Source organism: Nothobranchius furzeri, chromosome 15 (assembly GCF_043380555.1).
Source record: "Nothobranchius furzeri strain GRZ-AD chromosome 15, NfurGRZ-RIMD1, whole genome shotgun sequence".
Lineage (NCBI taxonomy): Eukaryota > Metazoa > Chordata > Actinopteri > Cyprinodontiformes > Nothobranchiidae > Nothobranchius > Nothobranchius furzeri.
The window spans coordinates 28,092,678-28,153,625 of record NC_091755.1 but is presented as its reverse complement, the minus strand read 5'-3'; the positions used below and the strand labels follow the sequence as shown (position 1 = coordinate 28,153,625).

Here is a 60,948-nt window from a genome sequence, read left to right as displayed (position 1 = left end):
CCGAATGCTGTTCATAGACTTTAGTTCAGCATTCAACACCATCATCCCCCAACAGCTTACTCAAAAACTGGTCCAGCTGGGTCTTAACACCTCACTGTGTAACTGGCTGTTGGACTTCCTCACTGGAAGACCACAAGCAGTACGGGTCGGCAGAAACACATCCAGCACCATCATTTCAAACACGGGGGCCCCCCAGGGATGTGTGCTGAGCCCCCTCCTCTTCACTCTGCTGACCCACGACTGTACACCGTTACACAGCTCTAACCTCTTCATCAAGTTTGCGGATGACACAACAGTGGTGGGTCTCATAAACTACGGGGATGAGACCGACTACAGGAACGAGGTGAGCCACCTTACCACATGGTGTGCTGACAACAACCTCTCTCTAAATGTGGAGAAGACCAAGGAGATTGTTGTGGACTTCAGGAGAGCACACACTCAGCATGCTCCGCTGACCATCAACGGTGTGTCTGTGGAGAGAGTGAGCAGCACCAAATTCCTGGGTGTGCACATTACAGAGGATCTCTCCTGGGCGAACAACACCATAGCATTGGCGAGGAAATCACAGCAGCGTCTCTTCTTCCTCCGCAAACTAAGAAGAGCAAGAGCACCAGCCCCCATCCTGTACACTTTCTACAGAGGCACCATCGAGAGCATCCTGTCGTGCGGCATCACTGTGTGGTTTGGAGCCTGCAACGTTTCCTGCAATAAAACCCTCCAACATATAGTGAGAGCAGCAGAGAAGGTCATTGGGGTCTCTCTCCCCTCCCTACGAGACATTTACAGCACCCGCCTCACAAAAAAGGCCCTTCGGATGATCCCACTCACCCAATGCAAAGTCTCTTCGAGCTGCTGCCGTCAGGGAGGAGACTGCGGAGTCTCAAGGCCATGACCAACAGACTGAAGGACAGCTTTATCCATCAGGCAGTTAGGAAGCTAAACTCCCTCCCGGCTCTCCCACCTCTCCTCTCTTTCCCCCCACAGTCTCTCTGAGCTTGGTTACTGTTTTTATACTAAATGTTTATTTTCTATCTAACGAGAGTTTGAGAGTAACGTAATTTCATTTCTCTGTATGTCCTGTACATGTGGCAGAAGTGACAATTAAACTGACTTTGACTCACGTCTCAAAGAAAGGCTCATGTCTAAATCATACAAACTTGATGCCAAAGCCAATTTCAAACAAGTGCTGTTTTTCAGCAGACGCCATCTTTGTTGTTTTTCTCCTTCGCAGCTCAGTCGTTCAGCCCGCCCAAAAAGCATAGAGCACGATGATTGGCTCGGTACAAAACCGATCAGGCAGGTAGACCTGCTTAGGCTACAGTGGAGTGTGGCTAGAGCAGCCTGCTACTGCTGTGGTAGTTTAGATTTCTAGGCTATGCTTTAGAGTGACTGATCATTTTTCGAAAAGAGCAAGTATTACACGGTTTCCCAGTGAGCGAGACCTATTCTGGTCATAATTTTGGTCTACCTTTGATAATAACATTAAGTGCAATCTCATGTAATATCATGTGTAGTTTTAACCCCTTTATGTGTGGTTGGTGGCCATGTTGAATTAGGTTGACTCAGACAGTTAACCATTTGTAGGTGCAGACTTTATGGTTGATTTCTGGGAGTTTTGTCAAGATTAATTTTGTGGTGCTTGAGATGTTTTGCTAATGACAAAAGGGAACACACACGGTTTCCTCAGTTGGTGATAATTAGGAGCTGCAAATAATTCTATTATGTATTTTTTTTTTAGCTGTGAGGATTTTAGTGACTAATCGGGTGCTCTGCTGTTTTTGCTGCCTTTAGGGCCACTGAGAAAATCCTGGCTCGAGCTCGACAGCTGGTGGACGTTAAAAAAGAGGACAGATTCTCTGCCCTTCATCTGGCTTCCCTCAACAACCACAGAGATGTCGCAGAGGTCCTCATCAAGGAGGTGAGCCTCACAGAAGAACAGCGTGTTTATAGGCTTTCCTGATGCCACGTCATTGTTAAATGTATGTTAAATCCAAATCCCTCATCCTTCACAGGGACGCTGTGACATCAACATCTGCAATAACCAGAACCAGACACCGCTGCAGCTGGCTGTGATCCAGGGCCACACAGACCTGGTGCAGCTGCTGGTGGATGAAGGCGCTGATGTGAACATGGAGGACAAAAACGGTGACACGGCCATGCACGTGGCCCTTCTCTGCCCCCAGCTGGCCAACGTTGTACTCGGTCCTTCAGTGGGAACAAGCAGCGCTGAGGAGAGCAGCGAGGGCTGCTCGTCTACGTCGCTCTACTGTAGGGTGAGACGCGATGATTCTGCTAGAGACAAATAATGAAATCTGCATTGTTTCACTACTTTTACTTTATGTTATCAGAAAGAATAGATTTTTATAATAATCTTTTGCTGCAAATGGGGGGGCGGTAATTAAATGACGCACTTCCAGGGCTTGTTAACTCACGCCACAGGGGTGAAACTGAAGCTACTGCTGATCAGCTAGATTTGAATCCTCATTTTTATTTTGTGCTCAGTTGTACACGTTAATATTTTTGCTTCCAAATATCTATTTGAAATTATTGCGTCAATCCATCTGTTAAATCTGCAAACGGTTAAATTCTTCAGACAGGATTTGTAAACCTCTCCAGATCGGTGGGTAACAACTCAGACATGATCTGTGCTCTTAAGGTTGCTGCTAAAAGCCTGACATAAATAATGAAAGGCCTTGAAGGAATAATAATGATAATAGTTCAATTTCTTCCAGGGAATTTAGTATTCTCAGTTCTGAAGCTCATCCTCATGTGGGAACGATTACAGCAGCATTGCTTGAGTAAAAACACCCTTGAAGAAGGATTCAAAGCTGCTCTATCAATATATTGATGACATTTTCCCTGCAAAAGCTCTGATGGTATCTGGGAACTGAAATAATTTATTATAATGCTTAAAGCTGAAAATGAAAGTTTCCTTTCAGATTTTCTATCTAGCAAAGGTGATAAATCACAGACCCAATGTGACTAAATAATCATCTAATCAAATGTTACTGAAGGGTTCTGTGGCTTTACGTGGGATGTTAGCGCTTGACCTGTTTTCTATTCCTTGGACAAGTTGTCTGTCCACGTCTCTGATATCATGGCTGCATGGTGGCACAGTGGTTAACACTGTTGCCTCGCAGCATGAAGGTTGCAGGTTCGAAACTCGGCTGCGGCCTTTCTGCGTGGAGTTGCGTGTTCTCCCCATGCATGCGTGGGTTTCCTCCAGGTACTCTGGTTTCCCCCACAGATCACAACAAGCCCTGTAGGTTATAAATTGTAAGTCGCTTTGGATAAAAGCGTCTACCAAATGAATAAACATAAACATATCATGATTAAGACAGAAATAATTTATCACACACGTCCCAAATCTATATTACTAGACTAAGTGGATGGTCTTCACCTCTCCCCCTTTATGAATGTGAGACTTTCAGGCTCGTGCCAGTGCTTTTAAAGAACAGCATGAGGTAATCTGCCCTTCTGAGGAATTATTTCTGTCAAGTTAAGGGCAAAAAGAAAATCATGTTGCAGTGAAACTTATCAGTTTTGATTTTTTCTAAAAAAAAAATAATAATAATAAAGTCAAGACTTTGAAACCTGCTTTGAGTTATGATTATCAGCACTCTGATATTATTCAGCATCCTTAGTAGGGCTGGGCGATATGGCAAAAATAGAATATCACGATTTTTCCAATATTTTATCACGATTTCGATTTTATCACGATTTTTTATCCATGAATAGCATAACTTCAATTGCGTATTAAAGAAGAGAAACATTGAATAAATAAACATTTATTCATATTAGGGATAATCAGCACAGTGCTGACACGCTTATATTTTAAACTCACACCAGAGATGATAAAAGCCCTGAGAGAAACAATTACAAAAATCAGTTTTTCTCGTTTTTCAAGTAACTTAACATAAATTAAAATCGTAAACATATTTAAAGTGCAAACATGTCAATTGCAAACGTATTGTGCAAACTTGTTCAAAATACTATGTAGCTCCCAGTTGCTCATGTAGTGGATAGTTAAGCTCAAATACGGCTCTGATGTGCGGCTGGACCAGAGATCGCTTGTGGTAGCAAAAAACTGCGCATTCTGAATATTTTCTGCAACAAGTCTCTAAATAAAGTAAAATTTTCCAGTGCAGATTGGAGACAACCCATAGAAGCACTGATTTGATCTCATTTCAGAGAAAAATAGAACAGGTTAGATGCACCTAATAAATAAAATTACTAACAAACTCAGGAATCTTTCTTTGCTTCACTGTTCTGGTGCTGAAAATATCACTAATGCGGATCAAAGGAGATACACAGATGAATGCACCTCTTATTATTTGGAGACTACATTTACTGCAGCTGGCAGAGGCAGAGATCGTTTCTATTGATACACGGAGTTTACAGAATCATTTTAAATGTTAATAGGGGAAGACTGCAGGAGGGAGCGGCAAAATACAGCAAAAACAAGAAACTACGAGTCTGATGAAACCCGCTGGTTTTCCATCAGGCAGTCACGGGGCAGCTCCATTGACCCAGTGACCGAGCTCAGTCCGGTACCGACACCGGCTCGGCAGAGGGTGAACGAGCCGAGGTGACGTCGTGCTCTGCTTAAGAAGCGGTGTTATTTTCCTGCTTCAGAAGAAGCGTCCAACGTGTTTTTACGCTTTCTCCGAGACATGTCACGTTGCTAAGTTGTTAGCACCGCGCGCTAAGGAAACCCTGCGTTCCTCTTCGGAACGAAAACCTCGTTGTCGCTCAGACGCGGCGAAGCCATGTTTGTTCACACACAAATGAAAACAAGCGGGGCACTAATATATTACTATGACTCACTCTGATTGGTTAAGGGTCAAACAAAGGCGTGTCATTCGCCTGAGGTAAGTTCTCTTTTCATTCAGAGGCAGAAATTCAACAGCAGAGCTGTGAATCGTGATAAAATGGTCTCTCAAAAATGACAGACCGTCAGATGTGTAGATCGTAAAACGGTCTAAAATCGTCATATCGCCCAGCCCTAATCCTCAGTCAATCCCGCTGTCCTGTCCCGCCCTGTCCTGTCGTGTCCCATCCCATCCTGTTCTGTCCTGTCTTGTCCCAACTTGTCCCGCCCTGTCCCGTTCCATCCTGTCCTGCTTACATGTTGAACTCAATCCATTTCTTCTCACTTAACACCCGATTAAGCCGAGTCACCAGACTCGCGACCGTATCCTGTTTACTCGGCATTCCATAACCCAAATTCATCCCAGATGACTTAAGCATATGTCTCACGATTCTAATCCTACTTTTATTTTTGCCCAACTAGAAGACTATATTTACCTCCTTAACCTCATCTGGTCACCTATTTAGTAGCCTACTTAGCCTATATTTGCCTCTCTGTAAATTCTTTTTTCAGTTTTTGTTTCACTAAATATGCTAATCCGCCTCAGCAAACACAAAAAGATGCTTCAAACTCAATTAAGTTCTACAGATATTTAGCCAAAAAATGGGATAAATGGATTCCTTCAAGAAGAACTAGGCTTTTGATGGCTTCATGCTTTTTGATGAGCTGTTAACTCAGATGAACCAGTTTCATTTCAGTGTGTGTGTGTGTGTGTGTGTGTGTGTGTCTTCTTCATTAGGAAACCTAGACTCCTTCTTATAGAAAACATTTTACATACCCCCTGAATCCCATCACAGCCACAGGTGTGGATATGTCACCATCCTTTAATGTCAATGACCACAAACACTGCAGCTTCACTCAGTATTGTGGGCACCAGCTTGGCCAACACACACACACACACACACACACACACACACACACACACACACACACACACACACACACACACACACAGCCATGAAGGAGGGTAGACGTCAGTGCTCGCGGCTGTTTTTACCACCGTCAGCAAAGTTGTTGAGGGAGTTCTTCTGTGGTGATTAGATGTGGGTTTATGATCTAGCTGCTGTGATTTAACTCCCAATACTTTCTGATCCTTTACTTTAACTTTTAAAGGCGTAGTTTACTCATTTATTCAGTGTGTTAGTGGTGTTCTCTAGTGTAAATCAATTCCTTGTAAGTCATTCAAAACAATACAAACAACAAAACAGCTATGATGCTCCCGTTCTGAGAGGCAGAAGTTAGCTGGTGCAAAGGTGGGCTGAAAACAGCAGGATTGCTCATTTTTATTGATGATATGTACACACCTAGCATCTAATTGGCTAACAAAACGCGTTCAGCCATGTTGCAAAGTCACAATACACTTTCCCCTCTTTCTCCTCAGTGCAAGCATTTAAAAAAAATCCTTCCTGTGGAACGCAGCGACAGACTGAGTAGGGCTCAAACTAGAGGTGGGAAAAATGATCGATTCTAAGATGCATCGCGATTCAGCCGTGCATGATTCCGCAACGATGCAGCAACGTGACATAATGAGATTTTCTCCCTATATCTATGTCGGGGGTCGGCAACCCGCAGCTCTGGAGCCGCATGCGGCTCTTCCATCCATCTGATGCGGCTCTCTGTGCCTCTTGTTTTACAATTACTTCTGGGGGCAGAGTTGCAATGACACGTGCGTGCGCTCTCCTCCCATTCGTGAGAGACACAGTAAAATGGCTTCAGTCAGAGGCCTGTTAACTCCAAAGCATCCACAATGAATCGCGCATGCGGGAAGCCCCCCTAATAGTATGCGTGATAAGGAATGGATATTTAAATAACACGCTTTATATTTTACTGCATTAATTTTACATCTGTATGCCAATTCTATGTAAAGATTGTCTGCGTAAACCTGAATAGTACTGTGAGACCGGGTTGACGGGTCACACTTGTGCGTAATCATATCGGCGCTTTCTGAGCTGACGAGGATGTGAGATTCTGGGATTCTCCTCAGACAGGCTCCTGGATGCGTCGCCACATTGGAGACAGGAATAAGCGCTATTCAGCCAAAGTTTCATAATCAGGGAACATTTTCTAAGTGACAAGTCTCGCTTCAGTCGGAGGAATCTTCCTGCATGCGCTCTGGTTCTGCGACGTGCTCCAAGCCCCTCTCCACATCTTCAGCTCGCTGTGTACCTTATGTAGTACACGCTGACAGCGAGCTGCGCTGAGCTCAGTGTCCAGCTCAGATGGGAATCATTTCTTGAGTGATTTAGCTACATCTGTGATGTGCGAAACGAATAAAGTGTCAGTTCGTCTGCATGCGTCGGGGTAATTCTTTCTATTCTTTCTCCGTCAAAATAAACGGTCAAATACGGGAACTATCCGGTCAACACAACACAAGCCCTGCTTTCAACTGTTCTGCTTTCTTGTGAAAATTGTTGCAAAGAGATATAATTTAACCCTTTGATGCATAACGGTCACTACAGTGGACAGGTACTCAAAATTGTTATTTATTTATTTTTGCTATTAAGCACAGCTGTTGAAGACTTTATTGCATGTGAGCCCCTCCCTTTGGACTTCAGTAAGGCAAGCCACCATATTTCATGTTCAGAATGCACGCTGTCCACTGAGGTGGACATGTAATAAAGTATTTGTAAATTAACAAAATGTCACAAAAAATATTTGTTGAAATTTGTTTCATTCACACCTAAAGATGAATGAAAAAAATTGTTTAAAAAAATCATGGTTGAAGATCTCATAATTCATGCATCAGAGGGTTAACTTGATTAACACCAGAGCCAGGTGCACTGCGCCATTGTCTCCGTCACTGTAAATGAGGGAAAAACAAAATGATCGGATCCTTTTCTGACCTTCCCCACCTACAAAGTTTAATTACAACAATCAAACGTGACAGAGCCTGGATTTGTATTCTGAACAGTCTAAACATGTTTTAAAAAGAAACGTATGACAAAAGTGGCACCTGCTCAGTAAAACCACCAACAGGGTGAAAAATATCAAAATATTGTAGGCAGAGACGGGCTACAACTTCTGGATCCATTTTATATAAATCATTTTATTGATTATCTTCTTATGAAAGATAACTTTGATGTACACGAGCGACCGGTACTGGCTGCTGTCACCTGTTGTGAGCAGTGCTCTGCTGTCTGAGGGTAGGCCCCGCCCACAACGCCGCGGCAGCTGTGGCTCCCAGTGTTTTCTTTACTGTGGGAAACGGGTAATAATGGCTCTTTGATGGGAACAGGTTGCCGAACCCTGGTCTATGTCTATGCGAGGACAATAAAGTTTTGAGGTTTTACAATTACTTCTGGGGGCAGAGTTGCAATGACATGTGCACTGCGTTGCCCTAGCGCCAATTTAAAACAGAAAAGGCGGACAGGAATACAGGGCCAACATTACCAGTAATCAAAGATGTACCCGTTACATTTAAATCGGATGTCTGGGCAAATTTCGGTTTTGGGATCCTAGATGTGAAAGAATCACTTAACACAGTATTTTTTTACTATTTTAAAGTTCAGTAATATTCTATCTTAAAGCTGCTCTACCTAAAACATTATTTCTTATATTATTTAAGTAATTATAGGCAGCACACTTTAAAAATTATTGCTCACTATAGTGAATAGATGAATGTTCTGTTTTTCAGGGATTTCAAAATCAAAAATAAATTGAAAACTATTCTACTGCTTTTATTAAGTAATGAAAATGTTTGTGTGAAGAATCGTGATGCATTTCAGACTCAAATCAAATCGTTAGGCAGTTAATCGGAATCGGATCGAATCTTGAGGCAGGTAGAGATGCACACCACTAGCTCAAACCTACAACCTTCCGATTACAGGGCTGACACTTAACTCTGACTGGCCAGTCATTATGCAGCTTTAATATTCATGTCCTGGCCAGGTGGACGGGGCAAATCAGTCTTTATTTTAGCGCTTTCTGATGGGGTTGTATTTGGCTATTTATCAGGGCTCCTAGGCCATTATGAGCCCCAACATCGTTCCATATTCTGTAGGGGCTCAGAGAGCAGTTCCCAATCATACAAACTAAAAGCCCTTTAAGCTATTTCCAGGTTTTTGACATTTTATACCACTTACACACTAGCATCGGCTCAACTCCTCTTCTGCCCCAGACTGGCCGCGTTCGTTCCACATTAGGAATTAGGACGTGATTGAGCACATGGGCGGTCTGTGGCCTCTGATGTCATGAGAGCATCTTCAAGCATGTGAGCGGGGCAAAAGAGCGCAGAGAAATCTGCGGTATCTCCTTTAATAAACAAAAGCAGCCTGAGCTGTCTTGCTTTTGGAGACTCTCTGACTCTTATTTGCATCCTGCTTCGCTGTGTCTGGCACAATTTGTGTGTGTGTGTGTGTGTGTGTGTGTGTGTGTGTGTGTGTGTGTGTGCACGTGCACGTGCACGTGCGTGCGCTCTCCTCCCATTTGTGAGAGACACTGTAAAATGGCTTCAGTCAGAGGCCTGTTAACTCCAAAGCATCCACAATGAATCGCGCATGCGGGAAGCCCCCCTAATAGTACGCGTGATTTTGAGCCGGCCAATCAGCCGGCAGTGGGCGTGTTGGCCCTGTTTGGCTCCAGGCAGATCGCCTTGAGAAGTGGGCTGAAAAGACATCTGGTTGTGCTCGGGAAAATCCAAGGTTACCTAAATGAGAACACTCCCAACCCGGTCCAGGTGGAATGGAGCTGATGCTAGTGAGTAAGTGCCATTAGAGCCTGCTCTGGGAAAATGTTAAGGATATGATCTAACCTGGCTCATTCATTTATGTCCGCAGCTGAACTCCTCAGGTCTCCTGGGGAATACCGAGCTGAACATCGGCACAGCAATTGCCTGTTTTCTAGCGCAGGAAGGTGCTGACATCAACTATGTCAACCATAAGGGCAAGAGTCCCCTGGATCTGGTGGCAGACAGCACCATGCTGCAGCTCATCAAGAGCTTCTCTGAGAAGCACAGGTGAACTTTCACCAAAATAATCACGTTTGTAAAGCTGATGAAGAGTTTTGTTGAAGATTGATCTAAAGAAAAACTCCAAAATACATTTAACCTGTTGTGTTTTGTAACTATGCATATTATCCCAGGAAATGCCTCATCTGTTCTGAGCTGGTTCCGCTGGTTCTCTTCTGCCCCTGCCAGCACAGCGTGTCCTGTGAAGGTGAGCAAATGTTTAGGAGTCCATACAACTTCAGCTCGTCCTCCTCCAGCAGAGCAACCAGCTGATCTGATGTTTTTTCTTGCTGAAACAGAATGTGCCCGTCGCATGAAGAAATGCATCAAATGTCAGGTCACAATCACCAAGAAAATGCGACAATGTGAGAACATTTATCGCTCCATCTAAGCCATGTTGGAAACTTGCTCCAGAAAGTGTTGTACCTACAGTACCTATTTGGTGGTATTCCATCTACCGGGTATCTCCTTATAGGCCATTAGCTGCAACTTAGAACTTTATCCATCAGCCAGTAACACAGCGGAACAGTAAAACATATCATCTTGCACAATACTGCAGTTTGCATGAAATCCTCTGAACTTGCTTAAAACTGACTCGTGCTGATGACCTCGCTCCACAGACCAAACGGAGGTGGACTGCAGCCCTGGCACCGAGAACTCTGAGCAGCACAACCTGCTGGAGGAGCTGCAGTCTCGGTACCACCAGATGAAGGAGCGCTTGACCTGCCCCGTCTGCACTACCAACCACATCAAGCTGGTCTTCCAGTGCGGACACGCCACCTGCATCGACTGCAGCGCCATGCTCAGGATCTGCCCCATCTGCTGGCAGACTATCCGTGAGCGCATCCAGCTGAAATCTGAGCCGCTCCACCCTGCCAGGTCCTAACGGCCAGAAGAGGAAACAGGAAGGGAGGGGTGGGAAGGAAGGTGGGGGCAGCTCATGTTGGAGCTCCTCTCTCAACCCCTCCTGTACCTACCGCCCAGTGATCGAACCTTCGTCTCGTAGGTAATTTTCCTTTAAAACGCTGTTTTGTTACACTTTGGTTCATTTCCCTCTCAAGCAGCGCAAACAGAAATAAATCGATCACTTTTAATTCTACTTCCTGTTGTAGAACTAAGCCTGAATGGAATTAGATGGAGCTGCATATTTGAATCCCCTGATGGGTAGAGTGGGAGAAGATTTTTTTTAATATCTTTTGCTTCAAACTCCCACCTAAACTCAGCTTCTTGTTATCCATCTGATCATTGCAGCTTTATGTGGTTTACCCATCATCCTCGGTGGCTCTATTAAAAGAACTACGCTGGGCTGCTTCAGATTCTCCCTTTAAAAGAGGATAGATATATTTTTTGTGTTTTTATTTTTATTTTTTTACCAGTTGTGTTGTAAGATGTGGAATCAGAAGGGCAGAAAAACAACTTCTGAGTTCCACCTCTGCTATACAGGTCAAGTATTTCAGAAGAAACCCCTCCTTTGTCGCCTTGGTCTGTCCGTCGTCTTTACGTGTTGGTGTGTTTTCTTGAAGGGCTTACGAAAATCACACAAAAAATATCTATTTTAATTTAAGTTTAATTTTATATATAAAAGATGGGAGGGGTTTTATGTCTTCATTTGATCCCAAATTTTAGGGGAGCCATTGAATGTTGGAGGGGGGTATAACTGCCTTTTTTATGTAAACAAAAAATGTTTAAAAACATACACACACACACACACACACACACACACACACACACACACACACACACACACACACATATATATATATATATATATATATATATATATATATATATATACATATATATATATATATATATATATATATATATATATATATATATACACACATATATATATATATATATATATATATATATATATATATATACACATATATAAAGTAAAAGAAAGAGCTAGAAGAACCAAGTTGTGGTTTACTTTTGAGAGCAGAACTTTTAAATCAGTGCCAAATCGCATGCGGATGTGCATGGGTATGTGCACGTCCGGACTTTCGTAAACCACTATTCCTAACCCCTCCAAGTACACACCAGGGGTCCATGATTTCAGCAGTGGGATGTAGTCAGAAAGCAAACCGTACATTTGGTTTCATTCAGGTTCTGAAGGATTTGTTCCATCACTCTAAGAACTAAAACGGATAATTACTTAAATATTTTGGTGCAACACTTTTACACTCGAAAATAATAAGTAAATGCAAAAACAATCACATCTCTTAAATACACCTTATTAATAGATTAAATCTAACTAAAATGGAAAAAGTTGTTATGAACAATTAAAGATGTTACAGTAACATTCAAAACTGAGTAAATACAATTGAAAATGTATGTTAAAACAACAGTAACCCAGTTGTGGGTAGTCAGGGCCAGCAAAGCCTTCTCTGCTGGCCTAAACGTACTCAAAAACGTAAATGTATTTTTTTTCCTTTGGTAAATATTTTTAAATAAAAAAAATGTTCACTGGTCTATTTTCTGTATATCCTATTATACCCACTTGGCTGCTCTGCTTCCAGTGTTAAAATACCAAGACTGGGTGTTATCCAATCAGATTTAAGCTAGCTTGTGTTTTCAGGCAGATTAAGTCTGCCCTAGGCCTTCAGAATCAATCGAGAAGCCCAATGTCCGCTGTAAGTGAACAGAGACGATCTAGTTGCGATAGCCAATCAGCTCACGAGTCAGCGTGGCTCAGGCCAGCTAGCTGGCCTCACGCAAAAGTTGACATGAACGCATCCTGTGATTGGATAAGCAGTAGTTAGAACTTTTCTAGCAGCATGAAGCAAAATATCAAAACTAAACACAGAGATTTGTACCTATAGGCAGCTATCGGTGTATTTTTGAACACATGATGCCTGAAAGAGGAGAAGGGACAGACTTGGTTGCAGATTAACTTGCCACACCATTTTCCAGACGGACCTTTCAAGAAAAAATGGATATTGTGAGAACAGGTCGTCTGACTCCAATGCTAGCTGGCTTGTCCCAGCAGGGGAAAGGATTTGTTCGTCATTTTCAGGCAAGCAACTATGAACGGTACCCACGGCTAACAGCTTCAGAGAACCGCTGCAGGTTATTCTGCTGGGAATGCCTGTTGCTCGCATCAGATGGATTTGGTAGCATTAAAGCGCGCTAAAACGTACGCCAGAAACACGACCCGACAGACACGTCTTTCAGCATTAGCCTCCATGTCCATAGAAAAGGATCCACTCATGGACCTGAAGTGCACAGATAAACTGTACAGAGCCATTGAGGTTTTCCTGAGGAAAGAAAGAAGGATGGATTTTATTTTCAAATGAGCAGGAGAGGAGGAGATCCATGCTGGACGTTTATGTTGGTGAGTAGAAACATTTTATTAGTATTTTTTAATGTTTTGTCATTTCATTTTGTTAATAATAAATGGTAACGAAATAAAATGGGTAAATGAAATAATTCTATGTGTTCTGTTTCTATGCAATTTATATTGTGTATAACGTGGTGTGTGCAGCTGCGCCAACATGTTCAGTTGTTTCGCGGTGCAATTTTCTCCAAAACAAATGCAAATAATGTGTTTGCTTTACTTATTTATTTTACTGTCTCATCTCTTAAACCCATCTTTAATTTTTGAGATTTTACAGTATCCGTGGTCTTAGTTTCCTACTCTCAATTGGGAATGCGAGTTTGATTTTAAAGGCTCCGGAAATGACGTCGTACCCAGAAACTGGTGTGTGTGTGTGTGTGTGTGTGTGTGTGTGTGTGTGTGTGTGTGTGTGTGTGAGAGACAGAGGTTTCTCCAGCTGTGATGTCCTATTGATGGTATTTTAAGGTGTGTTAATTTAGATTGGACTGAATAGGAAAACACTGAAGGCCCAGGGGTGGAATGCACCGCCCGCCACTGCAGTAACCAAAAGTTCAAACTACATAAAATATTAATTAGGAAATGCTGAAATGCTCGGCACATATAACCTACACCATTACAATGACTTGTTTTTAAATAATGGTTCAATTTACTTAATATTTTAAAGTTAACTTAAGCAAAAACATTAATTAGAATTAAGTGTTACATACATACATTATATATATACACACACACACACATACATACATATATACATACACACACACACACACAGGAAAAAAGAACCACTTCAGTTCAACATTGTTCACAATGATTTATTTTAATCAGCTTTTTTGTTAATCACACATTTAGCAGATTCCTTCTCTGAACACAGTGAGCTGAAATCTTTTCTACATTCAGTGGATAAAACTTGGATAAAATTTCAGTCACAACAGTCTTATATAATAAAATTGCATCCAAATTGTCATGCTTGATAAAACTCTGTAAAACTGGCATATTGATGCCAACAACAAGAAAAATGTACCTGCCATACAAAGAATAAAAGTGGCTCAAGTGAATGCAGTGCTTTACCTTTTCAGAAAAGGTCAAATGACAAAAATAAAATTAAGATCCCAAAAACATATAAATCCTGAAAAAAATTAAACATTTGCACTGGCAGTTTTTGAACATCTTATTTTGATTCCAAAAAATTGGGAAGATTATAACTAAAGAGTGACCAAAAGAACATTCATAATTTAAATAAAAAGGTTTCAAAAAGGATTGCGCTAAAAAACAAATAAAAAAAAAACATACAGAAGATACTCTCCCATTTACACCTTAATGTGAATCTGGAAAGTTAATACAAAACACAGTTTATGGTACAAACATTATTTATGAACAGGAATGTCAACACTATGTAATGCCGCAACCGAACCTTTTGATGAGCATTACATGTCACTTAACAAGTCTAACACTTTAAGAACAGCCCTGTGAAATTTTGTCTACAATGAACAGAGGTCATTTTTCAGTCTTTGAACCTTGACAGAAAGGTTTCCTGTATCCAGCTCCATGAACACTTTTTGAAATGCTTCAAATGTGCATTTGAGATTCTTGGGATATTTCAGATCCAGAGCATAGCACAGTCCCAAAAGATAGCAACACGCTTTGCTTGGATTCCCAAGTTTGCCCAGAACAGTAACGCCTTCAATAACAATACCCACATCAGTAGGTTCGCCTGACCTGTCTTGATTCTGCAGCAGGTAAATCTTCATCACCTCCTCAGCCAAAGCCTCTTCAACAAAGACAGCATCAGCACTGTCCTTTAAAAAGAGAAACAACTGTTTTAAGCTCACATATTTCCAAACATTAAAACAAAGTTTCATTTGTATGACATCACTGGTATTCATAATATGTGGGCACTGTGCTCCAAAATCTTTGAGCAAATGCTATTCTTTTGTATGCTTTGAAGTGTTTTTTCTCTCTTTAGAACATTATCTTAAAACTTTTCTATGATCTCACAAGCTAAAACTACTAATATTCCTAAAACAGATTTATTGCACCAACCTCAAAGGTTTTGATTAAGGCACTTGGATCCTCTCCCAGATGGTCAATGAGACATCTGATGATGACTTCTCGTTTTTTCTCGATGGAATTTCCACTCTGTAAAACAGGAAGTCTCAACTGAGGCAAAATTTGCACATTTAAAACATGACTTACCATTTCTAGCTTAAACATAACAATTTTTTTCTGTTGTTGACCTGTTTTCACACCCACCATCAAGGTAAGAACACCTGTGGAGCTAAAATATTGAACAGAAACCTAAGAAAAGCCGTTTTTAGTGGAGGGCCTCTTCAGTGCTGTGTTGAAATGTTTTTTGTGGTTAGAAAATGCAATCTTCCTTACCTGAAGCAGAAGGTTTAACTGTGCCCTGTGGCGTTGTCCAGCAGCACCTTTCTTGGCTTGAAACAAGGACAGGAGTTTGGATGAATACAAGTCCAACGATGACATGAACTTTGGTTCAAGGTTCAGGGTCGTGATCCTGTGAAACTGCACTGACCTGGATGGGAGAGGACAAAAAACAAAGGACAAAAAATCTGAAGGCCAAAATTCAATCAAAAAAAAATCTTTAACTGGAACTACCATTTTTTGCAACCTGGACCTTATTTTCTAACATGCAAAAGATTAATTTACTCATCCAGACATAAATCTATATAAGTAGAGTTGTTCCGTATGCAGACTAAAGCCTTAACATAAAGTATTATCTTCCACTAAGCTTCTAAATTTTATGTTATGAATTGCTTGCATTATTTCCCTGTGAGATTGTATAATCTTGGAGGGAAGAGGCGGAGCCAGGTTGCCCTCTGGCTTCTTCCAGCGAGTACCTCTCTTAGCGGGAACGCCTCCTCAGCATCAGCCTTGAAAAAGGCTGACCTCCACTGCTTTTCCTCTGGCGGGAGGAGCTAACAGGAGCGGCAATAGGATTAAGGTGTGAGGGCGAGGTCCGTATGGTGAGGACCGAGGCAGCCCACGCAGATGGCATGTCAGTCATACGACATGATGTAGCCGGTCTGGCAGGATGGTCACAGACGGATGGTCTCCCTGGACATCTTCTGGCTGGCTGAAGAAAAACAGTAGAGCCGATTTCCTGGTCTCACCATAACTTATACTAGACCAGGGTGAGGCCCACACAGCAGGTGGGCGTGGACTAAATTACTTAAGTGATGCGCGCACAAGGAGAATACCCACTTAAAGGGCTGCACCTGGACTCATAGAACCTGGGGTTACAATACGTAACCAACGTTTTAAAATATTAAATTACTCTTCACTCTTCAGTAAAATCTAGTCTGCCGTTTTGTGCTCCAGTTAGATAAGTGAGATAAAGGCACTTTGCAATCAGCCCAGTCATTCTTCAGTCAGGTTACATTAGCTTAGCCTAAAACAATTTAAGTGAATGGAAATTACTAGCATTTATTGTTCCCTAGGCTTGGGAATGGTTTCAATTAGAACCATTCTGGTTTTGATTCAGATTCCTCATTTTGATTCAAATTCCTAGCGATTCTACTGTCTTATGACAAATTAAAGCAACCTGGCTGCTGCAAGACCATCAAAATCACTAGGATGGTAGCAACATGTTTTTCCTCACTTATCTTATGATGGGGGATGTAACAGACCAAATTTTATTTACAAGTGATTTATTTACAAGTGGATATCTCTTTAAATGTTCACTTACTTGGGAGACGTCAAACAACGTCGGCCATCTGTCCTTGATGTTGCTGACACTCAGCTGTTGGCTGATAATATCATGTCTTCTATCTGCAAAGGTTTTGCACATTAAATCCTTGATGGCTGTGCTGTTTTTCTTCTTACACTCATCAATCAGTTGTTGTCGCTCCAGCTCTTGCTGTTCTTTACCATCTTGTCCTGGATAGTGTGGCAGAAACAGCACTTCTCCTTTCTGCACCTTCTTTATGTTCTTCGCTGGAGCCTTGTCATCAGGGTGCTTGTTCTTCAGTGAGTTGCAAGTAACCTCTGGAACTCCAAGACTTCGTAACTTTGACCTGTAATTTCCCATCTTGTATTTAAGACTATACATCCATCCCATCCAGCCATTACGACTGCCTGGCTCTGTCAGACATGGGTGCTTTTTGACCAGAGCCTCTGCCACTTCTCCAATCTGAAGGCCAGTAGGGTAGGCTGTGTAGCTGTACATATCATCAGCTAATTTTTCCATTATATCTGAATTGACTGAAGTATTTTTCAGCACAGTGCCATTTTGAACAAAGACTTCATTGGCATTTTTCAGTACAGTCTCTGTTGCCACAGAGAAAAGTGGAATGACAATTTAATCTGGCCATTGAGTCTTCAGAGGACTTTGAAGAGGGGAGAGTATGACAGTGTTGTCTGAAGACAGAGATGATCCATCTGTTTGGTCCTTTGTGGTTTTATAGGTTGAAGAGCTTGAACTTTCATTCAGTGATCTTACATCTGAGGGATTTTCACACTGAGGAATCAATGTAAGCACTACTGATAGAATCACCACAGCTTTGACTGTACCCCTATCTTTGATTTGGTTGGGAGAATGAAGTGTAAAGAAATCTCCGAATGAGTCATCATAATAGTGCAATGTGAAATCCTCAACTAGCCCAAATGTCTCTCTCACTGTCTCATGCAACTCCTCAACAGTCCTGGGTATTCCTGAAGAGAGCACAAGCTTCTCACTCTGTTGTCCAAAAATTACTTTCAAGGCAAAGGAGTCCATCTGCAGAATAAAAACCGCAAGAAAAAATAAAAAGAAAGGGGGTATCTGAGTCTTTCCCCTTACACTAACAAACAATGTGACGTTTTATTGACACCATTTGTTTGCCTTCAACACAATATGTTGTTAAGGGGTAAGTGTCACCAAGTACTCTGGGATGTATTAAGGTCATTTTCCCAGAAGGATCCAGAATAAATGCCCTAAAATGTTCATCATACCAGCTGTTGAGCAACTTCACAATGAAAAGAAATTCATTGCTTAAGACAACAATTTTTAAAATCTCCACAAAGTCAGGTAAGCCACAAGTAGATCCATGAGGCAAAACCATTCCTGAGGCATATTTAGTTCCATGATGAGTCAGAGAGTTGGTCAAATTCACATTGGCTTGTGATGGATAAACTTCCTTGAGACACTGCTGTATTTCTACATCAAGCAGTTCCAATGGAAGAGATGATACTTTAGTGACACACACTGATGGCTGTTGTGTGGTGGGGTGAGTACTCCTCATCTCTATAACATCTTTGAGCTCTTCATTTCAGGAGAGGGAGCTCACCAGCTGCAGGGTATTAGCAATCAGCGGCAGCTGCAGCTTCTCAGGTCATCCGCAGCAGAGCTCTATTTAAGAGGAGAGGGAACCACTACACAGCGCTGGATGATTAACTGCTCATGGTAGTATTTTGGATTACTCACCTGGAAAGAACCATACCTTCCTGGACTTCACGGTTCGCCTCTCCTCTTATTCCTCTGCCACCCTGCCTGGCTCCCTCTCCTGGACTCACCCCGTCACTCCACCTGCCCTCCTCGGCCTCCTCCATCTGCAGAACTTGGACTCTCTCTGGCTCCAACTACTCTGGGTTTATTCCAGGGACACCTTTTGTTAGATTCCTTAAATAAATCATTGTTTTGAACTTTTCCCCCCGTCTTGTGATGATTCTTCATGTCGTGGGTTAAAACACATTCCCAGGAACATGACAATGGCTTCAATGCATTACCATCTGAATAGTATGCCATCATCATCTGGTGCTTTGAGGCAAGTGACAATAGTACATTTCTGAAGCTGTTTGTGTGTTTAACAACCTTCTTAAAGAAACTATGTTTAGCCTGAAAGCGCATAGTCCAGAGCAGGGGCGGCGTTAGGCCCGGCTACTTGGGCTGAAGCCCCGGATCTTTCATGATAAGCCCCGGATCTAAATCGCGGAAGTAACATGCAGTACCAAAGTCACACAGAGAGGGCGCAGCTGGCAGTAGTTTGTAAAGTCCCATTTAGTCGTCACACACACAGGTGTGTGGTGAAATTTATTCTCCGATTTTGACCCATCCCCTGAGTTGCAGACACGCCGGCTCGGGAACTATTTGGTGGTTTAACCCCCCAATCCAACCCCAATCCAATGCTGAGTGTCAAGCAGGGAGGCATTGGGTCCCATTTTTCTCAAAATCTTTGGTATGACCCGACCAGGAGTCGAACCCCTGATCTCCCGATCTCAGGGCAGACACTCTACCACTAGGCTACTTAGTCAGTATGCAGTTTACCTGAGACTGAAGAGAAGCCCTTCAGCAGCTGGCTTCTGCAGTCTCTGTCTGAAACGCATGAGTGAAGATGGATATAAGGACGTTTTTTTAGACCAAAAGTACAACGACAGAACCCCAGCTCTGATGAGACTGGTGTTGACTCAGGTTTGTGAGTCTTATTTGAAAATATTTGTTGTGCTGCTGGTTTGCCTAAAGTTAGCTTACTATCAGGTAAAGTTGTTGGAGAAAGAAAGGGAATATTCACTATCATCTCACACTAAACACTAACAGGAACAATACTCTGCCCTGAATATGCTGAATATGTAGCTTCAGATTAAACATTATGTGGTACAAGATATATATATATATATGATGTTGACTAGTGCGTGTCACGTGTGTGCGCGCATGCGTGTGTGTGCGCGCGCGTGTGTGTGCGCGCGCGTGTGTGTTAAGCCCCGGATCTTCTTCAGTCCTAAATCCGCCCCTGGTCCAGAGGCCTACTAATGGACCAAATCCTCTGATCAAGTCAGGATAATGCTCTAAAAAATGGTGTTTTGGAGTTAGTTTTTGCTCTGGGAAAACCTCCAAAAGCCTGTTGCGATGTTCAGCTATAAGTGTGTCCAAGTAGCAAATACTTTCCTCTCTGTGATTAGGGGACACAGCAAGTTCAGTTATATCTTTTAGAGTCATAAGAACTTGCCATGCTTCATCATTTTTGGGAATCTTTTCCCCAATAATAAAAGGTAATAGTCTCAATAACGTCCAATTTTCATGTGCGTCACCAATGCTTTTGCGAGTAGAAAAATTTAGGGGGGTGATTTGGGGACGATCTGTTTTATCGGTCCATTTGTAAGGAAATTCTGTTATGAACTTATTGAGTTCAGTTAAGGAAAAGTAACGTTTATGGACAAACACATGAAGGCATAATGCTAATTGTAGTGGAATTATGCCTTCAAAAAGGTCGTGCAAAAGATCTGGAGGATACCCTGTGACAAAATGGAAATATTTCAATTTCCCTGTTAATGGACAACCTTTCTTCACACCACAACAATGAACAGAGCAGGAATTTTCCTTTATGGTTTGGACATGTAGATCATAGTTCTCTTTTGTTCTTGGTGGAAAAGCTCCTGAACGAACTTCTTTTTGCTGAAAGTCCGAATGGTCTCCAAGGCAAAATCTACAGATGTAATGTCCAGAAAAGCTTTCCACGAGTCCACTAAGAGAATGAGCGCCAAGATTGTCAGCACAAACACAAAAAACAGTGCCCCTGGTATATCTACCAAGCTGTGAACAAAAAATCCCATTTCTCTCTAATGTTATGAGATCCTTTAAAAGTGGCTCGAGAACAGTTTCATAGCTAAAAGTTTTAACATCACTTGCCTTACACAGGAGAGCCAATTGAATTGATGTTAGCTGTGATCTCAGTTCAGCTGGTATATCAGCAAGTACCCAGTACACAGCTGTGACTTTGTGTTTTTTTCTTGAAGTCCGAAGTGGATTACAAATTTCAAAGTCATCCACATAGAGAACAAGGGAAATACTTAAGTCCTCAATAGCACAAAGTTGGTTTTGCTTGAAATATTGTCCATCGTGGAAAGATGATAACTGTGAAGTGTTCAAATGTCTAGTTAATATCCTGTTAACATCTTTACTCAGTAACAGCTGCAAGGACTGAAGAATAGGCACATACTGGAAAGTGGAATTCTTTTCTGGATCCAAACAGTATTCTACTGGTTCAATAACACAGAAGTTTACCTTGAAATATTTCTGTCTCTTATATCTTGAAGCAAAGGGACCATCAGGACTAAGGGCTGCACATAAAGGACTACAGTGACATATTTTTTCAGCCAATTCACTGACAAAAGACTGATCAATATTACAGTTATTCTTAATAAGAATATCACTTATTGACTTTGGAATATACTGAAGTGATAATGTGCAGATATAATTGAGCCGTTCCACCAAGTCATCCACACATTTACCAGAAACATTAAAGATGCTTTCCAGTTTTAACAAGAGCACACCAATATTTTTCAAAATTTCATTTGTTGTTTCCCTTTCACAATCAAGTTCAATGGTGACATCCAAGTCCTCCTGATCTTCTAAATCCAGTGCTGTAAGAAGATTTCATTAGATGTACTGACAGTTTGCTTTGAAATCAAGTTAGTTTAAAAGTGCTTCCATGAACAAAATCTGTGCTTTCGACTTCTGTGAGTCGCGTAAGTCCCACAAATGTTTGTCTTAAACTCACAACCATCAAAAACACACTCTATGGTTTCATGGCTTTTCAAATGGGAATTTAGATGTTGAAAATAGTCTTTTGTGTTGGGGTAAAAAGAGTCACAGAGTTTACATCTAATAGTTGGAAGGACCTCACACTCTTCCATTTCATGCTAACCATAGGCGTCATTTTAACCGGGGACGCCGGGGACATGTCCCCGGCAAAATTTGTGATTGGCAGCTGTGTCCCCCCCCCCACTTTCAAAAAAGCCTGCTGATGAGGATTTTTGTTTTACCAGCTCAGATCTTATACCAGGGGTCGGCAACCTGTTCCCATCAAAGAGCCATTATTACCCATTTCCCACAGTAAAGAAAACACCGCAGTAGCCGCAGCGTTGTGGGCGGGGCCTACCCTCAGACAGCAGAGAGCTGCTCACAACCAGGTGACAGCAGCAGGTACCGGTCGCTCGCATGGGCGTCGCACCCGTGGGGGATTCAACACCCACACTTTTCCAGCTGTTTTGCTCACCTCCACACCAGTCTGGTTTCTTTACGTCGCACTCACTCTGTTTGCCTCATCTCCTTCTTCACCTCCCGCTTCTGACAGCCGATGTCGGGTTTCCAGGAGAGCAGGAGAGAGAGGGATGGAAGAGCTCGACTGAATTCATAATTTTACATCTTGACATTAGCTGTACAAAGTCTGAGTTTGATAACGTGAAGAACAACAATTTGCAGAGGTTTATAACAGGCGCGGTGCCAGGTTTTCATTTTTGGGTGGGCCACGGTAATTTTGGATGGACCTTAATAAGCAGTGACTTAAGTGAAGCAGGCAGGTCGCGCTAGAAAATTTCGTTTAAAAATACGTCATAAATGTGTTCCCCCGTCATTTTTATTTCTAAAATATGAAGTAAAAACTCCCAATTTAATTTTCATTCATTTGTCATTAATATGTAGTCTACACCCGTGCGTTAAGTGGACAATCTTCTAGTAAACGCAAAGCAGCCCATCTCTCCAAATGCGTAAAATGTGCACCACAGCCGTTAGGCGCGCCGCGCGCACCGTCAGCTACATCAGTCCAGACAAGAGCAGACTAACTAGAATAGAGGATCATTCTGTCTGGATGTGGATTGAGATTAGATTTTACAGCAGCCTGATCATCATTTAAATACGTAAACCATCACCTGTCTTCTAGTCCATGCTATCAGCATTATTTTAATTGGTGTGTGTGTGTGTGTGTGTGTGTGTGTGTGTGTGTGTGTGTGTGTGTGTGTGTGTGTGTGTTTTCCACTTCCAACACTGGTCTAACCAACCAGACCAGCATGTCCAGTAACATATTAATGTTACAATTAAACAGTTTCACTTCATGTAGGCTAGGAACATTTCACCTGCCGTGGCCCGACCGCTTCTGCTCCACATAAACTTTGTGCGTGATCAAATGTCTCTACAGGTGCTGTTGTAGCCAAAAAGGTCAAGAGGTCATCTACAACATATATTGAGTTGAATTATGAGTCCTTAGGTTAAAAGCTTGCTGAGAAAGCTGTGTTCTGTGTACGTGAGGATTAACATGTCCAGCTTGTGTAAACCAGCTCCAGTGGACCTTGAGCCCTCAGAATCATGTCGGGATAACAGGGCTGGTCGACCTCTGGGCTGGAGGGTGCGTTGACCATATTGGGAAGTGTAAAACATCACCCCATCCTCTCTCAAAGGACTGTGGGAGTAGCAGTATAAAATAAGCCTGCATCTTCGTGGCAGGAGGGCTTTTGCTAAAGATCCAGCCGGAGGCTCACTCAGTTCCAGGCTGGGCGCTGTCCCCAAGTTACTGGTGATGTATTGATTGTGTAAATAAATGCCCCTCGCTGTGTTTGGACACGCTGTCAGTCTCTTGTGTTTTGATAAGGCAAAAGAACCACATTTGGCGACCACGAAGCGGGAGTAGAGGCGTGCTCTTCAGATCGGTTCACGGTCCACCGAATTTGACTCCTGGGCCCTGATAGGTAAGAACAATTTCTGTTCAATTTTGGAGTCATTCCGTGGTTTGTGAACTGGTCTGTGAAAAATACATGCCCTGCTCATAATTTAGAAGTTATAACAGCAAGAGAAGGCATTTGTCCAGAGCAGCGGTGAAAAATATTCACTCGTGTGAAGTCAGCTGTGTCATTTTGATGACGGACAAATTTTAAGTGACAAATTAAAGGTGGGACAGCGAGAATTGGAATATATTTTTGACAGCTGACAAAAGTCCAGGGAGGACAAGGAAAAAGGTCGACATTGAGATCCAGGTGGGTGTCTCGGTGAAGCCGGACAACGACTGGGATCTGAGTAAAAGAGCTGAAGTTGTGACAGAGATAAGCTTGCCAGTAATTCGGTCAATTTCCCCGGGGATTGGTAAATTTAATAAGAGTTTTTTGGCAAAGCATGTAAAGAAACAGGGTCCGTGAGCTCGGGACGGCCTGTACGTTGTAGTTTGCAGCAAAATTGCTGTAGAAACAGTTTCCGGGAGCTCGGGATTCTGTAGTTCTGTAGTTCTGTAGTTGACGTGTGAGTGTGAAGGCCTGATGCGGTACCAGAAAAATAAATAAATAAGATAAATAAGAGCTTTAAAAGTTGCAACTCAAATATGTAAACTTCACTGCAGTGCTAAATTTTAATGTTTGAAGTTACGCAAAATTCAAACTCTGCAATCCTGTTCTGATCAGTCTGAACAGAATACCAAAAGTTAATAAATAAAAGGTTTTTATAGTAATATATGTAACGTGAGGAAATATGGGTTTTCTGTCACAATGGGGGGTGTTGGACTCAGCTGTGTCAAAGCTGGGTCGCTGAGAACTTTCACCCACAGATTAAGACCTGAACGCCAGCGAGTCTGGGAGGAAACCATAACATCAGCCACCTGCAGTCTACCAGAAGATGTGTTTACATGAGTTGTACCCAGACCAAGTCAAAACATAAAGTTTAAACTTCTTTTTCTTGATTTTAATGTTAAAGTAACCATTATCATTTTGCTCATTATAAATGTGATTAATCAAATGAATGACTATTTAGCTTTGGGGTAATTATAATGGTTTAATGAATCCATTCTTAAATAATGTTGAGAATGTTTGTTACTGACCTTCACACACACTCAAGCACAAACATTCACACACATCCACACACACCTGCTCACAGTAAACTCCAGACACATTTGATGACGCACGTTTGCTTTGAGAAGAGAAAGGTTTTTGGTAAGTTTTCAGTCTTATGATTCAGTTCGTGTTGGGCCACGAGAGAGAGAGGACTTGTGAACAACCGCTAACGGGGAACGGAGCCCATGGGCTCAATCCCCCCCCCCCCTCCTCTCACGCTGTTTCTGCCACGCCAGGCAGAATAGCTGAATCGCAACTTCTAACGCAGACTCATTACTGAGTCTTTTGATTTCTGAGTGAATTACCTTAAGAAAGCGCGTCGACAAAACGCTTTACCATCAACGTGTACCGAGGACAACTCTGGACCGGGTCCGCTCAACACCTACGTCTCCTGTCAGCGTCGGTGTCATCCGGATGAACCACAACATCCTCCACGGCCCGGATCCGAAAGAGGGTCCACAAGAATTCGGTGAGACAGAACACGGTGTTTAGCGTTTGATGCATCTTTTCCAACTAAAAGCCTAAGTTTATTCAAACCATCACTTTTCACTCAGACACCTGTTTCTTCCTGAAGCAAAATCAGATGCACTCACGCACCCATCCCAGCTCATATCACTCTCACCATCACAACATTCTCAATCTTCATAAATTCATCAGAAGGTCTATTTGAGCCAGAACAGCATATCAACTGTTAAAAGATTGTCCCACAAAGTTGCCAATGTGATTGTTATTTCCTGTTTGTCAATTTTCAAATCATTAGTTTAATTTGAAGAATTAAAACTTTTAATCCTTCAAACTTGTTTCCTCATTGAACTGAAACACAGACACTCAGATATTATCGGCAGTTTATGGATGAAAACAACCTTTGAGTCTTCTGAACAATATAAAATTTGGTTATTGATTTATTAAAATTAATATTCCGAATTAATACGTAGCATGGTTTCTCTTTCATAAAAGAGCATAAATCCATAACGCTACATTTAATGGCGAGCGTATCCAGTCTTCTATATCTGCGATATGTCTGATTCCTAACATCTAAAAGCTACAAACAACGCTTTTCTCTGTGTTTCACTTTGATGTCTTATTTTGAAAAACCGGAAATTGTTCCGCTGAAGTCACTCTTCCGGGAGACGTCCGGGTGAAAACTTGACCGGGAAGATCTCCGATCTCAAATTGACCGCAAATTACAGACCTAACTTTGATTTATCCCATCTTCGCCTTCGGAGCGAACGTGTGAGTTGTGCTTTTGACTCAATTCTGTCCATTTTGACGCGCCGCCGCGTCTCTAGTCTAACCTCAGAACCGAGACTAAATTCTCGGACACCTTTCGTCTCAGTGTGTTGACACTGTGGGCGAGCTATTGTGGAAAATATCTCCATTGCATGAGCGACTTATCGAAACGGAATCTGAACGGAATGCCCGTAGGCACCTACTGTTGCGTGATTGCACGGTAAACGTCGTAAGCCGGGTTATGGCCGTCACGCGTTACTGCATTCAGATTGCGTACGTTTTTTGAAGTCCGTATTACAAGCGGGGCGAGATGCCTACTTGTTAATCGGGAAAATTTAAGTCTGGTTGCTACAGACAAAGAACGCTAGACCTGGCCGGAGAGCTAAGCTAGCACCACAGTTAGACAAATAGGGCACGCGTCCCGTTAGATTGTCATACCATTTCTGACACAGTTAGTCTGTCCTCACAAAACCCGCATTGGCGGTGGTTCTTGTAAATCGCTACGGTGTGTAGAATCTACATTTTGCTACGTTTGTCCGTCTGATACCAACACGGCAGCGTAGGGTTTGTTGTTTTTTTTTATTATTTTTATTTTGGACCGGTGAACGGGTCGGCTTTCACAGCCTCCGTTGCTCGGATCCATGCCTTTTTCTTCCATCTTGTGAAGTGTGTGTATTCATTTCTCTATCAACAATTCCTTGTTTTACCCTGTGTCATAAAGTTAAGTTAGCTACGGACAGTCCTTGTTGTGTGAGACATATTAAGGAATCTGCCCGGAGTTTTACGTCGGCTCAGAAGGTAAAAACGCGAGTTGCTCTGAACTTAATGGGAGATGGACGAGACACGACAAAATCTTTCTTGCACTGTTACACCTGATGTAAAGTTCTCTGACGTTCTGCTTCCAGAACATGCCAAGACGCAGGAAATTCACCGGCCGAGCATCGCTGGTCCCTCCGCCCGCCCGAACGGGCCCGTTTTAGGCGGGTGCCGCCGGTCGGGAACAGTGGGGACTAGTGGCTGCGGTTCGGTGCCAGCTGCACTGGGTCGGAGGTGGTTCTGGTCTGCACTTCATGTCGTGAATTCGAGCAGCATGCTGTTTACAGTCATAACGCTTTTTCTTTACCTTTGTTTCTTCCAGGGGGTCAAAAACCCACCATCAACATCAAGGTTTGAAATAAACAACACTTTCTCTGCTGCTTTTAAGCTGACTAAATCTCTTGAGCCTATGGTTAACCTCTCTGACAAACAGGTTGTGCTTAACCCTTTGGTTCCTAATGCTTCTCCTCTGTCATCCATGTTAAAGGCTGAACATCTCTCCAGCATGGGTGTGCAATCTTCAGGCTGTGATCCACCGCTTCAGTCAGAGGTCTGTTTTACTTGTCAGTCCGCCTCATGCACAAACCAGCTTCTTTATCGGGGCGTGATGGAAAAGTCAGCCGCCGTGAAACACTTGTGGTCTCCGGACGGAGCTACCATGCCATTTAGGGGGTTTGTGCCCGGACATCTTGACCTTTATGTGAATGACCTTGTCACTTTTCAGTTTGTGACCTCTGCTAATACGGTGGCCACTTCTTTTCTCCTTTCACAGGGGTGTGACTTAGTCTCGGGCCTCTGTGCCCTCTTTCCTGTGATTTCTCTTACAGGTGACCACGACGACGCAGAAAACCCTGCGGTTTCCAGCAGTCCTGTGGTCAGTGGCGATATTAAAGGTGGCTCGGTGGTTGCTGCGCACACCTCTCTCACGGGCTCGGGAAGGCAACCCGGCCCGGGAGGTGTAGGTGCGTGCAGTGATGCTCTGCTCGGGGCCCCTCCTGACAAAGGGGGGGTGCTGAGTGGCTCTGAGTTTTCCGTTGCGGACTTCAACCGGTTCGGGGGAACGCCTCCTCCGAGCGGGCGGGTCATTGCAGAACTCGACACTGACCTTCCTCCAATTCAGCTGACAACATTGACCTCCGACCCGGAGTTAGGTGCTGCACCTTCTACGGGGCGGAGTTCTAGTCAGTCTGTAAATGATCTGGTTAAACCGGGTTTTTCTGATTCTGTGTGGGAACCTCCATCATTCTTGGGAATAAAGTATTCTTGGTTTCAGTTTTCAGGACAGACCATGTTCCTAAAGCTAGCGACATGTCTGTATCTGATTCTAAACATGGCTAGGTTTGCTTTGACACCCGTGACACAACCATCCTTGGATCACTCCTTTTCAGAACCTCCAAGTCCAACACCTCCAGGTCTTTGGACATCTGAACACCTACTCTTTCAGCACGATTCAGGTGACAATGTGCATCTTCTTGGTAATAGCGCTTTTAAGAGCTTAAGAACTGTTCTTTGTTATGCTTCTCCTGTCTCACAGACACGGCATACGTTTGAGAAACAAAAGGGGGGTGGGGAGCCTCCTCCCGCTTTGCGAGCATCATTTTCACATTTCCAGTTCACTACCATTTCTGATCACAACAAAGTCGCCTCCGTTAAGCTGCAACCCAACTTTGAGCAGGTAAAATCAGGTTCTGATCTAACAGCTAAACCATCAGCTTCGCTCCAGTTCCAAACGGGACCCTCAGGTAAATTCAAACAAGTTTCCCTGTGGGTTCGTAACACCAGATACAAACAGTTTGATAACCAAATCGCTTATGAGCCTGCTCCCACAGATACGTCCAAACTTGTGTCTCTGTGGGTCCGCAATACCAGATTCAAAACTCTATTCTGACCGACTCTATTCTGACCGGATTCTTTTCCACTGACTGGTGGACCGTTACAAATTCTCTCGTTGTGGGATGAATTTTTAACAAATGTGATATCCTTTGAGTTTTTTTTCAGGTTACCTGCCTCCAGCCAGGGTCCTGTTACTAACTCACACCTTTAGGGATTACTAACCTACTGATTTACATTTTTAGAACTGATTTACATCTCTATCTTTTTATTAGTGCTTTGTGTAGCATGATTATATTTGATTACAAATTTAATTTTATTTTCTTGCTATTTCCCTTAAAGGGCCACAAGCCAATTTGCCCTTCATTTTCATGATTATTATTTCTTTTATATACATGCCTTTAATTAGTGCAGCCTGCTGAGTTTCACATATCAGTTAGGATTTACTTTTTTTATTTGTGGTTTCACTGCATCACGTTTTTACATGACACGTAGAACAGGGTGCAGAACATTTCTTCTTTAGATAATTCACAAAAGGCACCCACATTTTCCCAGAGGCACCCATAGATAGGTTTTGATTGATTTCTTTGTTTTGCATCAAATGCTATCTATCGTGTGGGCTGTCTCACTTTGTCTCCTTCTCCGAGCTCGTATGGACTACATCCCATCAGAGGGGCCGTCTTCGCCATCCTTCAACTGGTTTTCTGTCGCATGGGGCTTCGGTCGTGGTTCGAGATGGGTCGAGGTCGTCACTGGACTTCGCCTGGACTACGCCTGAGGAATACATCACCTGCCCAGCTCCGTGTGACACACGAGCTGCTTATCCTTTGCATACCTTTGCATTATTGCTGATGAAATTAACTGCTATTGAAAAAGCTCTGCTTTCAAGATTTCCTAAGTGGATTACTTTACAATGATTGCAACAGTTTTGGCCTTAATCATCTGATCAGGATAGACTCCCTTCTACACGAGACCTGTGGTGACACTTCATCGTTCCTGCCTTCATCTGGGATGTCTACCTTCACGAGTACATCACGTTATTGTGTTTGTAACGGCAGGTGGCCTGTGCTTGACCACCATGTCGTCACAAAAAGGGGGGGAATGTAACGTGAGGAAATATGGGTTTTCTGTCACAATGGGGGGTGTTGGACTCAGCTGTGTCAAAGCTGGGTCGCTGAGAACTTTCACCCACAGATTAAGACCTGAACGCCAGCGAGTCTGGGAGGAAACCATAACATCAGCCACCTGCAGTCTACCAGAAGATGTGTTTACATGAGTTGTACCCAGACCAAGTCAAAACATAAAGTTTAAACTTCTTTTTCTTGATTTTAATGTTAAAGTAACCATTATCATTTTGTTCATTATAAATGTGATTAATCAAATGAATGACTATTTAGCTTTGGGGTAATTATAATGGTTTAATGAATCCATTCTTAAATAATGTTGAGAATGTTTGTTACTGACCTTCACACACACTCAAGCACAAACATTCACACACATCCACACACACCTGCTCACAGTAAACTCGAGACACATTTGATGACGCACGTTTGCTTTGAGAAGAGAAAGGTTTTTGGTAAGTTTTCAGTCTTATGATTCAGTTCGTGTTGGGCCACGAGAGAGAGAGGACTTGTGAACAACCGCTAACGGGGAACGGAGCCCATGGGCTCAATCCCCCCCCCCCCCCCCCTCCTCTCACGCTCTTTCTGCCACGCCAGGCAGAATAGCTGAATCGCAACTTCTAACGCAGACTCATTACTGAGTCTTTTGATTTCTGAGTGAATTACCTTAAGAAAGCGCGTCGACAAAACGCTTTACCATCAACGTGTACCGAGGACAACTCTGGACCGGGTCCGCTCAACACCTACGTCTCCTGTCAGCGTCGGTGTCATCCGGATGAACCACAACATCCTCCACGGCCCGGATCCGAAAGAGGGTCCACAAGAATTCGGTGAGACAGAACACGGTGTTTAGCGTTTGATGCATCTTTTCCAACTAAAAGCCTAAGTTTATTCAAACCATCACTTTTCACTCAGACACCTGTTTCTTCCTGAAGCAAAATCAGATGCACTCACGCACCCATCCCAGCTCATATCACTCTCACCATCACAACATTCTCAATCTTCATAAATTCATCAGAAGGTCTATTTGAGCCAGAACAGCATATCAACTGTTAAAAGATTGTCCCACAAAGTTGCCAATGTGATTGTTATTTCCTGTTTGTCAATTTTCAAATCATTAGTTTAATTTGAAGAATTAAAACTTTTAATCCTTCAAACTTGTTTCCTCATTGAACTGAAACACAGACACTCAGATATTATCGGCAGTTTATGGATGAAAACAACCTTTGAGTCTTCTGAACAATATAAAATTTGGTTATTGATTTATTAAAATTAATATTCCGAATTAATACGTAGCATGGTTTCTCTTTCATAAAAGAGCATAAATCCATAACGCTACATATATATATATATATATATATATATATATATATATATATATATATATACAAGCGTAAGAATCATTTGTGTGCAGGGCAGCATGTGAGTGACCCAGATTTGGGGGGTGAAGTAGCCTGGAGATTAAAGGGGAAAAAAAAACAATAAATACAAGGAAAGTTGTAAATGACAGCTTTATTTTAGAAATATATAGAAATATATAGATATACAGTTATTGAAAGTCGGACCGCTGCTAAACAGTAAAGTCGAAACAGATCTGTAGAAAATAAATATATAAACTGTTTCTGAGCGCTCTCAAAAAAAATTGCAATTTGGCTTGCTGTAGTGGTTGCATAGGACCTGCTTAAAAGCATAGTGAGCATTAAATTCTGAAAATTACCAGTGCAGTGTTATACAAATTCTGTGGTTAAAAAACAAATACATGAATAAAAGCTGTTAATGGAGCTCCTTCCGATTTGGTGTAAAGTAGGAAAAGTAAGTGCCAATTTGGGTCAGTTAAATTTAAATTAGGAGAAAACATAATGATAATAGTCCAGCTGGAAATAAGATACTAAGAAAAATAAGGTAAACAGACGTTTATATATATATAAAGAGAATAAATAAGTGACGGACTGACTTACTTTTGTTTGAAAGACTGTGACAAACAGAAAAAATGTTGTTTGTACCGTTGTGAATGTGAGTGTTTTTTTTGCATGTGAAGTGAATGCTGCTGTGGCTGGATATTCTGTTGAATGACGCAGTGTTTAATAGAGACAGCTGATGGGAAAAAACATGGTGTGGCCCAGGCTTTCCCCGACTGAAAAACAATAGAAAAATAATTTATTGTTAGTGCGATGACAAGAAAATCGTTTAAAATATAAAAGTTGCATGGTTGTGGTCATACAAAGGAGGTATTTTATCTGCTTTTGAGCCGTGAGGGCTGAAACTGGACTTTGGACTCTATCATTTACCTATGTTTGCTTTTCTGTAAATGGAGTCTGTCACTCTCTCTTTTCTCCTGCCTGCATACACACACATGGTGAGACCAAGGCTGGCTTGCTTTTCTGTGAAGTGTAACATGCAGTTTTAAGCAATTTGTGACTTTAGAAAAGATAACTTCTGGTGTTTTGGGCATACCTTCTTAGTCCATGGATGGCCTCCGTGTGAGGGTCTTTTCTCCTGGACGGTCGAGAGCGGAATGAGGCTGAAGGTTCAACCTGAGGGCCTGACTCCGCCCACTTTTACACACAAGAATCCTGTAGCCTAAAAATAGCACAGGGTGCTGCAGAACAGCAGCTCTGAAGTTCTCAGGATCGTCTTTATGAAAACCATAAAATTAACAAATAATCAGTCAGGAAAATAAAATATTTGTGCCAGATTGTTTAGTTACACCCACTTATAATTATTTTGCATAGGTGTTGTAAAACTATTCCTGTAAATCTTGCTATAGAAATAAAATCCAATAATTGTCTTGCTTGAACTTTAAGAATCATTAACATTAGTGGCTGGATTTTGAGACGCTGAATAATGAGAAAGAGATAAACTATTATTTCCTGTAACCTGGCTAGAACCTGTACCAGGCTGTTTTGAATTAAAAACTGGTAGTTATTTTCCCAAAATTTGATAGATAAATAAAAAATGAAAGGAGGGATCTTGCATTTTGAGTTAGACTGTGCCTAATGATTAAAACCTGTTTGGAACAGATTTTAAGGACAATTGTGTATAGAAAGTAGTCTAGATTTACCTTTGAGTCAGTAAAGTCGACTAATTATTAATTCAATTCAATTCAAGTTTATTTATATAGTGCCAAATTACGACAAGAGTCGTCTCAAGGCACTTCACAAAATAAACATTCCAATTCACAGTTCATTAAGCCAATCAGAAATAATGTTTCCTATATAAGGAACCCAGCAAATTGCATCAAGTCACTGACTAGTGTCAGTGACTATACAGCAATCCTCATACTAAGCAAGCATGCAGCGACAGTGGAGAGGAAAACTCCCTTTTAACAGGAAGAAACCGCCAGAGAATCCTGGCTCAGTATAAGCAGCAATCCTCCACGACTCACTGGGGATCGAGAAGACAGAGCAGACACACACACACACACACACACACACACACACACACACACACACACACACACACACAGACAAGTAATGTGTCTATAGTTATATTGTGATGTCTTAGTAAATATTGTATTTGGTGAAAGATAAACTTTATTGTATTTATTCTAGTGGATCTATAATTAAACGGATAAACTAGTATTAGCACATCAAAAGTCAATGAAAACAAAAAGTTATTATCAGGAGAGAGAGAATGTTTAAGTGGTTAGCAGCAGTGTGCTAGTCGATGGCCCCCTCCATGAGGCCACCACAGCTCAGCAGAAGTCTTTGTAGCTTCTTCTGGGGAGAAAAACACTTACAGAGAAAATAAAGTTAACAGCTGAAATTGGACAAAATAGTACAGTTAAAGAGCAGACTGTAGAATAAAGCAGCAGAGTGTGAAAAGTGGTCAGTATGTCCTCCAGCAGTCTAAGCCTACGGCAGCATAACTACAGAGACAACTGGATAATTAGAAGCCATCGTTGATTTGTACAAGAGAAAGTTCTGTCATTTCAACCCAATCAACATATTTAAGGAAGACGTTTGCTGTGCACTGTAGCGGCAGGAATTTTACTGGGTTGGCCCGTCACAGACGGAAACCAGCTGCAAATGAAAGTCTCCTGGATCTGGCTCTACACAAACGGAGCAGAAAGTCCCGACCACAAGCTGAATTATAACACCGAAATGGGGCAGCACTACAAGATGAACACTGTGGGACAGGCGCTTGTTTGCCCGGCTGCAAGATGGGACGGAGACAAAGGGGAGGAGCACGTGTGCCAACATGTGAACTTTAATCAATGACTGGGGTCATACTGAACTTACAAACAGATGCTCAAAGAGACTGTTTCCCCATAGGGTCCACCCAGTGGAAGTGTGTTTGCTGCAGTTAGGTAATGGAAAGGCTTTTTGGCAACAATCAGTTGATTTGGTGAAATGTCAGAACTGTGAAAAATTTACTAAACTACTGCAGAACATAGTTAACTGAGAAAGTTAGCCTTAAAAAAATAGGATTAGTAACCTGGTCCAACTCACCATTGGATGTCAATATAATCTTTATTGTAAGTATGATTTAAGATTTGGAAAACCGCAAGTGTCAAGTTGCTCTATAGCCTATCCTAGCTTTTTATCATAGCTTATATGATTAACAAAATGTAAATGAAATTGGGGTAAAGTAAATAACTCAGTGCACAACAATTTCTCGGTATTCATCAGGTTTCTTAGTTGACTGAATGACTTTTCTTATTTCTACAGGTCTTAGGGTACTCAGCTGCAGCGGACAGGAGAACAACAGTGTTGTTTCAGCTCCTTTGAGTTTCCCAACAGATCTAACCAAACCTGATCCTATATTTTTCTATCAGCCGTAAATTCTAACGTAGAAAATAATGTTACAAAATATTGAATAATTGTACCTCTCATTCGATAAAAATTATGTCCACATTTTTCATCTTGTGAAATCTTTAACATAACATTTTTAATTGGCCTTTTGCGGGAGTGACGTTGCGAGAACATTTGGATTTGGCTACAGCCAAAATTGGCCAAAACTTAAATTTTGGATTTGACTTAAATTAGATGTCACTGAAGGTAAACAAAGCTATATTCGTGCTGCATGGGAATTGGAGGAAAATAGATGTGGATGTGTCGGCGAGAAGAAAGCAAAAATAAAAAATAAATATCAAACAATATCACAGTAAAAAGAGTGTAGGGAAAATTATTAAAAGAAACTAAACTGGGAGAAATAATCCTTTTTTTTAGGGATTAATGCATGGCCATGAGCTCTGCTGGAAACACCCATAAAATCGCTTTACATTCATCAGGTACATTACAAAAGAGCCTCAACAATGGTTAGTCATGCTGGATAATGAGAACATAACAATAATCTGTCTCCCTAGTTTGGTTGGGTAAAAGGGAAAAAGGTGTTTAGATGTCTGATGTTTTATAGGAACCAGTGTATCACAAGAGGTAGGACGACAATTGGCTAAAGGAAAAAGTCTTTAAGTTTATCATCACAGGATGGCATGGTAAATAAATAAATAAATACACAAATAAATAAACAAACAAACAAATAAATAAATAAATAAAAATAAGAGAGAAAAAGGAAAATTAATTAAAGGAAACGTAATAGTAAAAAAAACGTTAAATTGTTCTGAATCTGTCATGGAATCAGTGCCATTGGAAAAAGGAGTAGGTAAAAAGAGGATAGGGGAGTATCTCTTAGCACAAATCACGTTATTGATTTAGCAATGCAGCTTAATTTCAGATGCTTTAAGGATGATGCTAATTTGTGTTATAGATGGAGAAGTAGAACAGAAACACACATCTAAACGAGTAGATAAGGGAAATTACTGACAATACTAGGGTTTTAGGATGTATGGCTTTAAGTAATTTGTGGTTTGACCAGCAAATATATACAAACAAACCTGTAACTGCAGTTTCGTTATTTATGAATTAACCTCAAGTAGTGAATTAATTCTTAGGTTTTCTTGTGCTAGTGAGGTTCTTAAAGGAAAAAGGAAAGAAAATAAGAAAGAAGGTTCATAATTGGGGTGAATAGTAAGGGACATTGGAAAACCTGAAACTATTTTGTTGAATTGATAGTAAAGTGGTTGTCCTAATTTTTAATTGGAGAGATCACACCGCAACATGAGTTCAGAACAGTAGTTATGGGAAGTTTTGTTGGATTAATTTGATCACACGCTTTAGGTCTTATTTTTTCTTTCCACTGGTTTAGTGTTCGGTTCATTTAAACCAAGCGGAGACACAGACTTGAGAGAATAAGTAGTTTAGTTGTGCGTGTCCCACTCTTGCAGTTTTGAGCATTTTCCAGAAATAATCAAGATGTTTAAGAAGTGGAAGGAAGCTCTCGATGTAATTACTAACATGCATGCCTACTTAAATGAGGAATTTCACACTTTCGCTTCAGTCTGGCATTTGCTTGGTGTGTGAGGGCACAGAGACGTGTATGGACCGTGTGTTTAACTGTGTTTGTTTTGTTTGTTTGTTCTTTTATTTATATGGGCGTGGCCGAGCCTTGAGAAACATCAACAAAGCCATTGGACTATTCTGAGTAAATTAACCAATTCAAATTCAAATTCAGGATCCTGAAACAATTCGGTTATAATCTCTAATTGATGAAGACCATCTTAAGAATTCATTGTACAAGGCATCATCTCCAGTGTTACTGGAACTGTTTTGAAACCCATGCATGGTTGTATATTTTAGTTAAATCATTTATACTCATTGAATTATTGTTTTTTGCTTTATGTTTTAATCTCTTTGCAATTTTTCTCTGTGACACAGGTGAAGATGCTGGTGGCGAAGTGGATCCCACTTATTTCTTCCTCCCACACACATTCTTACTCTCTCTCTCTCTCTCTCTCTCTCTGTGTGTATGTGCATGTATATGTGTTTGTGTGTCCATGTGTGTCCGTGTCGTGATGTCACTGTACCTTTAATTGCGCTTGCTGTTTGTAACTGTATGTGTCTGATGTTGTAGGTAGCAGAGGCTAGGGTCAGTAAGAGTTAGGACATTTTTGTGCATAACCTTTAATCCCTAGGCGATCGGTTCGGGGGACGTCTGGTCCGGCTGGAGTGGGAGTCTTCCTGGTGTTGCAAGGTGACCAAGGGAGAGGATGGGAAAAGATGAAGATTGGACTCTCATGAACTCACGTCGATACCTGAGACGAGGACTAACGGATAGTGTTGCTTCTCACCTTACTGGGACAAGATTGACTAACATAAGAAGAAGTTTGCTGAGTTTTATGACGGTTCTTGTCTTGAATGCTGCAAGGAACCATCCCTGATAAATTACAATGGGGTTTCTGCTGGAGGAGGTGAAGAGGATAACCAATGGACGAGCATAACAAGAGGAAAGGATATCACCACAATGTATCATCGTTTTATAGGCCATCTGACGACCGCGACACCAATAGAGGAATTGTTCACGATGGAAGATGAGTAAAATGCAACTACTCTGTTGGGGTTATTAGGAGCGAACAATTCGTAAGCTTTAACTTACTTTTGGATTCTTCAATAAATTCTGTAAATATGGGAATATTTACTGATTTATTAATTAATTAAGATATTCTTAGATATACGGGGCACCATTCCCCTTTAACCGGGGAAAAATTGAATCCAAAACTCTTATCAGTCTTTCTTGAAGTTCGTAGAATCCTCGGAGCAGAGACTTCTCTTCGACACAACAAAGCTACTGGAGACGAAAATCTGAATTTTATAACGTTTAATTAACAATTTGTCAAATGAATAAACAGTGGCATAAATGAATAATAACCATGTGATATAATAAAAGGATGTATATTCAAAATAATGTTCAAGGTGTTTGTGTGGTGTGTGTGAGTGTGTGTGTGTGTGTGTGTGTGTGTGAGATGAATGGGTCTTTGTTTCCCCAGAGTAGGTGGGGGGAGTGAGCTGTGAGTGTGTGTGGGGCTCTTCCCCTCCCCTCGCATTCCACAGGAGACCTGGATGTGTAAAGTTTTCAACTTTCCCGAACACTTAGTGGCTTAGAATCACAGTAAAACTTAACTCAAACACTTCAAAAGTTAACAAACAACAAAAGGTCACTTGTAAATTATTTAATCTAAAAGGAGTCGGCAGCCTGGCCAGAGCTGACGACTAAAGATATTAAAGATGATCAATAAGCAGTTTATTCTTTCAAAATGACCCGACTGACGTGTTTGGGACGAAAGAGGAAAGCACGAAGCTACTTTTTAAGCAATAGATGCGGTTTTATTGCTTATTCTGGACTATAGAGGAAACGGGAGAAGAAAAGGAGAGAGAGAACTGAGTTTCCTGATCACCAGAACAGCAAGGCGTCCCCGCTGTTTGATTTGACGGTTCTCCGTGTTTCTCCGCAGTTTGGCGTCGTCCGTCGGTTTGATGCTTTCTCCGTTGTTTTGGCCCCACGAGTGTTTCTCCAACGGGCTGGACACAAAGAGAACGAAGTTTCTTTTGGGCTGAGTTTGACAACTTACAGCGTCTCTGAGAGCTGGATGGAGCTCCGCTCGTTCCCAGTCAGGTCCTGATGGAGTTGGAGTGTAGTTTCCAGCAGTTCCGTGGGCTCAACTTGGGCACTTAGAGCTTCTGCGTGCTCAAGGGAGTCGGAGCGTTCGACAAGCGTGTCCTTACCGCCAGGTATCCTGGGCAAAAGAACGAGGTTCCTTTGTCTTTGCTGAAGATTTATGGTCTTAGTTCGCGGGAAAAGCTCCACGGCCTCCCGCACATGCGCAGAACGTGTTTCTGGTATTAGGCGGTGACATCATCCCAATGCTTCCGTGTGCAAAGCATCATGGGAAATGAAGTTTCTTGGCGCTGATGTGATTATTTGCTTTTCAGAGCAATTTAAGCACAGTCATTTTGGAGAAAATCACTGTATAGTAATTTCCTCATGAGGTCAGACCCTCAACATTCCCCCTTTTGGTTTCGGGGATCGCGCCCAAAGCTCGATCGTCGGAAACACAGATGGGTTTGTTCCTCATGAACGTAGGTCGACTTGATTGTCGGAAGCACAGGTGGGTTTGTCCCTTAGGACGTTGGTCTCCTTGGACGCCTTTGTCTTTGGTCTTTGTCTTGGATCCTGGCGCCTTTGGTCTTTGATCCTGGTCAGGCACAAAGAGGATAGGAAACGGGATAGTCCCCAACGCGCATAACGAGAAGAAGCCACTCACGCAGGTGGTACGCAATGATGATGTCGTCCATGCGAGAGGTAGAAGTGTAGAAGGAGGGTCGGTGGGCGGTTAACTCCACGAGGGGACACAAAGGCCTCTCACCACCGACCATACAGTTCAGTTTATGGAGCACGCGATGATGTACGAGGTCCATAGTTCGCAAACGCGCATTGACCTATGTGGTCCCAAGATTCCCCCCTTTTTGGTCCAAAGGGTGGATCAGGACAGTCTTTGGGCTAAAACAAGGACCATAAAACTAAGAGGTACTACAATGTGCTGGTGCGTCAGACAGAGTCATTGACAGACTGAGCTGGGCCGGCAAATAACCACTAGTTAATATGTGACCAAGTAAGAAACAAGAATACAGAAAACCCCCCCAAAAAAATAAACATATAACATCCAAGAAAATTCATAGCAACCTTGAGGTCTCATAAAATACATTCTTAGGTCATACATTCAGTGTGTAGCTTATAAAGAATGTGACATACTGCAACACTCAGATAAATATGTGAGGTAGACTAAAATGAGAACTACTCTTAGGGTTACAGAATAACAAAGAAAATGTTGCTCACCCCCTTTAGACAGGTGTGGTACATTCAAGCTTGGAGTCTCCCCGAATGCAGTTACGAGGCACACCGTAGGTGAGCAAGTGCATCTTATCTTGGAGTTTCTTAACACGCCTGTAGGCGGAATAAGCTACCACGGCCATGATGAGCCATCCCATCCCCAGGGCGACCAATGTGCAGATTAAGGTGGTATAATCTGTGTCAATGTAGCGTCTTGGGCGTCAAAGTAAGTTCACGCGGGGTTTGTGTGAACTTAACAAATTTGGTTCCTTCAATCAGTAATTGTTGGTCAATTTCTAAATCGAAGGCAAAGTTATAACCCTGGAAAGCGGCCATGATCTCAATCTCTGAGTCATGCTGTTCGAGGTTGAGATGATGGAGTGCCAGGTTTCTAGTTCAAAGTGGAAATGCCTACTGTCCTTTCAAATACCAATGTCCAGCATCGACTTAAACCTATAGATGTGAGGTGTCACAATTATGGGAACATGTAACAGGAAACCGAGTTCTAATTTTCTGCATCAACGTGAATTGGAATTGCACTACCTAGGCTGTACGCTAGGTGGATTTGTGAAAGGTGCACAGTAGAGGGGTAGCAGCTGTCAAACTAACTTTGAGCAGGTCCAGTGGTACCAAGTACGGGGAAATACGACTTTCAACCAAGCTGTCCAGCGTGGAACTTACTTCCCTGAGCAGGTCCTGCATCAAATCTCTCACCACTCGTGTGTACACAATATCCTGATGTATGGTTTCAGACAAAGTCTTGATTGCACGTAGAGATTCATTAATCAGAGCAGAATGTAGGTTCCAGAGTACCCTGTAAGGTTTTAGTAGGTACTTCCTGTTAGCGCTCTAGGAGGAGGAGGTTCTCTTGGTTAGTGAAAGGGACGGCGGGGGGGGCCTTGTTCTTTGTCGGTTAGTACATGTTAGTGGGTTAAACGTGCACTTTCCCCCCTTTCCATTTCCATGCATAGAACTATGTAGAGACTACGTCTACCTCCTGCGGGGAGTCTGGTCTCTGTACCCGCCGGGATGGTTTGACGTAGGGTTTGATTTGGTTTGCATGCACCCATTTGTAGACAGGCTCCTGTCTTGCTTTGGTGATGCGTAACCTGTATGCAACTGGAGAGAGTTTTGCCACGATCTCAAATGGTCCTGACCAGCAGGGCAGGAACTTCTTAGCTTTGCGTGCCGGTTGGGCGAACCGAAAGTAGAATACTTTGTCACCCACCTCGTATTCGCGACTGGTTGTCTTTTGGTTGTAGTAGGCTTTAGCGCCTTCTACCTTGGTCTCCAGTTTCTTCTGAGCGTGCGCGAACGTAGCTCTGAGGTGTGTTTTCAAGTCTGCCACATACTGATGAGCGGCATAGGCAGTGGCAACACTGACATCCTCTGGGTGATACAGGAGGTGCAGTGGTAAAGTCATCAGTCTGCCGGTCATCATCTCAAAGGGCGTAACCCCCGTGGATCGCTGGGGAGTGGACCATATGGCCATCAGGACCAGAGGGAGCTTGACGTCCCAGTCCTTCCCAGTGGAGCAGACGTACTTTTTGAGCATGGAGACGACCGTGCGGTTCATCCGTTTGACCTGTCCGGATGACTGTGGGTGATAGGGAAGGTGGAATCTCACTTCCACTCCCAGAAGTTCAAACAGGGACGTCATTACACTGGATGTGAAATGAATTCCCCGGTCAGAGTCAATGCAGAGTGGAAGTCCCCATCGACTGAAAACGTGGTTAATCAGCAGTACAGCGGTTGTGACAGCTGTATCGTTTGGCGCTGGAAGGCACTCCACCCACTTTGTGAAACTGCAAGTTACAGTTAGCATATATTTGTTTCCTCTTGCCGATTTGGGAACCGGTCCAACCCAGTCGATCTGCAGGTGGGACCAAGGGAAGGTTATTCCCCTGCATTGCAGTGGTGCTCTAGCAAGCGGCTGGGAGGGTTGAAACTGGGCACAGATGAGGCAGCCTTGGACATAGCTGTGTACGTCCTTGGAAATCGATGGCCAATATGCTAACTCTGTCAGTGACGCGAGGGTAGCTTTTGCTCCGCGGTGACCTCCAACCGGAGTGTCGTGGGCGTAGGCAAGCATCACTCCTCTGTGGTCGAGTGGAACAACCCAGCACGGCGGGCTGTGATCGTCACGCATGTAAACTAAAAAATCGTTTTGTAGTTTCAGGTGCGCGAGTTGACGATGCAGATTTACCAAATCTCGGCTTGCGCCAGTAGGTGGTGACGGTTGTTCAGGCATCGGGCCCTTTTGGAGAAGCTCGCGGATGAGCTTCAGGTCAGGATCTTGTTCCTGCATGGTGACTAGGTCCGCGTCATGTGGTTGTCTGCCTAGACACACGGGTACCTCAACGGTCCGAGGTTCGTCTGCCTGTTTAGCATGGCAACGAGTAATCGCGCAGACCTCGTGAACGGCCTTGGGTGGAAGCCACTCGTCTTTGAATTCCCAACAGGTTCCCTGGTCAGCACCAAGCTTAGCAAGGCGGTCAGCTTCGTCATTACCATCTTTCTCCGGACCTATGGTCCTGGAGTGACCTTTGACCTTTTTCCAGTAGACCATTATGCCTTTCTCAGTGGTGAGCAGATCACACGCTAGGAATAACTCCGAGTGTTTCACGTCTCTGTTCCTGGCGTTTTTCATGTGGTTCTCCTTCCACATGGGGAAGTGAGAAATGAAGCTGTGTCTAGCGTAGTTTGAATCAGAGCAAAGGACGATTTGAGTGATGTCCAAGGCTGCCGCCTGCTGGAGGGTTATCAACACTGCAGCAATTTCGGCGTACTGACTAGACTTTTGGCCCAACCGGTAGTGATTTGGTTGCTTAGTGTCACAGTCCACCCAAACGACTCCAACCCCAGCACGGAGCTGGCCTTCGTGAAGGTAGGCGCATCCGTCAGTGTAAACTTTCGGAAGCCCTTGGCAAACATTCTCATCAAAGTAGCGATGATTGGATGCGGTCGGGTAGACTGCGGCAGGTGTGTCCAGGGGGCCCATGACGGAGTCAGAGTCACAGTGCTGGCAGCATGCTAGCCCTTGTCCTAGAGCTAGCTTGGTGTTCTGACCATACTTGACCTCAATGTTGTATCCTTGGAGCACCATCATCCACGTCGCAATGCGGCTGTTTGACACTCTTCCTTCGCGCAGACGCTGGCTGTTTAGGAAGGTGACAGGCTGATGACACATTTCAATGATCACTTTCTGTCCACCGATGTAACTACGAAAGTGTTCGACGGCCCAGACTGTAGAGAGGAGAGCTCTCTCGCAGTCTGAGAATTGGAGTTCCACCTTGCTCAGAGGCTTGCTGGCGTATGCCACAACTCTCATGTCCTGATCGTGTTTCTGCTTCAAAGCAGCGCTCAGGCAGTGAGAGGAGAAAGTCGCCTCTATGAAGAACTCTTTATCCTTGTCTGGGTAAGCCAGACAGTGTGCGGACGCCAACTTCTGTTTTAGGAACTGGAAGGAGAGTTCTTGGGGTCTGTCCCACACGAAAGGTGTGTCGTTCCGAAGCAGCTCAGTGAGGGGCCCCGCTGTTTCAGCGTACTCCTCAATGAACTGCCTGGAGTAGTTGCAGACTCCGAGGAAGCTCCTGAGTTCAGTCAGATTAGCTGGGGCTTTGATGTCCTGAATGGCTCTAATGCGTCCCGCTTGGGGCTCGACTCCATTAGGGCCCACCAGCAGTCCAACATACTCCACTTTGGTTCGACACCACTGTCCCTTGAGAATCGCCAATTTAGCTCCGGCGTCAGCGAGCTGTTGCAGCACGTGACGGAGTTCGGCCAGGTGCTCCTCGAAGGTTCGACTCCTCATCAAGATGTCATCGACATATATGAGGTTCCCTCTGGAAGCAGCATCTGACATGGCTTTGTGGAGGAAGATGTTGAACTCGGCAGGTGAGTTAGAGTAGCCAAAGGGGCAGCGGTTCCAAGTATATTGGCGATTTCCAAAGGAGAAAGCCAGTTTATACTGGTCCGCCAGCTCAACCTTCATGGTCCAAAAGCCGTTGGCTACATCAACCGTAGAGAAGAAACGAGCATCTCTGACTCTGGCTAGCTCCTGATCTAAATGGATCATAGGCCACCTGGAGAGAGGCACTTGTTTGTTCAGTGCACGATAGTCTATGGTGAGACGCCATTTCCCAGTCGGTTTCAGAACCGGCCAGATGGGAGAGTTGTAAGTGGAGTTACACTCTCTGATGATGTTTTTCTCCTTCAGCTGATCGAGGATCTCCTGTATCGACTCATAAGCAGCGAGGGGAATCTTGTACTGACGTACAAAAGTAGGAGGGGCATTCGGGTTCGTCGGAATGCGAACCGTGTGCAGGTTTGTGAGTCCACAGTCCAGGGAGTCCCTGGATAAGATGGACTGAAACTCATAGAACAGGCTCTTAAGCTCTGCTCTCTGCTCCTCTGACTCCAGCGCATCCGCTTTGTCAAGCTGCTGGCTGACTTCGGCCTCGAAGCCGTCATAAGGTTCAGAGGAGGAGGGTCTCTGGTGTTCCGGGCTTTCAACCGGTGACTCAGAGGGTTGAGTATTTATTGCAAAAACCGTTAGACACTGACCGCAGTCAGTATCTAAGGTTGCACTGCAAATGGGTTCCTCAGGAAGGGCTTCATGCCGCTTGATGGTAATCATTTGTGAGGGGAAAGTACTGAATGTGTCTGCACCAACCTGTCTGTCGTTCAAGAACAACGGAAGTTGTCCGATCACGGGGACTGAAAGTTCGAAGTCATGGAATGAGCTATCTATCAGCATGCCCAAGGGCTTTCCTGCCGGCATGTGGATAGGACTCTGGGTCGGATTTTCGACCAACAAGTACGCAGAACGATTGTTCAGCTCCAAGAGTGGCATGCCACAGACGGCTAAGTTGAGCTCCAAGAAGTGTGGTGATGGCTGGAAGAAGGCCTGTGTGCCTGGCAGCTTCTGATGCTTCATCAGAGTCAGACGAACAGGCACTCCTTTGACCAGTGGGGGCAGAACCGTGCTGGCCTCAACCACTGCACGGCAGGCTTGTGGAATGGTCTGTCCGGACAGCAAGTGTTCAGGGCCTTCTGAGCGAGGCTCAGAGGAAGGTGTGGCCCGGGCCCAAAGGACTTGATTGCAAGTGTCCAGCTGGGCACCGAGTCGAACCAGCAGATCTGCTCCAATGAGTGCAGGTGGATCAAGCTGTGGTATGATGCTGAATGTATGTGTGAGCTGTCTTGCTCCAAGCTGGATAGTCAGGGAGCAGACCTCTGGCGCTTTCAGGAGCCTCTGCGGCCAAGTAGGTGACAAGAGCCGATGGCTACGTGTCACACTGACCAGAAGGGGGTCCTTCTGACGCAGGTGTTCAAACGTCTGCTGGCTGATGGCTGACTTTTCTGACCAAAGAGCAAGGCGAGCATCTGAGATGTGGGTGCAGTTGATGGTGAGACCACCAACTATGTGTGGTGCATATGGCTGCAGGCTGACGTTCTTCAGCGAGCAGAGAAAAGATGAATGTGTGCGGAGCGGAGTTCCAGGAGCGGTTTCGTGCCTGTGCAGGCGGACATCGTCTGTGGGAGCCGTAGGGAGGGGCATGACCTTGGAACAAGGGTTTTGCTGCTCACTTATGCTGACTTCAAGAATGGAGGATGGTCGGCTGCTATCCGGGTTCCAGGGCTTAGGTGTGTCTACCTGGGCCCAAAGTTGACCCTTCTGACAGTCGATGAGGGGAGCTAGACGTTCAAGCAGGTCCTGACCAACGAGAAGTGGTTCAGTGTCTAGCTGGCAGACATAAAACGGATGAACCAGAGTCATGTCTTGGAAGGTGATGTCCAGCCACGCCCGGTGAGTGATACACTCCCGGGTCTGGGTGTAGCTGGTGATTTTCAGGTCACAGGGTTCTACCTGGACTGGTTTCCCGAGCGACCGCATGGTGTCAGACAAGCGATGGAACAGTGTGGAGCACATCAGGGTGATTTCTGAGCCGGTATCCAGCAGAGCATCAACCTGTATGCATCCACCTACGTTGGTGCTACAGTACAAACGGCGAGCATGATCATGGTTTGTTAAGTCACCAAGGAACTTCAGAAATTTAGTATCAGGTTTCTCTGGGGGGTAGATTTCAGGAGACTCCTGTGATCTACCAGTAGTGTTCCCCCAGCTGATCAGGTAGGTCCTGGCCACGCTGGGGGGTTGAGCCACGCCTAGTCATGCGGACGTTGGCTCTGGGTCTGGCTTCTTAGAAGAAGACTTTGGTGCAGGGGTCTCTTCTGCAGATCTCAGCTGTTCCTTCTGTTTAGCTAGGAACTGCTGAAACATTTCCTGGAGGTCGGCTTTGGTCAAGAACTCACCTGCGGACTTGCGTTTTGGACCTACCTGTGGGCGGCGCTCCTTAAACCTTCCACTGTTCCGACCTGCCTGCCGTTGGTTTTGGTTGGGCCACTTCCTGTCTGATTGTCCAGACCTAGGTGGCCAATCGGCACCCCCCTTCCCCTGTTGAGGAGATTGGGACTGCTCTCGCGGTTTAGCAGGTCTAGGTTTAGCAGATTTTGGCTTAGTGGGTGGAGCTTCTGTGCCTTCGAGCTCCAAACACGGCTCGGCATCGGGAGCTAGGTGCATGACGCGGTGATGTGCGTCAGGCTTTTGGGGCTTCCCGCCGGCTTCCCAAGCCTGTTGAGCGTATCTCCTAATCTCCTGAGTTGTCAGATTTTTCATCCGACAATACATTGAGACTTCGGATCGAACACACTCGTGCAGGTTGTGAATGAACAGGGATCTGAAGGCAGGGTCTTCCTCGAGCCCAGGACCGTTTCGACCTTGGAAATAAGCACTTTTGAGTCGGCGATAATACTCTCTGGGGGATTCGTTCCTCCCGTGTTTGATGGAGAAGGCCCCCATTGTAGCTGACGCAGAGTCTGCATACGTGGCGTATTCATCCCTCAACGCTCGGCAGAGCGAGGAGTACCGATCTCGAATGTCAGGTGGTAGAGTTTCCATGAAACCGTGCACCGTTCTAGATGTGGTTTTCCAAATTAGCTTGAGCTTTTCCCTTGAAGAGGGTGCTGGAAGATCAAGCAGACAACGTTCTATCTCCCTGAGATAATCGTCGACATTGGATTCATTGGTGTTAGGATCAAAGCGTTCTATGTCTTTAGCTAGCGATTCAATTTGACGTACACGGAGCCCTGACTCACGGTACGGCGCGTCATCTTCTGACTCTGACCCACGGTCTGTCTCAGAGGGCGCTGGATATCGCTGGTGTGCTCTGGGCTCCCAATGTTGACTCCTGGGGCCCAAATCGGGGTTCGGCATGTTGTGGCGGGCTGCTGGCACGTCATGTGGGTGTCTTGGGAGGTCCTCCTCCCGTGGCACGTCTGCGTAGTGCAGCCTGCGTCTTTCAACTGGGGCTTCTGCGTAATACACTCTGTCTGGGTACGGACTGGCGTATGATGCTTTGTCCTGTAGCTGGTTATCAGCATGCCGAATACCGGAGTAGCTAGGATGGGTGGATGGTTGAGGTGCAAGATGGGCTTGTGCATAACCCCAGCCGGCACCTTGCACCCTTCGTGGACTGGGGGAGCGGTCTAAATAGAGGTGCCGCTCGGCTGGTCGGCTTCTCACTGATTGAGAAGGCCGTGAAGATGAGGGTGGTGGTCCAACCTGGGGTTCGAGGGCGAAGTGCCCTCGGCCCCTAGGTGGTCCTGAATGCCCTAGAGTGTGTGTAGGGAACGGGGCCGAAGGTTGGGACAGATAAGCTTCATCTCTCCCCTGCGGCGTGCGTCCGTCCAGAGAGTCATGGTGTTTCCCCCCTTCCCACTGTCTGTTGTCATCAGCAGAAGGGGGCGGGGTCTTCTCCCCATCTTCCCCAGCATCTGTGCGGGTGTCGTCTTCCTCGATCAGCCTTCCATTTCGCTGTTTTTCAGCTAGCATCCTCTGGAGGTTCATGATCTTCTGACCACGTTGAAGTCCTCTCTGATAGAGGATCAGGGCTAACTTAGCTAAGTGAACCTGGATTGGTTTTGTACCATCCGGGTTTTCTATTTGATCAATTACAGCTTCTAGCTCGTCGCTACGCTGTTCTTCAGTGAAATCCCTAGAAGGGTAGTCGGGTTCTCGAGCAACCGCGACCAGTTTGGACAAAATTTGTCCAGAAAGTAGGCCAGGTTCACATTCGTGGGCCGTAGCGCCACCTGGTTGCTGGGAGTTGGTCAGTTCACTACTCTGTCCCTCCATTTTAACAACCGAACCAAAAATAGCCTAGTAGAGCTTCTGCAGATAGCTCTAAACTGCACCTTTTGGCAGCAACTGCTAGCTTTGTAGCAGAAAAATGCTAAATTAACCTTTGTGCGCACAGGTTTTAGCGTTTTAAATTGCACGGAATGCCGTGACTGACGCTTAAAATACTATTCCTTTCAGTATTTTTAGCAAAAGCTGGTGCGTTGCCGTAGCAACGTCTTACAACACTTGCAGTGTTAAATATGCTAGTTATTCCTTCAGAATATTAGCAAACAGGGTGTTATCAGTCTTTGAGTGAAGGTTTCAGTTAGTTATAATAGCCACTGTGAGTTAAAGTCGCTAAATTAGCAGTTAATTTTAGCCTAAAAGGGTTAGTCAGAATCGCTTACATACTGCACCTTTAATGAGGAACTGAATTTTAACCTAAAAGGTTAGCCAGAATTAATTACACGTTGCACCTTTAAGGAAAAACTGAATTTTAACGTAAAAGGTCAACCAGAATTAATTTACACGTTGCACCTTTAAAGAAGCACTGAGTTACTGGTGAGAGTTCGATGCAGCTTCCTGCTCAGCGAAATCAGCACCACTCTGTTGCTGGTTCAAGGCTGAACAACTAATTATTCTTAATTCAAGCTCTTTGGATTTATTTGTTTGTTTGTGCCGGATAGAAATCTCTGTGTATCCCAGCCTCACACGGGGAACCAATTAATGTTGGTGTTATTAGGAGCGAACAATTCGTAAGCTTTAACTTACTTTTGGATTCTTCAATAAATTCTGTAAATATGGGAATATTTACTGATTTATTAATTAATTAAGATATTCTTAGATATACGGGGCACCATTCCCCTTTAACCGGGGAAAAACTGAATCCAAAACTCTTATCAGTCTTTCTTGAAGTTCGTAGAATCCTCGGAGCAGAGACTTCTCTTCGACACAACAAAGCTACTGGAGACGAAAATCTGAATTTTATAACGTTTAATTAACAATTTGTCAAATGAATAAACAGTGGCATAAATGAATAATAACCATGTGATATAATAAAAGGATGTATATTCAAAATAATGTTCAAGGTGTTTGTGTGGTGTGTGTGAGTGTGTGTGTGTGTGTGTGAGATGAATGGGTCTTTGTTTCCCCAGAGTAGGTGGGGGGAGTGAGCTGTGAGTGTGTGTGGGGCTCTTCCCCTCCCCTCGCATTCCACAGGAGACCTGGATGTGTAAAGTTTTCAACTTTCCCGAACACTTAGTGGCTTAGAATCACAGTAAAACTTAACTCAAACACTTCAAAAGTTAACAAACAACAAAAGGTCACTTGTAAATTATTTAATCTAAAAGGAGTCGGCAGCCTGGCCAGAGCTGACGACTAAAGATATTAACGATGATCAATAAGCAGTTTATTCTTTCAAAATGACCCGACTGACGTGTTTGGGACGAAAGAGGAAAGCACGAAGCTACTTTTTAAGCAATAGACGCGGTTTTATTGCTTATTCTGGACTATAGAGGAAACGGGAGAAGAAAAGGAGAGAGAGAACTGAGTTTCCTGATCACCAGAACAGCAAGGCGTCCCCGCTGTTTGATTTGACGGTTCTCCGTGTTTCTCCGTGTTTCTCCGCAGTTTGGCGTCGTCCGTCGGTTTGATGCTTTCTCCGTTGTTTTGGCCCCACGAGTGTTTCTCCAACGGGCTGGACACAAAGAGAACGAAGTTTCTTTTGGGCTGAGTTTGACAACTTACAGCGTCTCTGAGAGCTGGATGGAGCTCCGCTCGTTCCCAGTCAGGTCCTGATGGAGTTGGAGTGTAGTTTCCAGCAGTTCCGTGGGCTCAACTTGGGCACTTAGAGCTTCCGCGTGCTCAAGGGAGTCGGAGCGTTAGACAAGCGTGTCCTTACCGCCAGGTATCCTGGGCAAAAGAACGAGGTTCCTTTGTCTTTGCTGAAGATTTATGGTCTTAGTTCGCGGGAAAAGCTCCACGGCCTCCCGCACATGCGCAGAACGTGTTTCTGGTATTAGGCGGTGACATCATCCCAATGCTTCCGTGTGCAAAGCATCATGGGAAATGAAGTTTCTTGGCGCTGATGTGATTATTTGCTTTTCAGAGCAATTTAAGCACAGTCATTTTGGAGAAAATCACTGTATAGTAATTTCCTCATGAGGTCAGACCCTCAACAACTCTACACCCTAGACTGGTTTCCATACCTGCATTCACACTATTACAGTCACACCTGCAGATGACAGGACTTTACTAGCATAATAACCATACGATGACTGTGTCACTTAGCTGATGTTTGCTTACTTTTGTTCCAGTTTTACGACTTTGAATTAGTTCCTGAGTAGTACTGGTATTGTTTTAATGGTCCGAGGGGAGGTTACTGCGAATGGGGTCATAGTTTTAAGGTGTACATAAAGCTTTTGCGTGGGTCAGAAGGGCCAGGTAGATCTGAGATTATAAAGAGATAAATCCTAACAAAATATAGCATGTGTGTGTTCCAGGTAAACTACCAATAATGAGCCCAGAACTGACATGTTTCTGGTTAGTGCTTAGAGCATGTTAATGACAACGTTATAGATCATAATGCTACAGATTAATTCCTCGTATGCAGAGGATTCAGAATTACAGATGATAGGAGACTCAACGTGTGAGTTTACCGTATAATCTTAGGTTTCACATCATTTTTGTTCCCGTTTGTGTCAAAATTCTTTAACTTAATGTGATAACGTAACCATGACTGTTACTACTCCGTTTCAGGTGCAACAGATCTTCTGGTGGGTGCTGGATGTCATGTTTTGACTAGTGTTTTCTTATTGTGATGGATTAGCATGTGTTCATTTTTGAGGGTGTGTGGATGTTGCATGAAGGGTTTTGAATGTGGTTTCGAAGGTTGAGGAACAGAATAGGTGATTCTGGTTGAGTTTAGATCGGATTTGCTGAATGATTTTTAATTTGGTTTTAAGGACTTATTTCTGGTCGTTTTACCGAGCGGCCATATACATTACTCCTGGTTATCAAGACAATCATGTGAGTTTTGCTTTTACCGTTAACCCATAAATGCTTGAGTAAATCATTGCATGCCTTACTACCGAATTAGCCCTTTAATTTAGGATAAGTGGGTAGGTTAGAAAGGGGGTGTGAATGTGGGGATGGATGCTTTGTCCATGGGTCTAAATATTTAGGAAGTTTTTGTGGTAATAGGTTTATAGGCAATTGGCGTGCTAATTCAAGTTTTTCTTGTTGACATGTTGCGTTTTGCTCGCCGTGGGGAGGATGGAGTCGGCACCACCACGCTGCACGCAGATGGACAAAGGGAGGACTGAGCCAAGAACTTATGCCTTTGCTTTGCTGACAAATAAAGGACATTTGTCCACATAAAGCCCTCCTCAAGCAGAAGACCTCCAACGACGACATGGATGCTGAACTTGTATTTTCCGTTCTATTCTTTTGAATGAAATCTTCAACCGGATTTATTACTGTTTCATTATGTCTTCGCTAAAGCTAATTGTTCATTATTCATCATATTTGTCACCAGTTTCTTTTCATGTGCCTTTGTTGTTTTGTGTGTTCTTTCTTTTGACCACTGATGAGGATATTTGTCACCTGATGTCCTCAAGCTAGTCCTCGCATGCCCGCTCTGTGCCGTGGCGTTCGTCCCCTTTTGGGTCGGGGAGGACATGGAGGAATTTTCCCTGTTAAAGTACAGCGGACAGGTTTTTGCCTCCATACTGAGTGCGCATGCAATACATTCGTGAAGTAATGAGTTCAGTTAATGCTAAAATCATGTTTCATGTATTGTTTCACAGTTTTTCATTGTCTCAGCTGTAAACTCATCGGTTGTTTTTCAGTTACTTAATCATTGTTCATTGCATATACAAGTTGAAGTTGCTGTGTTATTCTGGAACATCATCTCGTGCTTTGGTATGGGTACTTTATGCATTTTTGATTCAAGGTCATATGTTATACCTTTTTGATTCCATTTTTTGTCATTTTGTTACATTATCTTTATTTGCTGCTCATTTCTTCTGTTACTTAGTTAAGCATTCATTTATTGATATACCCTACATTGCTGATTCGTTTACGATGGTAATGTGTGGCGCACAAGTCCGCCAAAGGGAGGACTGTTGTAGCCAAAAAGGTCAAGAGGTCATCTACAACATATATTGAGTTGAATTATGAGTCCTTAGGTTAAAAGCTTGCTGAGAAAGCTGTGTTCTGTGTACGTGAGGATTAACATGTCCAGCTTGTGTAAACCAGCTCCAGTGGACCTTGAGCCCTCAGAATCATGTCGGGATAACAGGGCTGGTCGACCTCTGGGCTGGAGGGTGCGTTGACCATATTGGGAAGTGTAAAACATCACCCCATCCTCTCTAAAAGGACTGTGGGAGTAGCAGTATAAAATAAGCCTGCATCTTTGTGGCAGGAGGGCTTTTGCTAAAGATCCAGCCGGAGGCTCACTCAGTTCCAGGCTGGGCGCTGTCCCCAAGTTACTGGTGATGTATTGATGTATTGATTGTGTAAATAAATGCCCCTCGCTGTGTTTGGACACGCTGTCAGTCTCTTGTGTTTTGATAAGGCAAAAGAACCACAGTGCTTTCTGAGCTGCTATTCTGCCTCAGACTGGATGCGTCATGCGTCTCCATATTAGAGACGGGAAAAAGCGCTGTTCAGCCAAAGTTTCATAATTTCATAAAAAGAACATTTTTCCAAGCTCATCCATGCGCATCAGTGTGCGTCGGGGTAATTCTTTCAAAACAGCCAGCATCCTTGAGTTTATCCGTCAAAATAAAAGTCTAATATAAATATCTGTAACCTGCCATTTAACTGTTTTGCCTTCTTGTGAAGATTGTTGCAAAGAGAAACAATTAAACTTGATTAACCCCAGAGCCACGCGCACTGCGCTGTACGTCGTGACTGTAAATGAGGGGAAACGATTTAATCGGATCCTTTTCTTTTCAACATGGTTTAATGTAAAGTTTCATTCAGTACAAACTTTAGTTACACCAAACTAACGAGACAAAGCCTGGATTTGTATTCTGAACAGTTTAAACATGTTTAAAACGGAGACATGTGTGACGCGTCTAAAATTCGCACCTGCTCCGCTATTATGGAAATTAAACTAACAAGGTGAATAACATCAAATTATTTTAGGCACAGACAACATCTCCCACACTTTTGAAAATCTTGCAACGCGCCTGGTCGCTCGTGTACGTCAAAGTTATCTTTCATAAGAAGATAATAAATAAAACGATTTATGTAAAGATGATCCAGAAGTTGTAGCCCGTCTCTGCCTACAATATTTTGATATTTTTCACCCTGTTGGTGGTTTTACTGAGCAGGTACCACTTTTGTCATACGTTTCTTTTAAAAACATGTTTAGACTGTTCAGAATACAAATCCAGGCTCTCAGAACCAGAGCGCATGTGAGAAGGTTCCTCCCACTGAAGCGAGTGTTTTCCAAACCCTGTCTCTCAGAGAGACTTGTCACTTAGAAAATGTTCCCTGATTATGAAACTTTGGCTGAATAGTGCTTGTTCCTGTCTCCAATGTGGCGACGCATCCAGGAGCCGTCTGAGGAGAATCCCAGAATCTGACATCCTCCAGCTCAGGAAGCGCATATGATTACGCACAAGCGTGACGCGTCAACCCGGTCTCACAGTAAGACCGGGTTGGACCTGTTCAGGTTTACGCAGACAATCTTTACATTTAGAATTAGCATACAGATGTAAAATTAATGCAGTAAAATATAAAGCTTTTTATTTAAATATCCATTCATTATTTTACAAGCACAAAGCATCAGATGGATGGAAGAGCCGCATGCGGCTCCAGAGCCGCCGACCCCTGTGCTAGCCTATATTGTCCCCAGCAATTTTTAAACCCCACTCAAGTGTATGGTTATTGTCCCCAGCAATTCTGAAAACAAACTGACGCCCTTGATGCTAACTGTGAGACCTAGACAAGTGTGAGCGTAAGGCACCCCATGTCTTAAAAGAGCAAGGACAATTCAAATGAAGACAGGGTATGGAATAGCCATGACCAAAAGAACCATGTTTCACTTGATAATGTTTGAGTAGTGACACTTTTGATGACTCCTCATGTTTGCAAAGTTTACACTGCCATCTCATCACCTGTGACCTAAAAAAATTGTGAGAAAATATGTCTCACAATATGAAGATGACAGAATGGTGTATAACCATATTTACAGAGTTTTTGTATGATTAACTGATTGAATAACCAATGCTCACTACCAATTCAGGTGGAGGATACAACTTACAAATAAGTCAACATGGAACAAAGTACATGTCACGATCTGCCCCTGCCTTCCTGACTGTGTTCCGCTCCTGCCCTGATTAGCCCTTATTGTTCTCACCTGCCCCTCGTTAACCTGCCCATGTGTTCCTGATTTCCCTGTGTATTTATACCTCCCTCCTTGTGCCAGTCTTTGTCAGATCATTGTTGTTTGTCGTGTTGTTCTCGTTGTTCCTGCCGTATCATGTCATTAAAACCATTTTTACTTTATCTGTGCCTGCATTCCTGCCTCCTGGTCAGCTCCACCACACTTGGTCCATCATTTCCTACAGCTCAACATGACATCCCGGGGTGGTCGAACCCCTTCTCCTCTCCTGCTTTCTGCCCCGTCCTGTTTTTTCCGATGGAAGCCGAGGATCCTGGAGTTTTGATGAAGGTAAACCCCCTACGCACGCCAACATTCTCCGGGGTGGTAGGGCTGGTCTTCCTGCTCCATGTTCTGCTTCCCTTCACCCGAGCCTCCGCCTGTTGGATCCAGTCGAGTCACGGTGTGCACCTGCTCAAGACTGTTGCCTTGTACCTGCTACCGCTCCTGGTTTCCTCGCGTCGCTCCTGCTGTTTCGTCCCACTTCCTGGTCCACGCCTTCAGGGTCTATGCCTGTAGGTCCTTCATGCTGCAGTTCCTGCTGGGTCCTATGCCTGCTGCTGCAGTTCCTGCTGGGTCCCACGCCTGCTGCAGCAGTTTGTTTCCTGTCCAGTCAAGTTCCCGTGGTCAAGTCTTTGTGGTCAAGTCTTCGTGTTCAAGTCAAGTCTTCATGGTCAAGCTTTCGAGTTTCCTGGTCCCGAGCCGAGTGTTCCTGTCCCGAGTCGAGTGTTCCCAGCCTCCTGTGTTGTGTGGTCTTGTGGGCGTCATGTATCCGCCCCTTAAGGGGGGGGGGGGGGGGGTACTGTCACGATCTGCCCCTGCCTTCCTGACTGCGTTCCGCTCCTGCCCTGATTAGCCCTTATTGTTCTAACCTGCCCCTCGTTAACCTGCCCATGTGTTCCTGATTTCCCTGTGTATTTATACCTTCCCCCTTGTGCCAGTCTTTGTCAGATCATTGTTGTTTGTCGTGTTGTTCTTGTTGTTCCTGCCGTATCATGTCATTAAAACCATTTTTACTTTATCCGTGCCTGCATTCCTGCCTCCTGGTCAGCTCCACCACACTTGGTCCATCATTTCCTACAGCTCAACATGACAGTACAATGCTTAACCACATTTAAATAATCTGAATCACATCACCACGCTGTATAAATAAAAAGATAGTATGGTGACACTAGATGATAGTGATGGAATGATGATACCTCAAGGAGTGTATTGACACACTAGCCAAACTGTGTCGGCACTGTATTGACACTGTGTTGGTCACTCAATAGCGACACCTGCAGTATTTCTAAAATCATTGCAGGTAAATAAGATGGAAAAGGTTACATGCTGCAAACCCACACCAGGTGTGCAAGATTTAATTTCCTGTAATCAATATATTATATCATTATGCAATTTAATTTACTCAATTTGTTAAGTTCTTTATGAAAGGAGTTTAACATTTGCTTGTAACCTTTGTGTAAATGCTACAATGAGTTGGCATGTGAAATCTTCTGAATGTGTCTAATAAAAATCAGAAGTAAAAGTTTTAACTTGTGTAAATGTATTAACCTCTGTGTTAGATCATACAAAATAAAAGACTAAATATGGATTCATTTATGCATTTTTATTGAGGAACAAAAGTTTGTGCAGTAAGTGTGCTCCAAGGCGATTTCTCCTCTTAGACACCAGTTCCCCTGCCTTAGAAAACACTCTTTCACAGGGTACAGATGAAGATGGTGTGCATAAGAATTGAAGTGCGAGTTGATAAAGGTGTGGATATAAATTCTGGTTATTTTTCCAATATTGTAATGGGTCTTGTGTTCTTGGTGCATTCTTTCAGCCAGGTAGCGTTGGACTTCAATTATGGAATTGGCTGTAGTATTAGAGGTCATCCTGCTCTCCTCAACCTCCATATCAAGGTGTCTCCAGAGATTGTGTCCTAACAAATAAATTGGAAATAAGTCTGTTAATCATTGGTTTACTATCACATGACAAACTTCCGCAGAAATAAACAAATATTCACAAAGAAATGTGTTTTCATACCTGAACTGTGTTCTGATCCATGTGAAGTGCTAGGCTCCTCTACTGCTGGGTCAGGCTCATGGCTCCTCATTTCAGCAGCACACTCTGACTTCAGTCTCTTGACAGCTTCAGTTGCTTTCAGTGGACTAAAAAAGCCAGCAGTTTTAAACCTGGGGTCCAACAATGTTGCCAGTGACATCACACTGAGCGATTCCATGTTGCAGATGGACTCGGTTAGCCGCTTTGACAGATTTTCAGCCAGCTGTTTAGCAGTGGGTTTTGACACCGTTGAAGATTGATGTTGAAGCTCAATGTGGATCATTCTCATCAATGGAATAACCTTTGACCCCGAGACTCTTTTTTCCTCAGAGAGTTCTCTTGTGGCTTGGTAAAAAGGAGCAAGCACCCTGAGCATCTCTTCAATGATTTCAAATTCTTCTGGAGTCAGTGGAGTGAGATCAGTTTTTAATGAGGCCAGTGACACCCAGACTGCCTCCTTCTGCTCAGTCAATCTCTCCAGCATGCGGTAGGTGCTGTTCCATTGTGTCGGCACCTCATTTATTAATTTATGCAATGGTGTTCCCAGCTGTTGCTGCATTTGAGTGAGCTTTTCCTTGGCCATGGTGCTTGATCGAAAGTATGTCACAATTTGCCGTGCTTTGTTGCGTAGTTCTGTTAGTGTTGAGATTTGATCACATGATTTTCTTACAATTAAATTTATGGAATGGGCAATGCAAATGGTTTGCCGTACTTGCAGCATTCGAGCACATGCAATCATGTTTGCTGCTGCATCAGTGACAAGACACCTGACTTTGCCTGCTATGCCCCACTCCTTCATGAGGCTCCTTTTAACTGTGGCCATGTTTTCTGCAGTGTGTTTCTGAGGGAAATGCTGCACTCCCAAGACTGATGAACAGAGTTCATGGCTTTCTTTGTCCACATAGTGGCAAGTAACGGCAAGATATGCCTCCATATTAATGGATGTCCACATATCAGCTGTTAAACTAACAGCAATGACGCTCTGGAGGTCCTTTTTTGTTTTCTCCTTTTCCTCTTCATATTTCTGGCTCACCAAGTCCTTGATGACCTACAAGTAAACATACCAATACTGTAATACCAATGTTACACACACACACACACACACACACACACACACACACACACACACACACACACACACACACACACACACCATGAAAGTAGTTGATTAATTAAAGCAAACATTTCTTAAACATACCTTCCTGCTTGGTAGAACATATGAGGGTGCAATAAGCTTCAGGAGCTCCCTGAATCCCTCATTTTCAACAATGGTGAGTGGCTGGCAGTCTTTGATGATCATTTTAACCACAGCATCATCCACTGCTTGCTTGTTAGGAACTGCAAGCCAAAAGGAAATACTTTTTTAAAAGCTTTAAAAAGCTTATGAAAAGGATTTTACAAGCAATACTACAGAGTCACACAAAGCCTTTTGTGTGTAATAGACTAATTTTGACAATTCAGATTTTTTGGTGATAATTTCAACATACCTGGAGTATCTACCAATTCATCGTTGCCATGCCGAGCTCTAATGCCTCAGCATTGATGAAGTGCTCTTATTTGAGTAAGACAGCTCTGTGGAGCAGAGCCGACACTTCACCTACAATAAAATAAATAGTTAATTTATCTGAAAACAATTTAAGCCTCTTACCAGAGAAAGACTACAAACACATTTACAATACAGAAATAACAGCAAACGTTGCCAAATGGAGAAAACAATTTACCTTTTTTGGCGTCAAAAGATCAAAATTATTCCAGACTGGGGAAAACTTCTAGGAACGATCCATGAAGTCAGCGGAGAAAAGTGAGCGTGAGAGTAAGGAAAAATCCAAAATCAAACAGCAAAACTCTAACCAACAAATCCGCAACATGTCGATACAGTTTGTTTCCTTATAAACACAATTTGGCGCGGCGCATCCAAACGACACACAATCCTGTGTCGGTCACGTGATATTTTCTTAAAGCGATACACGCACCGATACGGGGTTTCACTCTTGTGCAGTCGACACTGGCGCGTCAGCACAGTGTCGTTCGTCCCATCACTACTAGATGACAGACCATGAACTCATCAATATATTTACCGAACTGAAAAATTCTCAAAATTTAGATTTGGCATTTGTATGACTAAAATAACCCACCACAAAACCAGTATAAATATTTAGGTGGTATCAACATCCACTACTCAGCTTGAATAAAACAATATCATATAAATCCAAAATTTAACACATCAAGTCCTATGAGTAAAATTACCTGCTTTGTAGTTGATGCAGATTTTTTTCTCCTGGTGGTGAAGATAGGGCTGAAAATATACAAATCAAAACTTTATCATTACAAAACATGTCACTGAGAATCTGCCATCAATCTCTTATAAGGAATTTTAGCTTGGATTGAAATAAACATGTATTGATGTAAATTAGGAGTAACTATACTGGAAATGATGGTACTTTTGGCTTGACCCAAAGGACCAAAGCTTTTTTTTTTCATTACTTTCTGGGATCTGAAAGGAAGTAGGGCCCCGAGTCATTTGCTTAAGGCTCCATAGCCCTGGATGAGGTAATCTGCTGATCTGCGGTCCTCTCAGTGTTATCTCAAAAACTGGCCCTGTTCAGGACAAAGCTGAAAGCAGAGTCTTATATGGTCTGAAAGACCCCACATAGAACAAGAAAGCTAAGCAGCATGGTTGCTGCTATGAACTGGGCAGGTCTTCTTTTAGTTACCAAAGCCATTGATGACGTCTGTTCATCTCCTCCTGAACAACCTGACAGAGTGAGGACACACCGGCCGCGGAAGCGCCGCAAAAATGGGACCGCCTTCATTCGGCGCCCTTGTTAAGCTATTCTATAGACCACATGGGCCGCCGAAGTGCCGCGAATCGCCTCGCGCCGGCGCTCCAGCCCGCGCCGTGCAGCGATCATTTCGGCTTCTGCTCTATTTTTTTCGCGAGCCGCGGGTGAATCGCGTCAATTCTGGCAGGAAGTCAAACCTAGACATAAGAGGCAGGCCGGTAAATTTAACAAAATAAAGCATTTCAAAATAAAATTCCGCAATAGTCAAATGTGTTCGTAATCAGACACTGCAGAAAAACCACACGAACAGACACACATACACACACATGGAACTTGTGTGCGTGTGTGACCACGTGAAGGGGTGTGTGGTTTTGGGTGTCTTTTTACCGGAGCAAACAGGACAGAGAGGCAGAAAGCAGTTAAGATGGATGACTTTAAATTAATTATGGAAGTTGAGAAACACAAGGAGCTGTACGACCCCCGAAAAACATGGTTATTTACGTACCCATTTCGGAAGAAACTGCTAAGATACAGCTGCAGAATAGACCCTTTTACTCATGGGCGGATTTAGCAATTTGGGGGCCCAAGGCGAACACAGACATGGGGCCCCTTACACTAAATTTTCGACAGTCTTACCTTTAACTGGATTTGCGAAACTCTCCCCTCTTCTGACACGAGTTATTTTCCCTTTTTATTAGTCCTCCTCTTTTTTCCTGTACTTCCCTCCCTTTGAGTGCCTTCAATATTTGCTCTGCTTTCTTCTTCCTGTCAGTGCTCCTGTGCTTTAGCCTTAGTTATTTTTTTTCTATTTTCCATTTTGGTCTATGTTTTCCTCCCTTTAAACATTTTCCATTGTCTTTCCTTTTCTGCTTCCTTTTGATGTTTACATCGAAAAACGACGTCACTTTCAGAGTGAAAATAAAAGCTTTTATGAAGCAAGCTGCTTCTTTCTCTTATTGGAGCCACTAGGATAACTCCATTTCATGCTTAATATTTTGACTATCACTTTGCGTTCGTTACGAACACTCCCGCCTCTCTTATTATTATTATTTGTGGTCTTATGGGACTTGGCAAACAACAATTTGGTGCATTACCGCCACCAACTGAATTGGAGTGGAATGACTACCAATCACTTCCTGTTTGTGCATCGCCGTCTTAATAACCCTCTTATGACCATAATTATAACAGGGCCGCCTGGTATTTTTTTAATCTTATGGCTGTAAAATTGTAATAAAAAGTGCAAAGTGTGTGTAACTCTTCTCCTTTTTTCAGAACAACCTCAGCTTTCAGTGTATGGTTTGTATTTCCAAACCACTTCAACATTTCATGAAAAGAAACGTGAAGCCACTTCTCCTCCAGCTTCATTGGCTGCCAGTCAACTTCAGGGTTCATTTCAAGATCCTGGTTCTGGTCTATAGGGCCTTACATGGACAAGCACCATCATACATTGGTGATCTTCTTAGTCCCTACACCCCCAGCAGGTCCCTGAGATCCAGTGATCAAAGCCTACTGGTTGTGCAGCACCAGGCTAAAGACCAAAGGTGACAGATCATTTGCTGCTGTGACCCCCAGACTCTGGACCTCTCTCCCCCTGAGCCTGAGATCAGTGGACTCAGTGGTCTCCTTCAAAAAGCAGCTGAAGACTCACTTGTTCAAGCTGGCTTTTGTATGACCTTCTTCAACCCCTCTCTCTTTATTCTGCTCTCCCCACCTATTCCACCTTCCTCAGGGTCCACTGATTTCCCTCTTTCCTATTCACTCTCTCTCTTTTTTAACATTTTTTCTTTTAAATCACAATTGCCTATTTTTTGCTAATTTTAAATATATTTTTAAACATTTTCTAAATGCTTTTTTATATATATATTTTTTTGTTTATGTGAAGCGCCTCGTGACTTTTATCTTGAGGCGCTATAGAAATGATATTTTCTTCTTCTTCTATTTAGAATTTATTTCTATTAAAGCCTTTAAAAAATCAGCTTAAAAGTGAAAAAAGCAAAAAACGGATTTGAATTTTTTACAGTTATTACTGAAAAGGAACTTCAAAATGACTGGGCAAACAATTTAAACTTTGAACTGTAATGCATCTATTCTTAAAAAAGTGTGAACCTTGGTATCTTTTTTTTAGCAGTTTTTAAGGCC

At 43.4% G+C, this 60,948-nt stretch overlaps 2 protein-coding genes and 1 long non-coding RNA gene across 3 annotated transcripts; all 3 read right to left on the bottom strand.

Annotated features, from left to right (window-relative positions):
* Positions 1 to 14,376: 14,376 nt before the first annotated feature.
* On the bottom strand, positions 14,377 to 15,802 carry LOC129164751 (uncharacterized). The gene is made up of 3 exons (XM_054745864.2): positions 15,538 to 15,802; positions 15,199 to 15,294; positions 14,377 to 14,954 (listed from the first exon to the last, which is right to left on the bottom strand). Exons 1-3 carry the CDS (start codon positions 15,775 to 15,777, stop codon positions 14,637 to 14,639), a joined length of 654 nt encoding a protein of 217 aa, XP_054601839.2. The 5' UTR covers positions 15,778 to 15,802; the 3' UTR covers positions 14,377 to 14,636.
* Positions 15,803 to 31,231: 15,429 nt separating this feature from the next.
* On the bottom strand, positions 31,232 to 32,671 carry LOC129164752 (uncharacterized). The gene is made up of 3 exons (XR_011516750.1): positions 32,193 to 32,671; positions 32,027 to 32,119; positions 31,232 to 31,872 (listed from the first exon to the last, which is right to left on the bottom strand). It is a non-coding gene; the product is annotated as an uncharacterized lncRNA (long non-coding RNA).
* Positions 32,672 to 54,792: 22,121 nt separating this feature from the next.
* On the bottom strand, positions 54,793 to 56,510 carry LOC129163002 (zinc finger BED domain-containing protein 4-like). The gene is made up of 2 exons (XM_070544578.1): positions 56,009 to 56,510; positions 54,793 to 55,904 (listed from the first exon to the last, which is right to left on the bottom strand). The coding sequence occupies exons 1-2, from the start codon at positions 56,508 to 56,510 to the stop codon at positions 55,576 to 55,578; spliced, it is 831 nt and encodes a 276-aa protein (XP_070400679.1). The 3' UTR covers positions 54,793 to 55,575.
* Positions 56,511 to 60,948: the final 4,438 nt, after the last annotated feature.

Excerpts from the sequence above, each read along its gene's own strand:
- LOC129164751 (XM_054745864.2), bottom strand. The coding sequence starts at position 15,777 with ATGGTAGTTCCAGTTAAAGATTTTTTTTTGATTGAATTTTGGCCTTCA. Across the intron at positions 15,295-15,537 it reads AGTTAAACCTTCTGCTTCAG|AGTGGAAATTCCATCGAGAA; the intron begins GTAAGGAAGATT and ends CCTGTTTTACAG. Across the intron at positions 14,955-15,198 it reads CCTTAATCAAAACCTTTGAG|GACAGTGCTGATGCTGTCTT; the intron begins GTTGGTGCAATA and ends CTCTTTTTAAAG.
- LOC129163002 (XM_070544578.1), bottom strand. The coding sequence starts at position 56,510 with ATGCTGGAGAGATTGACTGAGCAGAAGGAGGCAGTCTGGGTGTCACTG. Across the intron at positions 55,905-56,008 it reads TGGATCAGAACACAGTTCAG|GACACAATCTCTGGAGACAC; the intron begins GTATGAAAACAC and ends TTTATTTGTTAG.